Source organism: Perca flavescens, chromosome 2 (genome assembly GCF_004354835.1).
Source record: "Perca flavescens isolate YP-PL-M2 chromosome 2, PFLA_1.0, whole genome shotgun sequence".
Lineage (NCBI taxonomy): Eukaryota > Metazoa > Chordata > Actinopteri > Perciformes > Percidae > Perca > Perca flavescens.
This window is the reverse complement of record NC_041332.1, coordinates 31,637,634-31,689,351: the sequence shown is the minus strand read 5'-3', so window position 1 is coordinate 31,689,351 and position 51,718 is coordinate 31,637,634. Positions and strand designations below refer to the sequence as shown.

The 51,718-nt window shown below is 40.3% G+C and overlaps 3 protein-coding genes across 8 annotated transcripts in view; all 3 read right to left on the bottom strand.

Moving 5' to 3' along the window:
- pdia2 (protein disulfide isomerase family A, member 2) overlaps positions 1-2,100 on the bottom strand; it is a 5,639-nt gene extending 3,539 nt beyond the window's left edge. The window contains exons 1-2 of the mRNA XM_028564077.1: positions 1,797-2,100; positions 872-1,081 (exon numbers count right to left, since the gene is read on the bottom strand). Coding sequence (XP_028419878.1) covers positions 872-1,081; positions 1,797-2,073 — 487 coding nt within the window. The 5' untranslated portion in view covers positions 2,074-2,100. The remainder of the gene's footprint in view (positions 1-871; positions 1,082-1,796) is intronic.
- Positions 2,101-8,380: 6,280 nt separating this feature from the next.
- Positions 8,381-10,774, bottom strand: LOC114562886 (toll-like receptor 2). Its single transcript, XM_028589559.1, has one exon. The coding sequence runs from the start codon at positions 10,772-10,774 to the stop codon at positions 8,381-8,383; it is 2,394 nt and encodes a 797-aa protein (XP_028445360.1).
- Positions 10,775-14,360: 3,586 nt separating this feature from the next.
- On the bottom strand, positions 14,361-51,505 carry tmem131l (transmembrane 131 like). Of its 6 annotated transcripts, none has more exons than XM_028591275.1 (34): positions 51,061-51,505; positions 50,231-50,304; positions 46,689-46,732; positions 37,251-37,322; positions 34,067-34,190; positions 33,798-33,914; positions 32,103-32,207; positions 30,701-30,778; positions 29,051-29,204; positions 28,147-28,205; positions 27,957-28,062; positions 27,752-27,842; positions 27,068-27,209; positions 26,705-26,875; positions 26,567-26,618; positions 26,337-26,460; positions 26,154-26,223; positions 25,948-26,057; positions 25,739-25,808; positions 25,425-25,558; positions 25,169-25,311; positions 24,853-25,039; positions 24,392-24,577; positions 23,816-23,965; positions 23,162-23,717; positions 22,925-23,037; positions 22,590-22,759; positions 22,280-22,486; positions 22,014-22,092; positions 21,434-21,543; positions 18,611-18,743; positions 17,260-17,330; positions 16,942-17,075; positions 14,361-14,777 (listed from the first exon to the last, which is right to left on the bottom strand). In XM_028591275.1, the coding sequence occupies exons 1-34, from the start codon at positions 51,182-51,184 to the stop codon at positions 14,469-14,471; spliced, it is 4,569 nt and encodes a 1,522-aa protein (XP_028447076.1). In that variant the 5' UTR covers positions 51,185-51,505; the 3' UTR covers positions 14,361-14,468. The 6 variants fall into 6 exon arrangements, with proteins under 6 accessions (XP_028447076.1, XP_028447057.1, XP_028447066.1 ...); XM_028591256.1 differs by having other exon boundaries at positions 27,752-27,854; positions 51,061-51,503; XM_028591265.1 differs by having other exon boundaries at positions 26,567-26,615; positions 27,752-27,854; positions 51,061-51,503.
- Between the last annotated feature and the right edge of the window lie 213 nt (positions 51,506-51,718).

Sequence of the window (51,718 nt, the reverse complement as noted above, 5' to 3'; positions counted from 1 at the left end):
CATACAGGCAAACAGGAAAACGTTGACATTTTTACATATATTTCTAAATATGAAGCTACATGTCAGCATGTGGTTAGCTAAGTGTAGCATAAAGACTGGAAACCGGTGAAAACAGCTAACCTCTGTGCACAGTTCAAAAATACCTGTAAAGCACATAAACGTTATATATTGTTTATTTACTTGCAAAAACTGAGGTGTGAAAACGACACATGGTTTTACAGGGGGTTAGAATCCTTCATCCAGTAACTTTAGAGGTGCTTTTTGGAGAGAGCAAGGGTAGCTGTTTCCCTTTGTTTGCAGTATTTATGCTAAGCTAAAATAAACCAATCAAAGCTAAGTTACGCTAAGATAATCGCCTGCGGGGTAAGATTTACCTAGAATACAAAAATGAGGGTGGTTTCAATGTTGTCAGCTAAGAAAACATGTTTCCCAAAAAATGTCTTTAGCCAGATGTTAAAAGAAAACATAAAATGAAATAAGATGAAATAAAATACAGTTGATTTACGCATTCAAACATTAAAGACAAAATACTGTTGATCCAATCAAACAGCTTAAGGCGTGTAAAAGACGGTAGACAGGTTTAGCAGAGAACAGGTAAGGTAACACACACACACACACAGCTGTTCAGGTTACAGTTAGTGATGACTAGGCACATGTGGTTGTGAATCTGAGAAGCTTGACAGTGGCTTTATATTGTGTGTGTGTGTGTGTGTTTACCAGTTTAGTCTACAGTTACATTGTGTGTGGACACTGGAGCATGGGAAGGTATGAAGGGAGTGGTGAAATGAAGGGCTGATATGGGTATGTGTGTGTGTGTGTGTGTGTGTGTTTTTTACCATTTTACCATTCTACAGTTACATTGTGTGTTTACCAGTGTAGTCGACAGGCTGCTTGCGGTCTCCGTTTACAAACAGTTTCAGAGTTGGGAAGCCTCCGATGTCAAACTCTTCGGCCAGCTCCGTCTCTACTGTGGCGTCCACTTTGGCCAAACGCACCGCTGCTGCTTCTTCCTCCTTCAGCTTCCCAGCAGCCTCTGCGTAAAGAGGCTCAAGCTGTTGGCAGTGGCCACACCAGGGAGCATCTACACACACACACACACACACACACAGATAGTTAATCTCTTTATACAGCATGGGACTGCGTTTAAATGTTTCCGTGTAGAAGAAATACTGGAAGTAAATAACCAAAGCAGCAGACATCCAGCTACTCAACGGGCCTCTGTTCTGTCCAGTTCTTGCTATCACATGCAAAGATACACATGGAAATAAGCTGCTGATAGCAGTTTGGCTCAGGCTTTTTCCCCTTTTCTCTTTTCCTTGTCTGGACCCCTCCACTGGCAGTGCTGAGCTCATCTGTGGGAGAGTTGAACCAAGAGAGCATCTGGACAGGAGAGGCCACGTGTTTGCACATTTGTATGATAACGCCTCGGAGCTCATGAGCGCTAGAAAAGACAAAAAGACACGTATCCTGTGATGAATACTCTAAACTCAAGGTCCACCAAGTTAAGTTGTCCCACGGCCTTCTTCAGCTACATTTTAGTATGCGTATCCAAGGTCAAGAATGAACCTCCATATCCATTCTACTCTGCATGTCTTCTTTAGGAACGTACCATTCTTCGACACCTTTTAACACAAAACTGGTCAATAACAATCCATTCTAAAAAAGCAACACAAATATAACATGGTCTCAGAAAAGAAAAATAGATTTGATGAAATTCTTTGCACCTATATGGCACAAGAGTTTATTCATCATTAACAGGGTGCACTCTACATTTGATATAAATCATAACTACTTACAGAATTCCACCAGTAGATACTGATTCTCGCTGAGTGCTCTGGCAAAGTTGTTGATGTGGAGAACCATCACATCTTTCTCCTCCTCTATCTCTGTTGTTTTCTCTTTCTTTGGTGGCTCTTTGGTGTCCTCCTCCTCTCCTGAATTCTCTTCTGTCGTCTCCTCCGATGCGTCTTCTTGTGATTCTGTCTGTTTGGCGTCTGTGTCGTCAGCCCGGATGCAGGAGGCCCACAGCAGCAGGCCCAGCAGAGTTACGGACAAAAGTGTGTGCATCCTCATGTTTGCGTTTCTGCTCTGGTACCTCTGCTCATGTATGGAAACCCACAGTACATGGGTCACTAAAAGTTTGTACCTTTATGTGTCTAAGATGGAGAGTGTGTGTCAAAATTTTACTGGCCTTCCCTGTCATCCAATCAGACGGTGCACCTTCACGGGACTCTAAACCAATCAAATACTGCCCTGTAGATTCAGAATGGAGCAAACTGGATGATTGACTTTCAACGCTACACCAACTCTTTCCCTCCTCCCTCTTTTATTGATTCTTCTCTGACAATTTTTTTTATTGTGTCTTTAGCTTTTAGAACTCGTCACGCATCAGATGGTAGCATGTACATGTGTTTACTTCTATTCACTCCTCTCTCTCTAGGCCTTATCAGAACCTCATTTACCTAAAAACGGCAAGGGAGCACAGTAATTATGTGGATTTTTATCTTCCCTCGACTCTTTTATCTCACTATTTCCCTTTATTTAACCTAAAGCAAACACTTTCACCTCTCCCTCCTCTCTAACGTTAACAGAAAAGACAGGCCTCGAAAAATCCAGACCTGAGGGCTATTTGGAGTCAAGTACTGCCAGTAACATGTCAGCAGTTTCCTGCCACGTGTTAGCCTAATAGCTGGTTTGATTTGCATTGAGAGATGATTTTATGGAAAGTAACCCATGCCAATCTCTAGGTATGGTGAATGGTATGTGATGATGTGGGGCTATTTTTATTCCAAAAGCCAAGGGAACTTTATCAGGATGCATAGTATCCTGGATCCATGAAATAACTGGCCTTTAAAAGTAAAAATCTGCCTGCCTCTATGGGAAATTAACATAGGGGTGTACTGAATTATGCCCCCTGTATTTTAAAGGAGAACATTTATTTATTTCCGATACATTATTTATTCACAAAGAAAATTGGTGTTCTCAAAGGTTGGATTTTTCCTCTTTTTTTCAATTAAGGCATTAAGATCAATTTCCAAAAGATTATTTTTTTATTCCTCTTTTTAGTCAACTTTAGCATGGGTTCCTATACTCATGAGCAGCACTGTAAAACAGCAATTTAGTATTGCACTTCCATAGAGTTGGGAGACCTATGCGAGACAGAGTAACTAAGAGGCCGAAAAGCAGTATTTTACTGCCATCTGGTTGAACGTTTTAGGCCCTTTTCACCTCTGACCACACAGCACCTCTAACCACATCCAAAAGTGATGTCACCGTGTCCTGAAGTACACCTGTACATCATTGCAGCAAGGTGAGGAGGTAAAGCACTGGAGGTCTAGGAATAAGGCAAGAACAACATAAATGGATTTTCAATTTCTGAGACAGTTTGATTTTGCATCAAAACAACGCTCTCTGCATGGCTGGATACCACTAGAGGTTAAAAAGAAAATGTTTGTTTGACCCTTTAGTACAAACACAATATAAATGATAAGCTGCCAAAGGAAAACTGTGCACAACACGTATTGATTTGTTTCTGGGTTTTTTTTTCTTCCTTTTTATTAAACTTTATACAAGTAGGCTATCTATCAAGGTTGAAAAATACATGAAAAAAGCTGTGAGTCCCAGCAGGCTGTGGTGTTTAATGCTGCATGTGTGTGTTCTCTGTCAGTGTGTGTGTGAGCTCCGGGTTTGGATCCCAGTTTGCCAGCAAGTCACTGAAGTCCGGCTGAGTGCTGTCGAGGGCGTGTGTGTTGTGATGTGGGAGCGGGTTGTAGTGCGTGTGTGTGTTAGCATCTGTGTGTGTGCTGTCCTGCGAAGGTGTGTCGCTGTTGGTGTGTGTGACGTCAGGTGTGTTGCTGAAACCGACCAGAGAGCAGCAGGGGACTGGCTCAGTCCAGAAACTGAGCGGGAGATGCCGCTTGATCATTGGTCGGCTGCGGCCCTGACTCGGGACCCCGTGGTTGAACAGTTCAGCCAGGGGCCCCAAACTGTTGTTGCCCTTAGCAACCCCGACTCCTTGATCATCAGCACAAGTCACCAGGCTGTTCTCTTGCTCGTCTGGACTTCCCGCTCTCGCGATCTTCAGCAGGTCGTCATAGTAACGCAGACGCCCGCTGGTTGTGACGGAGACCGAGTCGCTGTAGATGTCGCAAGCTTCTTGATCGCCAGAGCAGCGACCGAAATACCGCTGGATGTCACAGCTGATGAGATCTGCAAACCGGAGCAGCTGCTTGGTCACATCCAAAGCAAAGTGGGCGGGATTTAAAAAACCTTCCTCCAAACATTCCTCCTCTTCCTCCTGAGCTTCAGACTCTTCATCCTCCTCCTCCTCCTCCTCCTCCTCTTCCTCTACCTCTCTTTCTTCCTCATCTCCTCTCACCTCTGGCTTTTCCTCCAGCATCTCCACATCTTGGTCTTCCTTGCATGGCGAGTATTGGAAAATCAGGGGGAAGTAGGCTGGAGTCGGGGCCTGGACGAGGAAGTTTCTCATGATGCCTGCCGCCATGTTGGCTTATTAACGCTGGAGAGACAGTTACAAAAGAGAAAAAAGTAAGAATCAAACAGGAAAGCAGTTTGTTGACAGGATACTTATTTTTTTTTACAATTGGTTGAAAAGGATAAAGTTGTATTACCTTAGCCGCCAGGTTCAGGTGAATCTGTGTTGAAGTCCGAGAAAAGGCCTGTCCTGGGTCATTGATGGATCCACTTTTCTGTATGTGTGTGTGCATATGTAATGACCGCCAGGATGGTCACTGTATATATACCTCAGCACACGGCTGCAGACGTGTGTGTCTGCCGTCGGATGAGGCAGCTTCCAGAGCAAATATTTGCATGCCGGATGGCCAAACACATTTTGTTTACTTTATCACTGGGCAACCGGGTAGGGGGTCCAAGGCTAATGGATCCTCTGCTAGGGGATGATGGAGAGTAGTTACACACACACACACACACACACACACTGCTTTTTCCATCCCTGTTATCAGGCTAGTTAAAGGATAAAAGAGCATGAAATCAAATCATATGCTGTTTTGACTTCTAAAGGGGAACACTCTGAACAGACATCAGCAGACAGAGATACAGTGCAACCTGGTTGGACACGGCTCTCCTCAAAACATGACACACCATAATGTTCTTTAAGTGGAACTCAAAACTCCAACATAATATATATAAGTGACTGGTCTGAACTTAGTCACTTATATATATTATGTTGGATATGTTATAATGTTTTTAATACTATTATGTTTTTAAAATTTTTATTATTGACTGGTGCTGAGGGAGTGCTAAGGCACATTGTATTTCATTGCGGTGGTACTAATATGCATATGACAATAAACTTGAACTTGAACTTGAAGTACACAAAGTAAACTCACAAGAGTCAACCACGTCAACCTCCCAAACGTCAAATCCTCCTCTTCAAAAAGATGATTGTGTGCTTAGACACACCATCAGTTTTACCTATGGCTATTGACTGACTTGCAGAATAAAATCAAATACAGAATCAAAAACTAAAGAGCCTTGTGGGCGACAGACACAAAGTGCCCTCGAACAACAACCTGCTTCCGACGAGCAGATTAGCACTTTGCGCGGCAGAGCTGCAAGAGACATTTTGCTTAAAATGATATGTCCGATTTTTTGAAGTGGGGTTTTATGAGGTACTTATCCACAGTCAGTGTATTAACTACAGTAGATGGTGGTTTGCACTGGTTAAGAACCAGGCAGAATGACTGAGCTTAGCAATGTACTGCTGTGGTAGGGGGCAGCAGCAAAATTATTTATAGCCACCTTAAAGCCAAAAAGGCCCACATAAATTAAAAATCAATATTAGCTGAAGTACAGTATATTTAGAATATTTCACAACTTTACCTTGCCGTCAGACATCTCTTTCCGACGGGGAACTGAAGATGCTATGCTCTCTTTAAAGGCACCGGACTCCTTTGACAAAAACTGTAATTTTACCCCGTAGAACATTGGCGTTGCTGGTATACCGCTGCCTCGATTGGTTAGTTAGTTAGTGTTATTGTGTGACTTTGGTGATTTAAAGGGTTAGTTTGATTCACGAAAATCACACAAGAACACAAATTGTAAACAAATTTCCATAAAATAACCAAAAACAAAAATGTGGCCGTATCTCAATGCAGACAGTATAGTGCCCCTTATCCCAAAAGCTAATGAGTTCAGAGTAAAAAAGTTCATAAAAACAGTTATTTTTATTTAAAAAAAGACTCAGTCATTTCCTAAAACAGCTGGGAACTGTTAGCCTAGAAATCTAGACGCACCCTAGCGGCAGCAAATGTAATTTGCAGCCAGGGTCAGTCTAGCAACTCTCCGTTGGCTTGCGAGCTGGAAAAACAAAATTCTGGTCAGGCCAATCACATCGTGTATAGAGTCGGTGGGCGGGCTTAACATTAGGATGGCAGAGTTGTGACGGTTCCGCATGAATTCCCTGCTACTTGCAAACAAAGAAGATGGCTGCTGCTGCTGGCGAACAGCAGTCTTTCGAATCGGCTTTAGACTCAGGAAGACTTGGAGTTAAGCTTTTCTTTGAGAAAAGAACAAAGAACGGCACTGAAGTCATTCTTAAAAAAGGAAGATGTGTTTGGAGTTTTGCCGACTGGATACGGCAAAAGTTTAATCTATCAACTAGCGTTGCTCTGGTTGGCTATGAGTGCAGAGGGAATTTGAAAGACAACTGTTTATCCCGCCCCTCGGATTGAGCCCTGCCAATGGGGAGTTCCCAGACCCAACATCTTGATGTGGGTCTGGCTCGTCAGGTTAGGGAACTGTAGCTTTTAGCAAATAATACTCAAAACAGGGCTCTATTGTGTTTGTTGGAGACTACTTTCAACTGTGGATTAATACACATTCGGTGCTCCGCTGAGTATTTACAGCAGCAGGACTGTGTAAATGGGATTGATTCAAAATAAACTACAGTGTCAGTTTATCTTAATGAAGGAACATGTCATTTCAAATGACCATCAAATTTCTCTACAAATTTCACTGAAGCTCTATGAAAATCTGCACTAAAAATTTGTCAATTTTAATTTAATTTTTTTTCTTTCTTTGGAATCACTGAGATCTTTATTGCCATTAACATAACGTGCAGTGGATTCGAACAATGTTAGGCAGCACAATATCTGTAATTGCCATGTTGCCTTTGAAAGATAAAGTCATGCTGGTTTACTTTACTGTAGATAACACAGAATAAAGTAAACTTATAGTGTGTTACTGTATGGATAACATTTGAGTGCATGTATGTAACGTGTCAATCATAAAAGCAATGATTTGATGATTTTAAGTCTCACTGACTAAGTCCTGATTTTACCGACCTTCACATCTGTAACTCCGTAAATATGTGCATGTGCTTCTGTTTATATGTGCATGTTAGCATTAATATGTGTGTGTGTGTGTGTTATCAGGACACCCTGACTCCCCTGGCCTGCCTGTCATCAGTATCCAGGCTTCTGTGTTGATTTTAGGACTAAAGATCAATAGCGGCAATATGTCAGCTCTCAAGAGCCTGACAATGAATTACACACGCTTTTAGGCACACAAGCACATGAACACACACACACACACACACACACACACACACACACACACACACACAGATGTTAAAGATTAGGAGGCTGTTCTATGTGTAAGAAATTAACACATTTTCAAAAGATGTAAGAACAGTAGTGTTTAAATTTGTTCTAGATGGGATTAATGATAATCCGTTCCTTTGACATATAGGGTAATGCACACTTGCAGAATAAATTCATTTAACCAGAAAAATGTAATGCTATAATTTGTTCTATTAAACTAATTTGTCATGTTAACTCTTTTGTTAACTCCTTTTGCACGCATTTTATGTCATCAAAACTTAAACTCAACTTGTTGCCTTACAATGCATACTTTCACACTACCTGTATTTTGTTCAAGAAATTACAGACATTATTTCTTAAAAATACACAATAAACTGGCCCTATTTACAGCACATTCAAGACTTGTGCAGGTGTAAAGCATCCCAGTGAATCAGAAGCATGGGGTACATCTTGTAATGTTAAACAAATATGCCCTGTGATAGACTACTGACATGTCCTGCACTTTGTACACCCAACATACACCTCAATACGTCTCTATGATATGGGGGACATAAACGTAACGCTTACTACACTAGAAAAAAAAACTTTGCCAAGGAGCATAATCCAGACAGCATTTACATTTCATCACAAAAGAATGAATGGATACAACAAAAATTGAGGAGGCACAATGTATGACCAAAGATTTTTTATTGAAACAATCCATTTTTATGCTTTTCCACATGTAAATTGACACAGAAAGGCTCTCAAAAGTTGCAGATAAAAAAATAAATAAAAATACTGCAAAGTAAAACCCTAAATTAAAAGTCCACATTGTCAAACTGTAAACGGTTTCCATCATCAGTATCAGGTGTTTTAATAGCCGTTCTCAGGCTTTGCCAGAACCTGGGAATCAGGCCCTCATCATCGGGCCACTCCAGGTACGTCCTGGAGTTCATGACTCTCCGCAGATTGCAGAACTTCTTGGGGATGGTCTCTTTTTCAATGGGCTCCAACAGAATCAGCACAACCGTGTCATCGTTTTGGTCAAACAACCTAAAATGGGTGTAATCCAGCTCGTACTTGCACCATTCACTCATGACAAAATGCTGAGAAAGGACAAACAGAGTTCTGTGACTCTTCTCGATGGCGTCTATGATGTTGTCCAAGATCCAGCCTCCGGGAACAAAGTCTCTCTTGTGGAGGCAGAGCCGAAGAGGAGGCTCGGCCTGCTCGAGCTCCGGGACCAGATGTGCTTCCACCCAACCAGAGTCCATTTCACTGTAGGACACAAAGGCGTCATACTCGAGCTCTCCCTTTTTTAACTTTGGCTTCCTCTTGGCTCTCAGCCAGGCCCAGGTCATCTTCATGTACCACACAACACTGAATTTGTGACACAAACCTGCAATGAGCAAAAACACCAGCAGGATGCCTGAGCAGAGTACAGAAAAAGCTAAAGCTGTGTGGCATTTAAACACTGACAACGTCACGTCTGCCGCACTCTCTCCTCTCACGGCGTCCGGGGAGTCGCAGATGTACGACTTGAACTCATCTCCAAAGGTGATTCGATGATTCGTCCAGTCACTCGTCATCAATGCTACAAAGCCACATGAACAGACATACGTGTCAGAACCAGCCTCCAGACTCGTCAGATTACTATAGCCATTTAGATTATTGCTGCTGAATGTCTGTAAGTTATTGTTTTGAATGGAGAGAAACACGAGACAAGGGTATAAACCCCCATCTGGCAAACTATTGATTTTGTTGCCAGAGATGTATAACTCTGTGAGAAAAGGTAGTTCGATGTTGAACACGGTCAAGTCATTGTCTGACAAATCGAGGATGTGTAAACTCATTGGCAAACAAGTGGTCACTTTTGCTAAACGTGTTGATGAAAGGTTTAAGAATTGGAGACTTGGTGGCCAGTAACACGTCTCAGGCATACTACGAAACACATTTCCACTCATGTCAATGTTTTTAAGCTTATCTAGTATGGTGAAGAGCTGGCTGTTGATCGAGTGCAGGTAATTCCTGCTGATGTTGAAGGTTTGCAGACTCCAAAGAACACCTTTGCCATCGCACATCATTTGGCTAAGAGCCAGATCACTAAACAAGTTGTCGCTGACGTCCATATACTCCAGCTTTGAGAAATCGACAGAGGATTCACAAGGAATGAGGAACACCTTGCAGTTTAGCACGGACACCCTTCGCACTACGTTCAGCAGAGGTTGCAGGAAAAAGAGGGCTGGGAAGTTATAGAACCGAGGGACATCGACGTTTTTTAAGACAATAGCCTCCAAACGGTCCATGTGTGGGGGATATGCAATGCCATCCACAGAATTTAAGATTAATTGAGTATCTTCCATTGCCAACATAGTTAAATTCGAGTCTGACAGCAAATTTAGAAATGCCAAACAAGCTAGAACGGTCATGTTAACATTTTTAAAGATAACCCTTGTAGTTCCGCGATCTCGGGTCACTTTAAATGGGAGCATTTGATACTCTGCGGAGAACCATGTGTCAACGAATGTCAGTGTTGTGTTTGGGTGTGCAACATCAGACAGTATAGCTCCTACTAGCGCTTGATTTATCAGAAACGGACCATTCAGACCAAGTGTTACATATTTAATGGTCTCAATTTGTTGCAAACTTCCTTCTGCGTAGACTTGCAGATTTCTTCCATCCAAAACAACCTTTTCAAGACGACTGAGGCCAGAAAAGTCACTTTTTCTGATAGAGTGAAGGTCAGGTCCTCCAAAATGCAGGGTCTTTAATCTCTTCAGTGGCTTGAAAAGATTGCCTTGACCCAACATTTTATATTTGTTCCCCAAAAGATTCAGGTGCTGAAGAGAAAAAAGGTTCTCAAACCATCCAGCAGACAGCGTATCCAGTCTGTTTAAGGACAAGTCCAATTTCTCCAAATTAGTCAGCGAGACAAATGCTTGCTCCTGGATCTTTTGGATTCTGTTGTTATTCATGATCAACGTCTGTAAACTGGCAAATGCAACAAAGTCATTATTCATTATTGTTTGCAGTCTGTTGAATGAGAGATCAAGTTCAGTGATGAGCTTTGAAGGTGCTGTAGGGACCATATTCAGGTTTTGCCTGGAGCAGTTACAGACCGTTTGTTCACAGAGGTTACACTGTGGTCTGGAGAGTGACAAGCTTTGATGCATTAGCAGATCGACAAATGTGAGAAATGTCAGGATTCTCATCTTGACTCCCTATAAAACAAAAAAAGGAAAGCAACCATCAGGCCTTTTCTTACCAAACAATCAAAGAATAAAAAATACAATCTTTGGCTGTGGCTAATACTGCACAACACACACGTAAACACTGTCGTATTTATCAAACTGCCCCTACATCATCGGAAATAAATATTAAATAAATATGACGTCCTTCCTAAAAACATTTTGGAAATTATAATGGAGAAAATACATTGTTTTAATAAAATATAGGTCTTTTTGACAATATATATTTTATTCTACTTGTTGCTTAAAGGGGTGATAGAATGCAAAACTGATTTTACCCTGTCATAATTGAATAACGACAGTTCGGTGGGTAAATAGGACATAGAAGCTCAAAATCCCATTGACACCCCTTTACTATGAAAATCTCATATTTTGAAACTGCCGCTGAAAACGGGCGAATCTCAACAAAGCTGGAAGTTGACGTCAACCTCCCAAGACCTGTAACTTTGTCACGCCCATGGGTGTATTAAAAGAACAGTCTCACCCCAACATTTACATAGGCTACACAACTGACCTGAGATCAGGTAGTCTTCTGAATCTAGGTCACGCCGATTTCTGCTATTCCATTACAAAATTCACTTCTGAAACCTTTTTATGCGAGAAATCAACTATATAAAGCTCAAATGTGGGCCGCTTTAATATGGGCTAATTGCAAATTTTGTCAGACTGTGTGTCGGAGTTCAGCGCCGGTGCTGCCTGGGTTGTTGCCTCGCCGCCTGGCCTGCCTTCCTTCACAGACCCCGGTCTGCTGTGAGCTTGATTGAGCTACGTTAGGCTGGCAGCCCACAGCACTCCATACCCGTGCAAAGTCACCGTTTTTGGGCTAATGGACTACCAAACGCAGCTGCTCTGACAGAGCTCCAGGGCCTGCAACTCCACTCTTCCTGCTAGCCAATTGCCCGGTGTATGTGAGTGAGAGCGCGGTCAGCGAGCTTGTTACGCCAGCAAATTTGCAATTGGCCATCAATTTTCGTAAAATGGCCCATATTTGAGCTTTATATAGTTGATTTCTCGCTTAAAAAAGTGAATCAGAAGTGAATTTAATAACGAAATAGCCCGACAATGTATAACTTTGCAGTGTCTGAAATATGAGACCTGCTGTCGAGTCTCCCATGTGTTTGCTCAAACCAATCAGCGTGCAGCTCATTCTGAATATTCATGAGCATACCATATTTGGAAGAAAAGCTCTTGTTCCAAATAGAGCCATATTCACAGGGTAGTTAAGGGCCCAATAAAATAGCATTCGGGCAATTTTCAGCCCAACCAATGTTACATACCCCATTAGGAGACCTTAAGGAACAGGAAAGGAAAATACCCTATATAATCATTCTATCACCCCTTTAAATAACACAAGTGCCTATAGCTCTTTAGCTAAGCCTCCCAGTTGCAGTCCTACCGACAGTTTAATACTGCAACGTTAAATAAAATGGCAAACGTCCGGTTACTAGAAAATAATAGACACCTGCCAGCCAATCAAAATTGGGAATTCTTTGTATAAAATCAATTAATAAATTGATAAATAAAAACAAAACAATTATAAATTTAAATTTACATAGCACTTAATGCTATTTAATAGTTCTACTGTATTTCGTTGTTTCTGTATTTAAATGATATATCAGTTTTTGAATTAAATTGCAAAAATGGTTAAAAGGTTTTTCCATTAACAAAATGTTTAATTTTGAAAAAACATTAAATGAATCAATTTGTAATAGCTTTTAAAAAATTTGAGATTTATTATCTATAATCAAATAGCGAAAACATCTATAATTACTGCAACAGCACACTCCATAAAACATGGTAGCAGACAAAGAAGATAAAGTAAAAATACCTTGATGAGTCCCGATGTCTCACTTGAAGTTGAAATCTCTTCTCCCTCTTTGGCACAGTCAAAGCATGACAAAGATACTGTATATTCACTGATTCAAATGTTTCCTATATCACTTCTCTAGTTTGCAAAATATTTCCCCATGGGTTATAAATTCTGCCACATTAGGAAGTAGAGTGACAGAAAATAGGTTTCAAAAGCAGAGCTTGGGTTTTAGATATTCTCACAGTACGTTTTTTTTGGAGTTTCACAGTTGAGAAACCAAAGTGTGGAGAGCTGCCAGAACCAAAAAAAGGTTGCCAAACGACTAAAGGGCACTCCTTTTATTTCAACAAAATATTTAAATAAAAACGCTTGGTGAAAACATTCATGCGAGTGCGTCAGGTATTGTGGCTGAAAGACAAAACGAACTAGCCTCAGTTATCAAGCTAGATGTATCAGTTAAGACTCTTTACTGCCTGCAGGTGTGCATGTGAATTAGTCTTTATGTTTGACCCTGCACGGGGAAAGTGGTTATAGTCAACTGATGGATGGATGTGTACAGTATTGAAATACTATGGCTGAAACTATCATTTTTCCCCGAGCAAAGTCCAGAACAAGATGCAGTATTTTAACAATTACTATCCTTGCCTTGCCCATAGAAAAAGGTAACTGGAGAACAAATAGCCAGTTAGCATAGGATTAGTCTCACTTTGCCAGACCATCCACACGCTGCAGAGCAGAGGAGGGTCTGGCTAGTCCACACAGCATTCCGGGATGGGAGAGAAACGTGCTCTGGTTTATTGGCATTTCTTTAAACCAATCACAATCGTCATGGGCGGCACCAAGCTCCACACGGAGCAGCTGCAAAATAGTCGGGCGAGAGAAAACTCAGATTGGACAGATAGTCTAGCTAGCTGTCTTGATTTACCCTGTAGAGATCTGAGGAGCAGTTAAGTCAGATAATCCTCAGAAATCCACCAGTTTCCGGCAAAATTTCCTACGGCACCGGAGCAATCCCTGAAGTGGAACGTCAAGGATATAGACTAGCATAGGACCAACTCAAATTTGACATTTAAGGGAAATTCCACAATGATCCATTTCACACATCAAGATCAGTTTGATAAAATGTGGGTAATGTAGTTTAAAAGACAGGGCCTCTCACCAAACAAAGAGAGACATTTCTGAGATGCATAATGGTGAAATGTTGGTTCGAATGTTTGCTTTTGTTGTTTTGATTTTCTTCTTTCCCAATTTAGTTTTGTGAATATTTACATACGTAAACACAGAACCAGTGGTGGACTCAGGCTTTCTGATGGCAGGGGGAAAGAATAAAAAGGGCACCAGTAAGCAGAAAGCATGTAGGGCAGCCTATATGGCACTGCATCACGTTTTCTCCACTGAACGGGCACCTGAGAGGGTACAAGCTTTGAGCCTGTGTTCTGTGGAAAATAAAGCAGAGAATGAAACCGAAATGATGACACATGAATGCACTTGTGGGCTCTGACAAGTGATTGAAATAGAGAGAGCAGCCAAGAAATAAAGAGACAGGTAGGTAGATAATTACCACCTTATGTAATTAAAGAATGACTGATTTGTTGTTAAGTACAAAACCTTTTTTTTTTATTTTCTATGATCAAAACTGCAAAACATCTAGAAAAATATACAACAAATGCTTAACCTTTCACAACATTTAACATTTGAAAATGGGAACATAAAAGAGAAGGAATATTCACATTTTCCCCATTAATGATAAAAGAACATTCATTTTTATTTCCTTTCTTTTACATATCAATGTTTTATATGTTTGCAATTATTGTTAAGGTTCTTCTGCTTTGTTTTTTTTAATCTATTTTAAACATCTCCACAGTAGCCAGAGTCGTTGGAGAGTTGTGAGTTGGAGCTGCGGTTAGAGGAAGAGTTCCATATGTCCAGGTTCATGTGTGGGCCGAAGGGGTTGAAGCTGGAGTACTGGATGGGAGCGCACCTCCCTTCTGGCTCTCGGGTAAAGGGAGAATGAGGCGGGGTGACGGGGGACACGGGAGACATCGGGGCTGACCGCTCAGGTTGAAAGTGGCTCTGGTAGTGCTCGCTCTGGGGCGTCCAGATGGATCCAAACAGACTGGACATGGGAGAGAGGCTGCGGGTACCCGAGAAGTATGGCTGTGAAGGGTGGAGAGAGGGAGAGGGGTGATATAAGCCTTTACTCAGATATTGTAGCCGCTTTGTGTGCTGTCCAAAGTTGATTCCGAGTATTATACTTCCATGACATTTTCTAACCTTACCTGTCACTGTGCTCAGCTACCTACAGCCACTTGGCAGTCTGTTCCCTGCAGCGATGACCTGGCTGTCGTTTCTCTGCATTTTTAATCTCGTCTCTCCTTTTTCAGCCAAAATAAAATTACCTCTCTGCTCTAGTTTCTCTCCAGCCTCAGCAACACAAAGTTATCTTTTCGGGAGTCGTAGCGACTATGGGTTATGAGGCATGCCATGTAACGGCAACGTCCCCCTGTCTATTTCTACACTTTTTCAAGTTTGCAAAAGGCAAAAATATCACACATATTCTATTTTTTGAGAAACAAATATCCATTAAAGCCTTGTTACTTGCCTACAGTACTCAAACATGCAAGAGCCCAACCATTTTTCCTACGCCTGTTGTCAAGACACTATAAGTAGATGTAACATGCTGCTAGTAACATTCAGAATTTAAAAGTGTATTCGGTTGTGCAGTGATGTTATGTAGCTTTGGATAAAATTACTCACTAATCATAGGTTTGAGGTTTTTAAATGTCAAATTATTACCCTATGGTATTAGCGTTCAGCCCGACAGAGACTGGAATTTTGAGGCAGATTTTTGAGACCAGTATTTGAAAGTAAAACATTCAAACAAATAAAATAAATAATAGTACATCTTAAAAACCACACATGAAAATGAATTACTATGAAAACTATCAATTAAAATGCTACTTCAACAAAACTGAATTAAATAAAAATTACACTTGCAGCTTGTAGGACAATTGTGTGTTGAAATGTTTTGTTTTGGTATTGTATATTTTTGCTAAAATACACACCGATACACTGTTTGATAGATAGAATATCATCAGCAGTTCAAAAAGGAGAAGCAGCAAATAAAGGAGAACTGATAAAAACCCACTTTCAGTAAGACTGAACCTATTAAACCAAACATTCTTGTTCCTCATTTCTAAATCAGACACGGAGATCAGAGTGATGCAAGCAGAAGAGCTGAAAACTTCCTCTAAATGTTATACGAGTCACAACAGAGAAGCCACTGGTGTCTTTAGGGTCTGTGCACTGCTGTTCAAAATGACACGACCACAGAAGAAAACATCCAGTTCTACATTAAATCGGGGTGTTAAAGTGTGCATCACAGGTGCTCATGGGCTTTCTGTGGACACAGGCGAGGCAGCAGGTTGATAAAGATCTAGAACATCTTGGTGCCAATCGCAGTTTTCAAGCAGCAGCCTGCTCTCTCATTGGCCTGGTTCCCGTTACACACTTAAAAATGTGCCTGTCGTGTGTGCGGTTTCACAAACTGTCTTTTCTGTAACAACAATGCAACAACAAAAATGCTACTGTGCACACTGCTGTTACATTGTAATCACAACACAATCTGAGTGGAGTATCTGTTTAATGTTCGTAGCGAAGCGTTAAAGTATCGCCAGTGTGACTTTTAAAGATTTTGTGTCGTTATTTTTACACAGCGTTTCTCCATGAGTTTCATGATTTTAGCCATTCTGACTACAACTAATGCATTTGTTTTTTGGTCGAGGCACTGTTCGTCATGCAGCCTGTAAGCCTAGGAGAATAGTAGTCATTTTACCTGCATCACAATATATTAGAGCTGCAACGATTCATTAAATTAGTCTGAGCGACAGAAATTTGATCTGCAATTATTTGAAGAAAAAATAATAGTATCATGTATTCCGTGTCATACATGATAGTAGACTAAACGTGAAACAGAGAAACGCTTATATTTTGTGTGTGCGATGTCAATAAAACAAATACTTAAGGTTATTTTTTCTGAGTAAACTAAATATCTATAGGTTTTGAATTGTTGATCGGATAAAACAAGACATTTGAAGATATCACTTTGGGCTCAATAAAATTACAAACGGGCATTTAAAAAAAAATTTCAGACATTTTAAAGACAAAGTAATTAATTGACAATACGCAGATTAATGGAGAATGAAAATAATTGTTAGTACAACCGAGCTCCGCCCGACTATGATAAATAATATTCAGCTGAGAGCAGCCAGATCACTTGGTTCTGTTTAAACCATGACCGCTCAGTATAGTGACTCGTTACCTTGCTGCCCACACAGGCTGCTGTATCCCAGGTTGATGGGGTTTCCTGGGGCTGTTCCTCACTCCAGCAGGTCTGATTGCTGTGTGCATTCTGGGCCTCCTGACCGGGAAAACCACTCGTGAATGTTCCGTTACCTACGAGAGGATTAAAACAAATGAATGCTGAACTTGAATCCAGATAAACCCCTAAGGAAACAGAGTCAACGCTTGTTCCAACAACAGTTTTAAGTCTATAGCATCACATTTAAACGTAGTACAGAGTGTGATAGGGATATATAACTGGATTAAGGAATAAGACAAATGCATTTCATGTTTGTACCTATGTAGTTGCTTTCCTCACAGTAGGGGTAGGGACTGTTGCATTGGCTGTTGGCACTACTCCAAGTGAACCTGTGGGAAACAAGGAAACACCTGATCTGACGGTTTGAACACTGACAGATAAAACTGCAACACAAGGACACATAACTGCAGCACTGGGAAGGTAATTATTCAAACTGTAAACCAGTATCACTTACCATGCCTGGACAGATATAGAGCAGCTTACTAATACAGTTATTTTTTGCAGATAGAGAGGCTGTTTAAAGGCTGAAGTGGCATACAAGTAATAGTTGATATGAATAGATGAATAGACACAATTAACCACAGCAGCAGCCATTTGGATTTAGGAGACACTTATATAATAATCTAATTTTCTGTCCAGTTTTTTGACACCAACTCATTCTCCTTCCATGGATAAATTAGAAACAACTTTGTTATTGCACAGATGACTGAGACAACAAAATGCAGTCTAGCATCTAACCAGAAGTGCAAGGTTAGTTATATCAGGGTAGATATAAAGACACAAGGATACATACAGTTTGAACATATGAATGATGATAAAATACAAAAAAGATCAACTTAGGCTTCTTTAAAGCTGCAACTGAACCTCACAAATGCTGACATTTACAGTCTAACAAAATTGTTGTGGCTACTGTTAACAATTTACTTACTTCACATGCAGCAGACACAGCATTAGCATTCATTTTGAGTCCGTTTTCTTTTGACAAATGTAAGTTCAATAATCACTCCAAGTCTCTACTAGTGCTGCAGGATATGAGGAAAGTATGCGATAACTTTGAATATCGTGATAATGATATTACTTGCGATAAATAAACGGATACCAAAGTGCACTTAGTTCTGCATTTCTGCCACTTTCAGTATTCTGTTTAAATACAAAAATTGCTTATTGAATTTAAAACAAATTAAATGAAATAATTTCCCACATTCTTGTATTGAACAAATTGAACATTGAACATGAAAGCACCACAAAAAAGTGCAGTTTTCTACTGAAATTTTCTTTCATCAAAAAAGAAATCTGAGTGTCATTCGCAATATGTCGCAGCCTTTCGCAAAATGTATATTGCGCCAGTTGATAATGGGAGGACGATAAAAAAACAATATATTGTGCCGCCCTAGTCTCTACCAACTCCTGAGGAAAATATCTGGCCCTTCAGATCATTTCATTTTCAACTTTCTTCATCAGCTTTTCACTAACTGTCTGTCTGCTGTTCGGTGATAAATTTGTCATTAAAGGAGACACCTTTCACATTACCGATCATCATGTGATTCATTGTTAACATAAAAATAGTTATTTGTAAAAGCTTTTAACAAATCTGCATCCAAATGCTTACCCGTTGTATGATGCTGTGGTTGCTGGCTGAGGTATGTAGGGCAGAGCTTCGGTGGTGTTGTATCTGAACTCATTGGTGAGAGGGATGGATGGAGCGGACCACGTCTCTTCAGGCAAATACTGACCAGTTAGGTCTGTGGGAGCACATGACAACTTTCCATTAGAAATCAGACGCAATGCACAAGCCGTCTTTGTTGAAGACATCGGTAGGCGTTCATTTTAGACTTCGCTTTTCCTTACAAAAAATAAAGGGTAACACTTTACTTGAAGTTATCTACATAAGAGTGACATGACACTGTCGTGAACACATGACACTGTCATGATACAGTCATGACACATGAACCCTAATCCTAACTCTAACCCTAACTTGTAATGACAAAAACCAAAAGACACTCACTAAAAGAAGCGTTATGTCATAAACGTTTAGGACTGTTTATAATGTGTCATGTCACTCTTATGTAGATACCTTCAAGTAAAGTGTAACCAAATAAAGTATGTATTTACTTAGGGCTGGGCGATAGGGAGAAAATCAGATATCGCGATATTCCTGACCAAATACCTCAATGTCGATATTGCGGTGATATTCTAGGGTTGACAATTGGTGCTCTAACAAAATATCTTCACACTTAGATTTTAGATAAATAATCATCAGTAATGTCGACATAATGATATAATAATAAAACAGCTAGAACAGTCTGGTAAAAGAAAGGTACATCACTTTACTGTAATGCAGCCTTTAAAACCAGGAAAAGACAACACTTACAGTCTCCTCCAAAAGTATTGGAAATGCAAGGCAAATTCCTTTGTTTTTGTTGTTCACTGAAGACATTTGGGTTTAAGATCAAAAGAGGAGTATGAGACAATTTGACATTACATAATTTCAGTTTTATTTCCTGGCATTTACATCTAGAAGCGTTCAAAAACTCAGGACATACTACCCTTTGTTTGAACCCACCCATTTTTCAAGTGAGCAAAACTATTGGAACATGTGCATGACTAGTTTAAGTTTTTATCCTCTGTTTAAACCTTGAAAGACTGCACTTCTTGTTAAAGAGGATAAACCAACATGAAGACCAGAGAGCGGTCTATGGGAGAAAAGCAAGCCATTTTAAAGCTGAGACAAGAAGGGAAATCGACCAGAGCCATTGGACAAACATTGGGCATAGCAAGCACAACAATTAGGAATGTCCCGAAAAAGAACGAAACTACTGGTGTACAGAGCACCAGACGTCAAACAGTTCGGCCAAGAAAACAACAGTAGTTGATGACAGAAATATTGTGAGTGAAAACATCAGTAAGTGACATCACCAACGACCTCCACAGTGCAGGGGTGAAGACATCACAATCCACTGTTCGAAGAAGACTCCGAGAGCAGAAACATAGAAGCCATACCACAAGATGCAAACCACTCATCAGCTGTAAGAATCTGAAGGCCAGATTGGAATTTGCAAAGAAGTACAGAGATGAGCCGCAAAAGTTCTGGAACACAGTCTTATGGACTGATGAGACCAAGATTAATCTCTACCAAAGAGATGGAAAGGCCAACGTGTGGAGAAAGAAAGGAACTGCTTATGAGCCGAAGCATACAAGCTCATCTGTGAAGCATGGTGGAGGTAATGTCATGGCTTGGGCGTGCATAGCTGCTTCTGGAACAGGCTCATTAATATTTATTGTTGATGTAACTGATGATGGTAGCAGCAGAATGAATTCAGAAGTGTACAGTAAACATTGTGTCTGCCAATCTACGGAGAAATGCATTCAAACTAATCGGGAGGAAGTTTATCATGCAGCAGGACAATGACCCAAAGCACACTGCCGACAAAATGAAGGACTTCATCAGGGGGAAAAAGTGGACGTTTTTTTTGGGTCCCGAACGTCGACACTTTTATGGTATCGAAAAAATTCTTTCTTTCGGTGCCAAATTTCGGTTCCAAAAGCATCTGAACGCGTAAGCGCAAGCTTATCGGTCCTCTCTGCATATTGACACAGAGCGGAGCTCCGACCGACACACACACGCACGCACGCACACACACACGGAGAGGTGCGGACGAAGTAAACTGTCTGCAGTTTTGTTGAAGTCTCAGAGAGTCACGGTTGGTTTCAAGTGTGGTTACAGTTTTTTAAAACTTCACGCAGACAGCGTTTGCTGGGATATATTAATTGCGAGCCGAAAGCGGTGCTGTTGCCGTTACACTTCCTCTTACAAGCAGCCACAACGGTGGTTTCTCTGCCCTGATGACTGACTGACAGGCTGAGCTTGTACAATTAAGGTGGAAAATAAAAGCTTTGTGTTTAATGTATTTTTGTTGATGTTGAAATGAATTTTAAAACATATGGTATCGAAAAAAGTATAGTTAGGAATCGGCATCGAAATTGGCACCGGATCGAAAAATTCTGAACAATACCCAGCCCTAGTCGCAGGCTCGAGGCAGTTATTGCAAGCAAGGGTTATGCCACCATATATTAAATGTTATTTACTTTTAAGATTATTTGTTCCTTAACTTTTGCTCACCTAAAAATGCTGTGGTCTAATACAAACGGTGATATGTCCTAAGTTGTTTAACACATCTAAATGTAAATACCAGGAAATAAAAGCTGAAATTCTGAACTCTTGTCTAATATTCATCTTTTGATCTTAAACCCAAATGTCTTCAATGAACAACAAAAACAAAAAGGAATTTGCCTTGCAGTTCCAATACTTTTGGAGGGTACTGTATGTCATATCACGATATCCAAAATCTAAGACAGTATCTAGTCTCGTATCACGATATCGATATAATATCAATATATTGCCCAGCCCTATATTTACTATGAATGTCTTTACCCATGTTCCGGTCTACTCCTGCAGCAACAGCAGCAAAACTCGGGGCAAAGCTGGACGCTGGGGGATCTGGGCTTTGGCACGTCATGTCTTTACGGTACAAACTGTTCATGCTAAACAGAGAAAAAGCAGAAGTTACAAGTTAAACAGGGAACAGATAAACACAATTCCAAAAAATGATCTTCTAACAATACTAATTATAATTCAACGGTTGTCGTCAGTGGCCTGGCCATGGCGCATAGTGGATAAATACAATCATCAGATTTTACTTTTTGATTCATACGTTTAAGTAAAAACTAACACTAACACTATTTTTTAGAAAAAGAAACCCTACTAGAATAGATCAAATAAAGATCACTGTGCAACATGACTGTATATTTAGCATATTTGAAAAGTTTTTAGTTCATTATGTACATTTTGTTTAACTAATTTCTTTTAATAAAAGTGCTCCCTACCATCCACATATGGAATACATTTCACATTGACTTTTTTAAACCAAATCTTGTCCACATTACCACTACGTAAATAAGTCAGTTGAAGTTCTTGTGTCCAGTTGAGTGTGTGTGTGTGTGTGCTGAGGTACCTGAGAGCCTTGTAGTTTGTATTCATGGTCTGGTAGCAGTCTCTTTCTACTGGGTAGACACTGTACTGCATGGAGTCCCCTGTAAAAACCAAAAAGACAAAAATCAGTTTGCACAAATGTCAAAAGGAATGTAACTGACTCTTCTCGTCTGTGATAACCATCCATGTTTTTCCATGATGATTATGCACTTTGTTAGTTATTGAACTTAATAGTACATTAATAGTTCTGGTTTCTCCTAGATAAGGTGGTGCACAAGTGTTTCTTACTTTTTCTAGATGAGGTAGTGTAGGCGTGTGTTCGGGCGTTGGGGTCTTTGTCTCCCTCCATGCTGCTGGCGCTGCTCCAGCTGCCCCAGCTCCCTCTGCTGGCCCTCACGCTGCCTGACGAGCTGCCGGAGTCCGAGCCCGACTCACACACTCCACCACCACGCCGCTCTGTAGCGCACTTCCGTCGAGTACGAGCAGGACACACACCTGCCGGACATCAATAAGGCCAGTGAGTTTCAAATCAAGTGTTTGGTTATTGTTGAGTTAGTAAAGCTGCAAAGAACTGGGACAAGATCAGGAGGACGCCCACCGTTCTGTTTGACGGGGCTTTCAACACTCAGTCCAGGCTTTGGTGCTTCTAACTTGGAGCCGTTGTAGCAGCGGTTCCTGTTGCGGGGTCCAGTGATGTGACGGTCCCCTGCTTTCCAATCGGGTTCCTTCTCCCTCTCTGGTATCACTACCACATTGTGCTCAGGAGCACTAGGGCCAAACAGAAACAATGATTACACATCTCATCTTAATGTCATTTTATAACACTGTCTGTCAATTTTCTTTCACTGCTGGTTGATGCTCTGTCCCTTTTTAAATATGACACAACAAAGACCAGTATCATATCAGAATAAATGTATTCATGGTGAGGTCTACCTGGAGACATTTTCTGTCTTCCTGCGACTCCTCTTTCCCTTATTATTTCCGGATGCAGTTCCAGTCTCCGAGCTCTGTGCTTTCTTTTTCTGGCCTTTGCCATCTTCTCTTAGCTGGAGACAGAAACAAATAAAATACTGATGTTTGTTTGTTTGTTAATGAGAAGCCATTGGTATTATAAGCTTCGCAAAAGACATCAAATTGAACAGGCATAGTAAATTCCGGCACCTTCCTTACCTCCATTTCAGAACTGTCCCTTTTCTCAGAGTCGATCTTCTCTGCATAGTGCTCAGTGCAGCTCATCTCTACAGGACTGCACACTAACAGGCCGGGCCTAGGTCCTGGAGCCACTGTGACGTTATCTGGGAAACCAGCAGGCATTTCCATGGGAAACATAACTGCTGCTGGCACTCTATCTTCTACAGTGCTGTGGGGGTCTTCTTTAAAGTCTGCGGTTGTCTTTTTATCCATCTCACTGATGAAAGCTGGTTCGTTGTTGTTGCAGATATCGGGGTCTGGGGTCAGGGGAGGGTCCGGTGTCAGGTCTTCATGTTCTTCGTCCATTGTCACAGCATCAGACGCTGCTGTGGACGAGCTTGACTTGTATTTGGTGTAATAGAGTGAAACCTTGTGTTTCTTTTGTGGTTGGGACGTGGTGGTTAAGGAGCCCCTCTTTGAGGATGATTGAGGACGCAGCGCGGGGCTGTTAGCCAATGCTGGAGAGCCACGCCCCTTACCTTTGTCTGAGGTGTGACAGGTGTCCACATAGCTCTTACAACTGCCCTTTGTTTTACTGCACAAAGAAGACACAAAAAGTATTTAAATCGACTTGCAGTATTTGTGTTTTGCAAATAGTTAACAGTCCTACACACTGAAAAACATTGGACATACTTTACGCCATTGGGTGCTATATTATTGACGAGACCGCTATCCCGGGAGAGGACAGAGTTGTGGTTGCTCCTGATGCTGGGTGTGGAGAACTCAGTGAGGATATACTGAGCCTGATGGATGGCCATAAGACACACACCAAACAGGGAGAAGCTGAAACACAAACAGATACAACAGACAATGTGTTAGACATCCAATACACACACAAAACTAGAAACAATAATGACTTACTACTGTGAATAGTTCAACTAATATTAGAATATTCTTTATTTAATATAAATGTCCAACTCTGATCAGTAAAGGAGCATTAGCGGCAAGTTTTCTTTTGTTGACCCCTCCATTAAACACGCTACTTTCAACTGATTGGTTGCTTGTGTGGCTTTGTTTTTTTTTTTTATCATGTTCATAACAAAGAGTAATTTGACAAATTGAGAGAGGAGTAACTTGAAGCCTTTGGGATCTGCATACTTGCATCACATTTTTGGTGTGGAAAAAAACTAACAGATTCAACAGATTATTTCTACATATCTTGTGGAAGGGATCGTCAATGATCTAACAAACACTAGAAAAGGTACTAACCATGTGAAGACCAGGGTGACCATCCAGAAAGTTTCCTCCCAGCTGGGGCCAGGGACCACCTGAGCGCACAGAGGCAACATGTGGTGGGGCAGCGTCACATTGAGGGTGAAAGGGAAAGCGGTGCCGCGTGATGTCACCAGAGTGAGGTCCCGGATCACCCAGGATGAGGTGAAATCTGGGGTGAAGCTGAGGACACAGACGGTAGAGACAGTAAGAGACAAAGAAATGGACATAGAAAGAGACAGAACAAGAAGATAAAAAGGAAGAGAAATGTATATTAGGACACGCGTGTGTGGGCACAGCCAAAAGTTGAATAATGGATTACCAACATACAGCGACAGATAAAAATCCCTTATCCATTTTAAATCTAACTAATATGCAGCAATGAAGATGTTAATGACAACATTATTTAAATATTAAGTGACAACAGTAAAAAGGAAACCAATAAAGCAGGAACTTACGCAATGGTGATCTCAGAGGTGGTGTTGTGGTCCAGGCTGAAGGAGCGACACTGCAAGACCTCAAAGCCAAATCCCTGGCAATTATATCCATTAATATTCATTGACATGACTGTCAGAGGAAGCTCTCCTGCATTCTCCACCTTGAAACTTTTTCTGATGGCAAAAAGTGGCTTGTTGGTGCGCAGGCCTAGGAGTGACAAGCAGTAACGTTTTAGTTTTGTGTGTTCGATTGCCTTATCTTTCTGTTTAAAGTGAATATGTACCAATACCTTATTACTTAACATGTAATGATATGGAGTTTAACCATTAATCTCACCATCACGACACTCCATTAGAGTTGACTGAGGAACATTGAAGCGCAGAGAGGCTCCTGGGCCGGGCAGTTTGCCTCCCACTCTTAGCATTTCTTTGGCCCCGTGGCCCTGCACCGTCATCATGTCGAACACCGTCAGGTTGTTCCTGAATCACGGATAAAAACAGTATTAGTAACAGTATTAGGGGACCACTGAGGCCTATAGAAAAGCATCCAAAAAGCAGCATGTCATGGGACCTTTAATAATATGAATCAGTACCTGATGATGAGAATGGTAGTGGTGGGTTTGTGTTCAGAGGGAGTAAAGCCCACAGCAACTTCTCTGGCCTCCCAGGGCTTCAGCAGCAGACGCAGGACACCCTCCCCTGTTATGTCCTCCACATTCTCACCCGCCTGCACACAAACAGAGGGACAGAGGTAGGGGAAAAAGGTTTGGAGGGAAAGCAACATCTGTAAGACTGAAGCACAACGACGACTAAAGATCAATAAGTAAATAAAATACAAAATAAAAAGATTAAACAGTGCAACAACTTTATTTCCCAGATGTCTACTGATACACATGATGTGATTTACCTTGGGGGGGGAAGCCAACAGAGAAAACTCTGTAGTGCTGATGTTGACAGACAGGGGGCTGATATTAAACCTGCCAATCAAAACAGAGAAAAAACAGTTTTGACAAATCAACTTGAGGGATGTGCTGGAGCAACATGGTATACAACTCCAAACAGACTGTGAATGAATAACTCTTTGCAATAACAAACATGTACTTTTTATCAGCGCACCATTTGGTTAGAAGATCCAAAGCCTCTAGGGGGGCTGGGTACAGGGAGAGGATTCGTATCTCTACAGAAACCACTGAAGAGGAAGGATTCTTCAGCATGAACGTCTTCACCTGGAACAAATAACAAGTGTTTTCTTTTTGCTGCAGACAAATGTCACTTATTGTGAGTACACCATTTGTAGTGACAAGTCATTAGGTGTTGCCCACCTTGCTCTCATTGATGGGTGTAGCACCAAAGTCCAGAAGAGAGGACGTCTCTACCTGAAGTCTAGGCCACCTGAGAAGACAAAAAGGATTTACGTGATTAATGACGTCAATGGTGTGTAATGATGGATTACAAGACACACAATAGCATGAAAAAGAAAGCTGTGTGTTGCATTTAAGACTGACCTGCAAGACAGTTTGTCTTTGTGGCTCTGCCATCGAGAACAGAGCTCGGCAGCTAGTTTGCTGTCTATGGCCCAAGACGAGGGGGAAAAGTCGGGGAGGAGGGAACGCTGCCACTCAGAATGGCCTGACGGGATATTAGAGAGAATTATAAATTAATAAATGAACACTAAAAAAAAACAGATTATGACTTTTTTTTTCTCTCACAGGAGGTTTGAAGTGTCATGTCTCACCTGTTTCAGACAACCTGAGAGGGCAAGGTTGTCCACACTCTTGTTCCCCCTGCTGACAGACACATCATATATTACCACATCTGATCCAGGGATCCACAACCCAACACACTACTGTAGCCACAACGGCTGGTAGTTTACCTTTAAAGGAGAAGAGTGAAAGTAAAGGGGGATGTGCAGGGCTGTGCCCAGGCTGGTATGCAGACACAGGGTGAACCCCTGGTTGGCAGGCAAGGCCCTGCTGAGCAGCTTGAGGGACAGGACATGCCAGCAGCCCTGGGGAACTGTCAATGGAGCACTGAAGTTCATCACCTGACAGACAAGGGGCAGCAGAGACATTAGTGTCAAATCCTCTCCTGAACTTGGGATCCTTATGATAGGAGGGTGAAGTGCAGTGTGTCAGAAGGCACATGGCATTAGATAAGAGGAAGTCTAATGATCATCATTATATCATCATGTAATCAGATCTGCTTCCTTTCACAGCAACAAGGCAGTGGTGCATACCTTCATTACTCCCTGCAGCTTCTGTGAGAGGCTGGCATTGGTCACAGTGATGGGCAGGAGGGAGTTTGTCAGCCACAGATCCAACTGGTCTGCATCTCTTTGTTTCACCTGAAACAGGCTGAACAAATCCCCCATGGTCCTTCTGCAGAAAGAAACAACAGAATTCCAAAACACTAAGTTATTATATGGGGGCAGCAGTAGTTCATCTGTGGAAACCAGAGGGTCGCAGGTCCGTGCAGAAGAAGTATGGAGTGTGGATTGGGTAGCCGGAGAGGTGCCAGTTCGCACTGTTGAGGTGCACTTGAGCAAGACAGCAAACTCCCAACTGCTCGGGTCACCTGTCTATTGGCAGCCCCCGTTGCTCTGCCTATGTGTATGTGCATGTGTTTCAGGCCTGTGTGTGTAATGTGTAAAATAACAGAGTGAAAAAATTAAATTCCTATATGCTTTGTGTATGCTTTTTTTTCTAATTATCCAGTATCACATGTCAATGACACTTCATGAGCCTTTTATCAACGTCTGTAATGGACTGATCTTCATTACAATAGAGACAATAAAAATGTGTACTTCCAGATGCTTGTCGCTAACTACAGCCAGTGTTTTCAAACAAAAGGAAGCTTTGCTTAATTCTAATAGTTTCTTCAGGCAACTTGAGGGTAAAAAGGCAAAGGTCACAACATTTACCCGTGTGTGATATGCAGTCCAGGGAAGGTGTAGGCTGTCCGGTTTCCCAGAATTTTCAAACTGATATGATTCATGCATTTCCCTCCGTTGCCTGGCAATGAACCTGATATAAGAAACAAAATATTGCAGGACGTTTGGGTCAAATGCATTTGCCCTTATAAGATATTATGTGAATTGAGAAGAAATGATTTGAATAAGTATTCACCTCTGCAGGCAAGTGTAGCCACTTCAGTGAAGTTTTTTGCCTCTGGTCTCAGAAGAACCGGATTAAATTCCAGACTGGCCTCCACTTTTGATAGCACCTGCATGTCCTGGAGAGATAAATGTCTTGTCATAGCCTATACATTTCGACCTGTAATATTTAGAATATAGCAAAAGAAAGAAAAACACCTCACCTTTACATAGAGCTTCTTGTCTCCAGAATTCAACATATAAACTCCTATTTTTGGTTCCCCTGTAAAAAAACAAAAACAAATGTTCAGATAAATAAAAGCAGTGTACATATGTAGAGTACAGGAGAAGCTATTATGATCCTGATGTATGTACAAATCAACCATTTTCTGCTATTTAAAAGGACTTCCCTTACATTCTTTATATGGCATTAAGAGAATCTGCTGAAACCTGCTTGCAGAGACAGATCTCTTGAGCAACGCTATGATACAAAGTGAAAATGAAAGATGACCACGTTCACACAGCTATGAGACTATACACCAAGGCACCGTCTGCTGCTGACAGAAATAGTCTAATACTCTATGCAAAAACTGTGAAAGTTCTTAGAAAAACAAACTTTGTTTGCTAATGTGGTTCATCAACAAATGCAGCCTGTGTGAGCAATCATGATACAAACTATTTGCAGTAAGTGTACAGCAATGCAACTGATTTCTTTTGATCTTTAGCTTCTGAGTTACTCTGGACAGTAAGCCCAGAAAAGCAGAACTGATGTCTTTTTATATTTATCCTCATCTGACAGCAGCAGATTCATCTAATCTTTTCCCCAGAGTCAAAGTAAACAAGATTCAGGAGAAAGGAAAGCAGGCACATACAATTTCAGAGAGCCTCATTAAGTCTACCTCTAGCATAAAAATACAGTATGAACACTATTTTAACTTTGGCTTCAATCCACCACAGAAAACTGACATTTTCTGAGGTCATTTGAGTGGAGTTTAAAGAAGAAGCAATACACTAGTGTCAGTCAGTATCGAGCTGTGCGGTATATTTAAGTGACACTGTGCAGCGCTGTCACATTACTACAGCTCATTTGCCTGCAGACATCGGGTCAGACAGGTCAAACAAACCCACCTACGGCAGCCTGTCCAGCAGCGGGGGCCATCAGCAACACCAAAATGTGCTCAATGACGTAAGGCTTGAGCTTGTCCAGGTCAGTGGGCCGGTCATCACGCGCTGACAGATTAATCTGCAGACTGAGGCACTCTTCACTCTCCAGGCAGGACCCCTGGGACGAGACAGGAAAGACATACCAGTCACGCATCAAACAGAAGGACAAGCATGATAACAATGAAGAGTAATTTGAGAACTTTAGTAAATAGGAACAGAAACTAAAAAAGATAAAAAGACAAATAAACTAAAAAGGGAAATTTGGATGTTAAAGAGACCGAATGTATGATTTTAAAAATGAACAAGTTGCTGAGGTGACGGCTGAAAGAAAACAAATGGTAATGGAAAAGTGAATTATTTTCTTTGCTCTGATAGACAGAGTAACCACTTATTTGCTATAGCGTGACAGACAGAAACAAGCAGGTAGTAACTTACTACTACTCCTAACCCTCCACCCCACCCTGTGACTAACACCCTCTTGTAGCTGATAAGTCAGTACTGGTGCAAATCTCACTGCAAACCAGGGCTGATCTCAAGGGGCGAATCAGGACTTCACGACCTGTAGACAGATGCCCAGCCTTGGTGCCAGGGGGCTCAAGGAAGCAAAAGCAAACCTAATCCCTGGAAACCAAGCCTACTGCTAACTTCCCCTAAGGCTCATTTAATCTGTGAGCAGTATTGACACTGACCAAAAGCCAGTTCCTGATTATGTTAGCAAAGTCTTAAAAAAGACTTCTTGGAAAGGAGCCACAGGTTACAGCTGGGAAACTCATGCAACAGAACGCCAGGGTGATTACAGTTTGCATAATTATGACATCATAGTAAGGTTGTCTGCAACTGCCTCTTGCATCATGTGTATTGTGCCACATGAGCACTGGGAGTCCTGCGTCAATTACAGTCTCTTGAGAAAGCAATTAAAAGTCTGTCAAGAGATCTCGCCCTCCTCAGGGGGTTCTGGAGGAAACAGAAGGCGCTCCGATGATAAGCCCGGCTGTCGGTTTAAGTTTTAGACTAGCTGGCCTTCTGCTCAGAGGAGTGGGCGTGACGAGAGGAGAGAGAAAGACTCACTACTCACTGCGAAGCAGAAACAAGCTAAAAATGATGAAAGATCATACATCACAAAAAGTAATTGGTTACTTGCTCTCCTTTGTACTTCTGTGTTTTTCCTTAAAGTCTAACCTATGCCCTCCCTTCTCATGCTCTGACTGCTTGCAAATTCAAGAATGTTTTTATTTGGCAAGTGTAATTCAGAGAAGCGTTGTTACAAGACTGTAGAGTATCTGGGTAAAACAGTTCCTCTCGGTCTCCACAACAGCACAACTAGTTTGAAAAGCAATTGTGATCCTGCATGCATTTTACACACAGGTGTGATGTGGAAACCTCGAGTTTACATACACTGAGAATTGACTTTACAGTGAAGGAGGAGACATACTGTGTCCAGCAGCTGAACCACTTGAAATGATAAGTACTTGATTATTTTTAGGAGCAGATGTCATTTTAAGGATTAGGAAATTTGAACCTTTGGTAGAAAAACTATAAAAAAGATACAAATACTAATTCCAAGCAGAGTATTTCACACGTCTTAGAACATGTGCAGAGGGGATTTTCAAGTACCTGAGGACTGTTAAGCAAACTCTTCGGTAAGCTGCACTCCAGGAGTAGACCCAGTATGGTGATGTTGGAGGCATCTTCCTGCAGGAGAAACCGCATGACAGAACACGCAATAATGGTGTTAAAAGATTAATGTATAGCATTAAATGATATATAGAAATATCAGCAAGTTGAGTGGTCATCTTTTCTACAAGGCCCCACATGACTAAACTCTAGTGGAGCTAGCCACGTACTGCACATTGTTAAGATTCAATGGACACATTGTCAACTCCTGCAATCTTCAAACATGGTTTTAAACATTGTCCAGGGAATCGCTAATTCAAATGTTGATCGTGGACTTTGCAAGGGGGTATTATTGGATCCACATTGATTGCATCTACATTTAAACCTGTGTAAAAGGCGGTCAGATATGACACTGAACGCTCTACACCATCGACACATATTTTTAATTTCAGTAGCAGTGTCTAGTAGAAGAAGTCATAAAAGGTTACTGTGCTTTTAGAGTTGTTGCACCGTCATCTTGGTGTGAGCTACAGAGTCACTTTAAACTTGATTATTTTATTAATATGGAATATTTAATAAACAAGATTAAGGGATATTTGACCACTAAATGTTAATGTCCTGTTACTGAACACTGCTAATTTATTGTTAGATGTCATTTTCGGTTTTGTTTAAAGTCTGTCATTTGTTCTTTTATGTGAAACGCTTTGCTGCGGTCTTAGTCAGGACACTGTTGTAGAAAATATTCTTAAAAAATGTATATGTGTGATTTGAAGCAGGAATGCAAAAAAAAAAAAAAAAAAAAAAAAGACAGAAAAAACTGACACAATAGGAATTTGAAACAAGTGCACCAACTTGATGTCGATAAGTATACTGTATAGGTGGATAGTGTTTTAGTTACCGTTATGTTAAAACGTGGGGAGCTTGCTGAGAGGACAAACGTCTGCATTCAGCATAAGCAGCAGTCTGAGGGATTACGAGAGCTAAAGTCTCTGCACTTGGCAAGCTGACATTTTGCAACCGCCACCCCACTTCCTGTTGTGGAGGCGAGGACTTCTTTCAGATCGCTTCTCACACACTTTCAATGCAGCGCCTTGCACCAATTTGTCATTGGTTTTCATGGCTATGAAGCGTGTACAAATGAATAATTGTACAAAGCATGTGTCATTTTAAATGGATAGTTTGTGGTTATACTCTGCAGGCAAACGTTTACATTTTTGGGCAGGAAAAAAAAGTGACAGCAAGAGCTTGTCAGTTTGTATCACAAAGCCTCTATTTGTTAGCATACAGGCGTCCGTTATCAGGGCTGACAGGAAAGGGGAAATCAGCTGTTTCCAATGATGACACGTTAGTCACTACTATGTATGGCCTGCACAAACAAACACAAAGACATTTAAATACATACCTGAGTTTGGGTCAGCTTAATGCTCTGGATGTGAGGGAATACTAGCAGACTATCCTTACTTTGGACAGACTTTAATGAACCCCAGTGAACACCCACACCAAATACCTGCAAAAGGAACAGTTAACATTTATAAAAAGGATTCTCAACACCATATGCATTATCTTAACGACAGGCAGCAAAGAGGCAAACAAAAAGGAGTAGTGTTGGTTAGTGGGCCTAAACTGAACTTTTGGAGCAGTTCGTAAGATGGTAGCTGATGTTTGTGATTACGAATAAAGAAAAAATAATGTAAGTTCTCAATAATGTAGCACAACAAAGCGTATCATTTTCCAAACAAATACATTTGTATTCAAGTATTTTTCACCTGCTTCCTGAGGACCAACCATCAGGCGTAGTACTGAGCACAAAACATACTTTTAGCTATATAAAACCATAGGTTTATGGCACCTTTATTTCAATTGTTCAGAAAAGGGAATGAAAGGAAAGATAATGACTGTACGATTAGTCGACAGAGATATATGTATGTATGTATGTATGTATATGCAAATCAAAGATTTGTGTTGTTGATCTCATTGGCAACATAAAAAAAAAAAAAAAGGAGAATGACTGAAAACATGTACATGTCTTTGAGGCACGTAAAGGGTGTGGCACTGTTGGAGGCAGTGCATGGGAGTCCAAGTGTCTGCGTGTCTGGGCGTGTTTGCTTGCCATTTATAAGCTACATGTGAGAAGCACTGTGGTGCATGGTTTAATGGGAAATGGGCAAAACTCACAACCACAACAACATAATACACACTCCTAATATAATTGGAGCGAATCTATATAGGTAATTCGTATTTGCTTTGGTTCCAGTGCAGTTGACTAACAACTGAATTCTGTCACCGAGGTTCAGTTTTCACAGGCCAAACATTGTAACTGCTCCTTATGAACATGCAAAAAGGATGTTACACACTTAAAGTGAAAGTGGAAAGACAACTATCACCAAGCAGTGACCAAAACCTGTGAAATTGAAGAGGTCCGATAAGCCCTAAAGTGGTAGCACAACCAGCTGGGGTGGAATAACAAGGCAGACTCTGGGACTGGAATCCAAGTAAGAGGATACAGCAGTTTGAAGCATGTGAATGCACATTTCCAAACTTATTTTTATTATTCTCCAAAGGTGAAGTAAAGACAAAAACATTAACTATGTCATAATAGCAGCTGTAAGAACAAAAGCACTGGTTGTGTGAAACCGTTTCTGAACGTTTCTACTAGTTTCACGGTGATCTACTTTTACTTCTACTTTTCACGCAATGTGGGGTCACACGCACCAGTTAATATGAAACAAAAGTCCAACATGATTTTCTTTTAGCATAAACAATTGTGTTTTTGACTTCCTTTGTTTAGGAGTATGTGATTGTGGGATGAAAAGTGAAAACAAATGTGCAGCATTAAACTAGCAGTCTGGTCTGGTGCTGTTTTGGATCACAAATTCTTAACGAAAAAGAAAGTATAATAGTATGATTTGTAAACTCTGTCACAGCAAGGACACACACTGTGGTAACACATCCAACACGTGAGCAGCTTTCACTTCACTATCCGGAGATAAAAGCTGAGGGAAAAGGACCACTTGCATTATGATGTGTGACTTCACCATTGTCTCAACAGAACATGATCTGAGTCTTTAGAGCAGGAGGTGTATTGATGAACACTGACCTGGTATGAGAGCAGCCCATGGGCCGATGTGTTTATAAATAATGTGTTTTCTACATTGCCCTCCTCAGACGGGAGGAAAATAAGTTTAAAAGAGGCCTTCCCTCTGGGAGGGATCACCTAAGACAGAGAGTAAAACATGAGAAGTTGTTTCAGACATTTCTAAAAAGAACAAGACACACAAGTCAGGGCCAAATTAATACTTTAACATTATTACTTGTGAATATATAGTGCAGCTAAAGGCCTACAAACACTGACACACATACACTTACTCTTCTGTGAAAGAAAGGTATGTAAAAATGCCTGCTGGATGTAAACATTGACAGCAGTGTCACAGGAACATCCTGGCTGGGGTTGTGTATATGTATGGTTTCAGCTCTTGGCAGCCCCAGCAGCCTGTAAAGACATACAGAACAGCATCATAAATAAGGGTCTCTCAACGCAGCCTTAAATATTTCATCATCATCTAAAATGTATGTCTTGAGTCAAAACATTTATATAAAGAAAGAAGTGCAAATTTCAGCAACAATTTGAATACTTTTGAACACAAAATAAAAAGTCCTTTGTTGTGATATAGGCAGCAAATTTAAGGTGAGTAGCATGTCATTTTTAAAAATAACTACACCCTTTAAATTTTACATTCTGGACATTTTTTATTTGAGGTGTTCTGTCAAGCCTCAACTGGCGCATCTTTCACTTCCTGTTTGCATGTGTGAGTTTGACTTTACTTTTATTTTAAGCAACTGAAGTACATTCTCAACATTATAGAGGATATGGTCTAAGATCTTAGGTTGGAGTGGTCTAATCAAATATAATCTACTTTTTCTTTCCAGCTATTAACCTGGTCAAGTGTGCAGTGTTTTAGATTATTTGTCACACTGCATTGTGAGTTTCTGCCTAATAAGCACAAACATATTTTTGGACATGGGCAGGCATGATCTCTTCCTAACCACATCATAGTGCTGGGCGGTATACCGGTTTATAACGTATACAGGTACTAATTTGCCGTATGATATGAATATTTCATATACTGTAATACTGGTGCATTGCCGCAGAGCGCGCTACGGCCAAAGTAATCCGCGAGTGAATTGAGAACGGGAGCCCTGTTAACTGCATACCCTTCTCACTCATGGTAGTAATTTTATAACACAACAATTAATAACCCACAACTAACTCTCTTTAACAGGATAAAACACCATAGCACAGAACAATTAGGGACATAAACAATTTCTAACACTAATAATTTTACATTTACAAATTTACACCGCCGGACGGTATGTTGGGTAACATTATAGCTATTTGTAACAAGAGCTTTTCTTCCAAATGTGGTATGCTCATGAATATTTAGATGAGCTGCGCGCTGATTGGTTTGAGCGAACCACATAGAAACACATTGGAGACGAGACAGCAGTCTCATATTTCAGACACTGCAAAGTTATACATTGTTTGTCTACTATTGTTATTAAATTCACTTCTGAGACTTTTTTATGCGAGAAATCAACTATATAAAGCTCAAATATGGGCCGTTTTACGAAAATGTATGGCTTGTAAGACGTGTCGGACTTTAGGAGCTCCACACAGTCTGACGAGAAAGCAGCAACCTCCGTACCCAGAGAAAGTCACCGTTTCTCGGTTACTTACTACCGGGGCTCGGGGCTGGCCGGCTGCCAGCTGCCGGCATAACTAGAGTATATTTATATAGGGTTTCCTTAGCTGCTAGTATCCCTTCAATCCTATGTGTACAGATAGCAGCTAGTTAGCTACACTTTCGGCATAACTAGAGTATATTTACAGTTTTAATTTCGTCACGGCACTTATATAATAGCTCACTAAGGTCTTAACAAAGCTAACTCACTTTTGTCCGATTTCAATTTAATGCAGTTTTGTGAATTTTAGAGGTCTTGTTAGGAGGAGGCAAGCTAGCTAGCTCTCATTGATAGAGCTCCATCCAACTCACTCGCGGACAAGATGCGTTTATTTCCCCAATAGTTTGTTTAAATAACTCAATACACATATCCATTACAAGATTAACTGGAATCTGTGGTAAGAGATTGCGGGCGTAACAAGCTCGCTGACCGCGCCCTCACTTACACAGAACGACCATTCAGCAGGAAGAGGGGAGCTGCAGGCCCTGGAGCTCTGTCAGGGCAGCAGTGTTTGGTAGTCCACTAACCCAGAAATGGTGACTTTGCGCGGGTATCGAGCACCGTGGGCTGCCAGCCGTGACGGAGCTCCATCTACCTCACAGCAGGCCGGTTTAGTCATGCATTTTCGTAAAATGGCCCATATTTGACCTATACATAGTTGATTTCTTGCATTAAAAAAGTCTCAGAAGTGAATTTAGTGGTAAAACAGCAGATGAACAATTTCTGAGATCTGTCCGACCTATTCAGAAGACTAACTGACTTCAGATCAGTTAATGGCCTATGTAAATTTTGGGGTGTTACAAAGATAGAAAGTAGAGCCAAATAAGGAGGAGTCGAGAAGTTGACGTCAACTTTTAGCTTTGTTCAGATTCGCCTGTTTTCAGAGGCAGTTTCAAATTGTGAGATTTGCAGAGGAAAGAGGTGTCAATGAGATTCTGAGGTTCTATGTATGTCCTATTTACCCACCAAACTGTCGTTATTCAACTATGACAGGGTATAATCGGTTTTGCATTCTATCACCCCTTTAATAAACATCAGCAAGCCAGACAGCCAAGCATGCACACACTCTGGAACACAAATAAAAGTGGTGTGTCTAGTCATTTGCAGTTCACCTGGTCAATTTAACTTTCCCTTTCATACAGCTTTATTTTTGTCCTGTTTGGGTACATACATCAGCTGTATCATTGCACATATTTTAACATCTAGTAGTCTATTTTATTTGAATTTTGCTTTCCAATAGGGTTTTCCCAATACTCCAATAATAGCAATAGTAGTAGTAATTTGCCTGCTTTCTAGATTCCAAATGTATGATTAAAAATACTACAAAATAGAAGCTGCTTGTGACCGTTTGCTTTTAACAGAAGCAATAGGGACTGTTGTCCAACCACAGCATTATGTTTGATTTTCTTTCTGTTTTGGGAGTATGGAAGGAAACCATGAAGTTCCCAACCCTTTTGACTGGGGTCAACCCTCTCCAGTATGTGTCTGGATGCTGGGAAAGGGAGCTTAGTGCCATACTTGGATATCCTGTCTGCTCTTTAAGGTTGAAGGGCCCCTTGCTTTATGAAATATCCCATTTCTGTGGCATTCATCACAGGGACAGGTCACTTGCTATAGTGCCAGTCTTATTTTAACTTGAATTAAGTCAGTGTAGTTTTCCACATCACTCAAGACTGAGAGATGGTGAAATTAAGTATATTTTGTTATTGCGCTTATAATAAAGTGTTTCATCATTTCCAGAAAGAAATGAATAACATTTATGCTTGTTAGAGCACGTTATATTAAACTAAGAAGTGAGAACAGTACTTACTGCGTCCCAAACTCCAATGTTGGGGGCTGAAAATGCAAGGGCCTCCCATTCTCCCGTGTATATAGAGAGGAGCTGGTGAAGAGAAGAAAAGTACAAGAGAGACAAACATTAGGCTGAAGGACAGTACTTCTCTTTATCTCATTGGTTTCACTAAAAATTGAAGAAAAAGAAAATGAGAAGAAAAACTATGTTTTTGTATATTTTACGAACACCGTAAACACCCATTTCACATTTCAGGGGGATGAATTAACAGTCAAAACTATTAATGCTCCAGGCTGCTTCTTAAACCACTAACTTCCCTGCCTAACAAAAGGGACTATGAGCATGCCAGCACACAAATTAGCTATCACACAAAGAGGGGAGGCAAGTACTGGAGGTCATGGATCATAACTTAAATGAAGCCTTTGCATATGAAAATAATTACACACTCAAATGAAGTTTGCAAATAAAAAACACATGACTCAATTGTGTTCTATAACACATTGACTTGTGTTGAACAAAACATTACAAAAAAAAACATTACACAGTACTCCAAAAAAAAAAAAAAAAAAAAAGTTCCACACTTCCTAAACAATCGTTAAATACTTTTAAACAGCTAAATCAATAGTCTAGTCAAGTTAACTTTATTGTCAATTCTGCAGTATGTGCCAGACATACAGAACAATTAAAAATAGGTTTCTCTCCGACCCACAGTGTATTGTGTTTTAAGGAATTTCCTTAAGCTGGGCACAACAAAATAATATCCTCACTACCAAATAACACAGTTTCAATCAAACAGGATACATTTAGTACAATGATTTGTCCCACATCAGGCACTGTGTGCACTACAAACAGCACTGTGAACAATCAACAGAAAACCATGCAGCTTGAGAAAGGATTTATTTTTAAAATCAGTTATGAGTTGAATGTACTTAACCCACAACAGGCAGATATCAATGTCATATAAAGACTTCCTACTGTACACCAACAAAGCAGCTACATATCAATCTATGTTGCTTTGCACAGCATGTATGGAACGCTACAAGCAACCAACCACAAGCCCAAGTTAAAACAGGAAACTCTCCTCTCCAGTCTCTCCAGCAGCTACTTTTGGAGCTCCACTGCGTTTTTGGTGGGTGTGTGTGTGCGTGTGATCCTGTGATAATGAGCTTTGGTAATGGGTGCCTTGAAGCAGGGAAGCAGCAGCTGATTTGAGATGTGCATGTATGTGTGCATGAGTAAAAGCAAGATTGGACTCCGTTGACAAAAGACTCACACAGCTGATGATCAACAGAAGCGAGGAAGTGAAAGGACTACGGTTCAAGTGTTAAAAAGTCACCTTAAAAAAGGACTGAAGAGGAGAGAATGAAGAGGAGAGAATTGGCTTGGAAAACAATACAAATGGCTGTCTTCATACCTTTATTAAAAAACTGGGTCTAAATAATTGTTCTTTTTAAAGCCATTTCAAAGAAAATGCATTAATATCAAGACAGCCAGATGGACAGACTGCCCAACCTTCACCATCGTTATCCCTGCTGCTCAGAAGACACCAAAACTGGGTTTACAAGTGAACAGGTAGGGAGCTGAACCAAGAACCACATATACTTCATCGCCAACCCAGCGCTGCAGCAAAGACCATGTTAGGACTTTGAGGGAGGGGACTCAACTCTTTACACACCATCACTAGACATTTAAGTGATTAGGATTCCTGTCAGCAACTTCTTGGGCTGGATGACATGACCAACTAACAGGGGCGTTTCTAGGACTTGAGGAGGTTCGGGGCTTAGCCCGGACCCATTTAACTAAACTGAATGCAATGCAAAACGGGGATTGGCTTGCCCAGCTTGTTAATAGGCAGTGCATGTTTATTTTAGCTGCCCAGGTTGTAGATGTTAGTTAAATAGCACCAACATTTGGCCTAATCATAACTGGCCTGGCAACCCAAAGGCCAAGGTTTTGTTTTTCAGATTTGTGCGGTGACTTATGATGTTGGGGGTCTGAGGGCCCCCTACCCATACAATTTTGAGCATAAAAACACTTAATTTCGTGCATTCTGGTGAATTTCTATGCCCCCATTTCTACCTTTTTCTGAATCAAATCAATCAAAATATGGAGTTTAATTACAGGAGTGCTTGGAGTGAAGGTAGATACTAGTTTAATAAACACATGATTGTTCTGTAAAGTACTCATAGAGATAATCAAATCTGAGTCAGGCAGCAAAACGCTTCGCTTCTGAGACGCTCCCGGTGTGGTATGGCGAATGGCGAAATAAAACTGGAACACAGCCGGAACACAGCAGTGGAAAATGCCCGTTAGCGATGCACAGGTCTGCTTCAGAGCTTCGTGTGTTTGAGTCTGAACCAGACTGGAAACGTCACATCACAGGAACTTCAAACTAAATCATTAGTATTGCGCTCCTAAACTTTGTGTTAATGGCATCAATGTATTAGACTGATTTGGCAAGGATTCCTCCGAAAATTACATTTTTCGCAGCTTTCCTCACGTATAAATGGTTGCTATGTGTTAGCAACAAAAAATAACATGTTGGTCGAACCCCACACGTAGATGCCCACTCTATTTGCCTCGGAAAAATAAACTGGTTACAGTTACAGTTCTACCATCAGTAAAAAAAAAAAAAAAAAAAAAAATAATAACTGCGAGTGCCTTGGAAAAAAAAATTGTTTTCTTTATTGGCATGTGGCATTCTGGGGCTTTTTTCTTCTATTATACTTATTTTTGTAAAAAAAATAAATAAAAATCCAGAGATCCGGGGCTATTCATTAAACATTTGGGGCTGTAGCCGGGGACGCCCAGGCCTAACGACGTATCTGCCAACTAACATCTGATCGCAGTAGTATATTGCTTTTAAACAGTATTTCCTAAGCAAGTTTAGTTTATTTACATAAACACAAACTCCATAACAAATTACACTTAAAGTGCAAAATGTTTCTCATCAGATTTTCTGAACGAAAAATATGACAAAACGCCTGTTGTGCCTTTAGTAACAGAAAACGCACAATGTGCAGGCTTCCTCTTGCAAGCTTGCATGTTTTCAAAGCACTTGTGGACATTAGTAATCAAGAATTTTGGAAGAAATGAAAAGCTCGCTCTGAGGCAACTCACATTTTTACACAACTACTACTCTCGATTAAGTCTGCGTTCTCCCTGATGTTAACCCTGTCTTTACATATCTACACTAACATTTTAGTTTTTTTTACCTTAGCCACATAAAAACTAAATTTGATTATTCTTATGGAGCGTTTTACAGTTTCTAGCATGAATATAAACGATTGCTAACACATTCTCCCGATGCTGGGACATATCTCATGAAGCAACTCCAAATAACTGGAAGGAAGCAGCTGTGGGATTTGCAAGACTCTAAATGTTAAACAATTAATCAGTTATTGGACCAAGCAAAAACACCAGGACTCCCTGCCAAGCTGCTTTAACATCCCATTCTTAAAAAAAGAAAAGAAGAGCAAAAGATTAATAAATTAAGCATCATGTCCAAAACAATCCCAATGATGAACATGAATACGTATCATGGGAAAATACAGGACAAGGTTATACTGTATATTTAATGCAAATTTAAATTTTCCTGTTAAGGAAGTAATCCAATTTGCCAATCTCATTTACAACATTTGTGGTGGTTTCCAGCCCAGTGTAAATATTCCAAAAGTCTTAATGTTAAAAGTTAACGTGCAGAATATCAGACTGATCTCAGTTCAATCTGTTGACAGTGGGGACAGCTAAAGCTTACAAGGTCTGACAGTGGTGTACAGACATGTATCTTCTGTTTTGGTAATGTGGTTAGTGTTTAACAGGACGCCGTTTCTAGTCCGCTGCTGGGAGACAAAATTACAAACTTGACATAGCCTACTGTGCTGTTAAAAAAAAAAAATGGTTGCAGCAAGCTCAATTAATTACGTAAGATTATGTACACTACCACAAGTTAAGGGACATTTTAACTAGTGGTGATGTAGATTTCAGATACGTTATTTCTGCTAAAAATGGCAACAGTTTGCTGGTTGTATTTTACATAGATAACTTGCCTGTGCCAAAGCTCTACTGAACTGGATCCCTTTTCTAAAGAGCAGCTCTGTCTATGTAGTCAACTGACAAGGATGCGAAAGAAAAAGAGGTAAATGCTGAGACAACAGAAATGAAAAGTACGGTGGCCGTCAGGGTCAAACGCACTGCAACTTGACAAAACACACGCAAATAGACAAAACACAAGCTAATTAAGAAAACATCATTCATTTAACAACACGTGCAGCCCCCTCATCTCCAAAAGAAATCTAATTTTTTTATGTTGGCACTGGTCACCCACCCACACCAATACATGAAAAAATACATTATGTATATAATATGTAAAAAAATAATTTAATTATGATCAGATCAACGTAATTCAGATTATTGCAGAAATAACAAACAGCACCTTCTCCATGGCATCTCAGTTAATTAAGGTCCAATTCAGAGTAAGTATGAACTGATTAACACACACATAGATCACACAAGCATGTCTGAGAGGGATACATTGACAACATCTAGCTCTTGTTCCCTTAAGGACTGAATGGAGAGAAAAAAATCCCTTCATTGTCCTTTTTATTTTATAATGCTGATAACATGATTCACCGTGGGCTAGAGAGACCTGATCAGAGATTAGCTTTCCTTTAACTTTTCTATTTACTTAAAACCACACTGCTATCAAATGGGTGACATTATTTGTAGACAGATATTGCAACCTAACAATAATACCCCTTTCCCACTGGCAAAAAAAAGCCTGCTTACACCGACTAACATCTGGCTTTTGTCTGCAATGGGAAAGGTTACATACATCAGTCCTGGGACAAATGACTACGTACTGGCTCTGCTATTCTCCAAAAGACATATGCTACTCCTACAACATAGGGTTAGTGCAGTACTAAGAGTACTAACAGTAGAAAGCAGCATGGAGGATAGTTAAAATGTTACAGTGGTTACTTCTTTCATACATTGGTTACTTATTCAGTCTTTCTATCTCAGTGCCAACTAATTTAATATTTGAGCACTGCTTAGGCAGAGACGGACGGAATTTGTGGCCAGGATGACAGAAGTTATCTATGGAGGCGACGCACATCACAGTGAACGAAAAGCTCCTTTTATTTAACAGTTTTATTATATACTTGAATTAAATGTATTTGAAAAATGTATTTGAAAGCTAGCCAAAGCATGGCACTTAGCAGTTTTTAGTTGCAAAAGTTTTTTTATTTTTTCTATGAAGACTATAAAGTAATATCAAACTACATTTCATTTGTTGTGTTCTTTTTCTTTTAAATTTTATGTCCACTGCAATCACATGGGAAAAGGAACTACATTTACATACTGTGAATCTTTTTTTTTTTTTTTTTCTTTCAAATCGAGAATAGTTTTTGAATCGAAAAATCAATTTTGAATCGAATCTTGAGCCTAAAAATCTATATTGAATCATGACATTTTCTGAATCGTGCACCCCTAATATCTACTGCAGAGTCATTTGTCCTGGGAGTGAATGCAGATTGTAACTTTCCCACTGCAGACAAAAGCCAGATGTTAGTGGTAGTAAGTGGTTTTTTTGGCCAGTGAGAAAAGGGTATGAGTGAAATAATGACAGTGAATGCAGCGCGAGTAAACTGAGCGGAGGAGTTTATTAGTGAAAATATCAAGAAATGTACAGCAGAGTTTGAAGTTTTGTCCACTGTATCACAGCTGTAGCAGAAAAAAACCCTGCACACACTAATTTGGGTGGAAAAAGGGTATTATATCTGCCTTTCACTTTTAACACATACACTCTCACACACACACACCCACACACACTTACTTAACGAGTTATAGCCATTCATTCAGCTGCTTTTAAGGACTGAACTGCCCCGTGGTTCACCACCTGTGAAATTATTTTTTACTTTCTTCCTTCCCCCTGCTGTGGATTTAGCCCATGATAAGAAGTGAAATTCTACAACACAAAGAACAAATAAGCTGGCAGTGGTGTTTGACTTGCTAAGAGGGACACTCTATACTCTATTACAAAACTGCTTCCTTCTCATGCTCTCTGCAGTCGTAATTGTAAATTCATAACTTGTCAAACAGGATAACTTTAAACTGGGTTAGTCAGAGCTGAAATGTCGTGTGTGTGTGTGTGTGTGTGTGTGTGTGTGTGTGTGTGTGTGTGTGTGTGTGTGTGTGTGTGTGTGAGCATGTGAGGGGTCAAATGTGAAGGGGAAATTAAATGTTGGGTGATGGCAGAAAGTTGATATAGATCGGGCCTTGTTGCATGAAATCTAATGTCAGCAGTTTCAATATCAAATAACCATTTATCTAATTAAAAAGCAGATTGAAATAATGATCACGGTGTAAAACTACTTAGTTTCAATATGCAAAAGCCAGATTTAATGTTAAAAAGTAAACTGCTAAACTTTAATGGTTAGGTGTGCCAGGTTCCTGTGAGCTTCTTTAAAAGGCAGAGGAGGGATTTACCTTGTAATATCTATTAGTAACTTAGAATTGTCTGTGAATTCAACAGCAGCTGGCCATACAGAAACATTCAGCCTCTCAACAAGCATGCCACTGAGCTGTAGTAAAAAATAACAAGTTATGTTTGGCGTTATTTGATCCCCTGGATCTAACTCAAATAAAGTCAATGTTAGTGACCTCAGCCATGGGGAGAGGGGAGAGGTTAGGACCAATGGAGAGTTTAGGTCAACTGGTGTTCACAAGCATTTGTACAAGACACAGAAACAATAAATATAACGGTGAAATTAAAACCCTGTGTGCCACAGTATTAACACTATACTGTAGTAAAAAGAATGTTTGTGCCAGGAAGATTTTTTTTTTTAACTCAACAGAATGAAGTAGCACGGGTATTATGAGAAATGATTGTGGTGGAGATTAAAAGTAAAAATAAAAAAGATCAAAAAGACAAGGAGAAGAGCAAGGACATTTTGACACAAGACCGGATACAGACAACGACATATCATTAACCTCTGTATCTGCTGCCTGCTTTGCTCTTTAGGCTGGGCAGGAGTGATGGCAGGCCTGCCAAGTGCCTGATAACCCTGGCACGAGAGGCCTCACAGCCCACAGTTCTGGAGGTCCCGAGGTCATCCGGCACTACGAATCCTCCTTTGCCTCTCACCTCCCTAGACTTAAAAATAGCCATACTCCCACACTGTTCAGCAACAGTTGGCTGCATGTGAACCAGATTAACATTATATATCAACACTTAATGTAACACTAAATGCCATCGTTAAGGTGATCAATTTGAGCTGTGCTTTTCCTACTATGACAAGTCAAAATGTCTGCTGTGAAAAAGGTCCATTGTTGGATCTTTATAAATTATAGTGTGGTCTAGACCTAATCTGTAAAATGTCCTGAGAAAACTTCTGTTATGATGACACTATGAATATATTTGAATTGAACGCTTGTCACTTTAAAGCGATTTAGTGCACTTTCATAATGTTGGGGGACTGCCAAAAAAAAAGAAAATAAAAAAGGTAAAAATTGAAGCAGCAGAGGCTTCGATATCCTGACTTTTCAAACAAAGATTTCGTAATAGCGCCACAATGTACGTCTGCATTGCTTATTCACACAAAACCAAGCAACGGCAGCACAATGCCGACCCAGTGTGTGATTTCACATAACATGCTGGCATTCCAGGAGCAAAAGGGGCATGACGTGTAACACAACAGCGTCGGCGTCTAGTGTGTGTGAGGCGGCCCGCACCGTTGAGCAACCACGCAAACCTGACAGGACCCAGACATTGCCAACTTTATGCATTATAGTAGCATAATCTGGGACTACCTCCGCTGCCGCCTTAAAAGCGCAACAACTTTGTTCCCCGATTCCGTCTTTGTAACTTTCACACAGATAGCGAGGCGGCTTCCAGTAAGGCACATCGGTCCTTCCTTGAACAGGCTGTGTGAAAGGGGCTTTAGTTGGGTCAAGCTCCAAAAACACTGAATCGTTCCATTTCCCATAACGCAACGTAATAGCATCTTTTCATTTGATCGACCCTGGCTGGTAAACAAACACATTTTTAAACTCCATATCCCAAGTTTGAAACGCAGGCTTTCTGATATAGATTTTCAGTCTCCATGCCCAAGTTTAGATAATCTATTATTCAGACTTGTTAGGTCTTGGAGCTCCTACATACAGTTGCAGGAGATGACATTTTTTGCTAGGCTGCATTAGCACTCGTCTTTGAATTTAGGCATCAAACTCATTTCCTACTATTGCCACAACTGCATGATTCTCTCATGTTGAGTTATATAATATCATAAGGTACCACCATTAAAATCATGCAAAGTAATACAAACAACTTGCACAGACAAGTCAGCCAAACGGTTTGTAATTCGTTACTACAAACGTCTAGGCCCGGAACCCTTGAGTAAGGGAAACATACAGTATGTAGCCCAGTTTAGGTATATAATGGGCTGGGCTCCTTACATTACTTACATTGCTTCTCTAAAAAAGATAAAACAAGGAGCAGAAGCAAGCACAAATGCTGTAATGTGGGACTTAAAAAATATATATTTAACATCAATAACAAGGACAAACAAAGACTCTTTCTGAGCAAGCCATTACTAAATAATCGTTGATATTTTGCTATAACAATTTTCTGCAAGAACAAAAACAGCTGGGAAAGACAGACGGACTCTCCTTTTTCTTTCAAGGAGTTCTAAAATTAGTCAGGAATTTGGTTCTGTGCCTCTCTAACACACGCCCCCAGAACTCTCTTCGTCACACACCCCCTCACTCACCAACAGAAACATAGCCTGCATACAGGGAAAGACTTTTAAAGGCCTTTCTAGAAACCTTCAGTCCTATTAAACTGAAACCACGCCTCATCATTTGTCTGTGTGAATGCAAAAACATGTCACCCCATAGCTACAGTTTAATTCTGCTTATCAAATAAACCCTTTAACCGTGCTATACTATAGTTTGTGGAATATGTTCACATTACATTAACACTTCTTGTATGTACTATAGCACATAGTCTCTGGTGATAAAGAGGTAGGCTTGTTTTTCCATTTTGCTGTTCACAAACCAAACCCACAACCCTGCTTTGTATTCTGTGTTTTACAGTCTAATTATAGTCTACGCTAAACATGAGAAAACACTTCAGTATGATGCAACCTGTATGCGGGTTTGGGGTTTGTTGGTAATAATGTGGCTTGGTGCAAAGTCTTGACATATTCACAAGTGCCACTCGTGAACAGGTTTCAGGATTCTTTTAAACTGCTGAATGTATGTGTGACTTTCTCTGACCAATGTTTGAACTAGCAAGGCGGGATGGTTTAAATCGTTCTATTACATCTTTTCATTTAGGGTTGCTGAATGTGTAATGCGTTACAAATGTGTTTTAAAAAAAAAAAAAAAAAAAAAACACAGAAGAGCCATTTAATGCTGTTCTCACAGAAAATAAACTAAAATAATCAAACATACCTGTCTTCCAGTGGAAGACCATCTTTTCTTCGTTCCTTCTCCACCTGAAAAGGAAATAAAAATACACTTTAGTCAAAACAGCAAACAGTAACCCATTTACTCTACAGTCACACTGTGGCCTAGAAAGAACCACATCAGGAGGCTCTGTGGGATGAAAGTCTACTGGTATGGCAAACTGCCTTCTGGCTACTATGATGATATTCTTCTTATCAAGGAGGTTTGATGCACATTGGTACACCACCAACTGCTAATAAGCTTCATGGTGCATGCGCATCTTAGCTTTTATTTTTTGCATGAAATATGATTTCACTGTGAATAAACCAGAAAATCCAAGCAGTAAACTGGAATAGCCGTGGGAAACTAAAACTGGCATTACATCTTTTCCACCCTGACTCCAAGGGTTAGACAGCAGGCAGCAAATTCTGCCAGTGTTGGCACAGTATACTGTAGTTCTCAGAATAAAACCACCAGTTTGTTGTACGTGTTCTCACACTGCGCATGCAGGATTACTGAATGAACACAGCATCTCTGAAGATCAATGGCTACACAAAAAAAAAATAGTTGTAACTGGTAATCCGGGTAGATAATGTTGTTATGACAAGCCTCATTTTTCTTGATCTCAGAGAGGCACGTTTTACACAATATACAGTATCTTCTACATACTTAAGTGTTATTTATAGATTAACTAATGATAAAGTTGTGTGTTGGTTATTATGCTGTGAAGACAAGAACAATTCCCTCAGGATTAACAGAGTATCTGTACATCCCACAGATCATTTCAATGCTCGAAAAAAAACACATCAACAAAAGTCCTTACATTTTTCTTTCTCTTATTTTTTAGCACTAATAATGGCGTTTCCTCCAAAGTACAGAGCATCCTTTGCGACATTCACAAATCATGCAACTTGAATTCTTGGGGAAATCAAGTTGCGCTGAACCATGTGCAAACTTCAAACTATTGCCTCACCAGATTACACTGTCAACATACTGCATGTACTGAGTTAGGTTTATTCTTCTGGAGGGTAAATATGACCAACAGTGCACAAGTTTGATTGTAGCTGATTTGTGGGAGAATGGTGTTTCATCTTTTTTCACGCAGTTTAATAAATACGTCTGCAAAATGAGGCTCAGTTTCACAATAACCTGTCAAAATCCTTTCAAATACAGCAGAACATTTCAAAATACACACGCCACCAGTACTGCATTAAAACTGCATGAAAACATAGTTTCCATAGGAACAATTGAGGTCTTACGGCTACATCATGGCTTCATGGATACAGATTTGTCAGAGTATTGTTTCTATGGAGGTAGCAACTAGGCTACCCCTTAAATATAATTAGTTATATTAAGCCATTACAGGAATTTAAAAAAACAGGACTGGATTTATGGCAATATTGGATTCACAGGATTTTTAATAGGATTTTTTCATCAATGTGATATGGTATTATAATTTATCAGTCTTGTCATTTGCTGGATAAGCAAAAAGCAGACATTCCTATTTATAGTTGTGATCTATTAACGGTTTATCAAGTAAATAAATCATATATACGGCAATTTAAAAAAAAAATGATATACCGACAAATTCCATCCACAATCGCAAATCCGTTGTCTAAACATGGCAAAGGTTACAGGCTGCAGCTTGAACAGTTTTAACTGATGTATCCTTGTGTTATTCTGTGTCATATCCTACAGTGACCCCAGCACCTTTGAAGCTTGGCAATTTAATGGCTTAAGTCAACGAGACAAAACAGATTTTTCACAACAAATTTAAAAAGGGACTTTAAGATGAATGCAGGGATTTGAAACAAGTGACAAGAGCCTGTATACAAAACTCAAAACTCAAATAGGCAGATGAAAAAGTTAAAACCTTGAACTAATCTAATAATCACTAGGCAGCCAATCCGAACATATGATCCTTAGTCAAATCCAAAACACAGGTCAATGTTTACAAAACAGTAAGAAGTATGAGATGAAGTAGGCAAAGATTACAAGTTCTAGTTATGCACATATGCATTTATGATATCTGCTGCCCAAATTTTAGGGGTAAAAAAATAATCGAAAATTGCAAGTACCATGATTTTTTTGCCGACGATTTTTAAAATTGATTCTTTCCCCTGGAAATCGATATTTTTTCTTCTTTTTTCTTAACCAATGATTCACCTAAATGGTTTCCATTCTAGAATCGCAATAAATAAAAAAATCGGCACCAATGTATCGTGAAAGAATCAAATCGGGACAAAAGCATATCGTCCTAGCCCTACCAAATTTTATATCTCTTTTTTTTTTCTACTAAGTATAATGGCACAGGACACTGTATCTCCTGCATCACAACTTCAATGTGCCTGGAGCAACAAACACCACGCTACTTAACCAGCTGACCACCAGCAGCACTGGCATATAGATGAAAGACATCCATGTCGTGCTCTATTTCACATGCATGTAACAGAGACGGTCACTTCATTCACTTCTGCCTATCTAAACATGACACCTAACAATGTCAACAATTCTGCCATCTGGTCTGCAAGGTAGAAATGAGTGGAAAAGAACATGTCCAAACACTAACATACCCACCTTTCCCCTTTATTTAAACCTCCTTTTATTTTTTTAATCCATCTAACAAATAAGAATTATCTTCAATGTTGTATGTTGCACGTCTATGGTAGTTAGTCCAGTTTTGAGATTGCAAAATAAGTATTTCAAAAACGTTGAGAAATATTTTGTGGGAGGCAAATCAGCTTTTATTCATTTTATATATTTATCAAATTTCCCAAAACCTACCATTCATTGTGAAAAAGAGACTTTTCTGTATCAAAACTACTTTGGTGTAATGTGCATCGTTTTTACTTATTTTGGAGGGAACCAAATTGTCAACGCTATTCACATCCGTTTATATAAGACTGCAGCCAATGCCACACCCCCCCCCTTCAGGTAACATGACAGTCAGCTGGTGACCTCATGACAGGCAGTAAGCACTGAACTCCTATTTGTTTTTAGGTCTTGCTTCATGATTACATAACCATCACACCTGCCTATTTGAACATGTTTAAGAAACTGTAACTCAGATCCTGCATAACAAAAGGCATTTATGCAGACTACAGAAGCAGGAAAATGATTTTAAAGAAGTATGCATGAGGAACAGCATAGTACTCGGACAGTCTCAGTCCTAAAATGTTCTCAGTGTGTGTTACTGACTGAACTCCACAATGGACACTATGTACAAAAGAAAATAAGGAGGAGCCACATGGCAGGTGGCCTCCCGCTCTGGTTTTACTGCAGAGTCGTGTATTGAACTGTGCAAGCTCAATAACTACAACATTTGCACTATATCATAAGCAAATGGTCGTGTGTGGTCGTATTTCCTCACATAAAATATAATATGCACAACTCAACTCACTGCAAAGTGGAGCCAAACAATGGGGATGCACTAACCACACGTGCTCATGCATCTGGCTGCATTTGTTAAGATGATCTGTGTTTTGCAAAATAAATACTCTCGATTCCTCCTCCATACAAACACAAAGCAAGAAAGAAATGATGATTACCTGAAGTTGGACTAATGGGTCCGCATCTTCTGGTTGCCAGACCTCGACCACGCTGGTGGACATATGACTCAGAGCTTTGTGGGAGCAAGAAATAAAATGATCAGCGAGGTGTTGGGTTGGAGACTGGGCAACATTGAAGAAAAAAAAAAAAAAAACGATTTCGAATGCACCTTGTTTATTTAAAGAACTGATCCGGAAACTCACAGTCTCCGTTACTATTACTGGTTATAACAAATTAATACACTGAATGATAATCACACAGATAAGTGAGGAAATGACTTTGCCTCGGCAGGCTGACAAATGCTGTTTGCTAGCTGCTTCATTAGCTGGTAGGTTAGCTTGGTGGCTAACGAACTTGGAAAACATCTCTCCTGCTACTTCAGTACACACGGCTGTTTAACCGTGTAGTTATCTTACAACAATATGTAGCTTTACTACAGAGACACTTGTAACCGTTAAGTGCCCCTTTAAAGCCCCGGTAATACGTTACTTGCCTTCCTGAACAAGTTATTATGTCGCTTAAACCAAACAGCAACTGGAAGCTAGCATGGACTAGCAGGTTGACAAAACATTAACGTTAGCTCTTCCATGTTGGTAAAACAAATCTAAATATAATGCTCAAGTCGGCTTGAAAATGTATTCAGAACATTTTTCACTTATTTCAAATTGTACAAGCTGTTTGGACAATTTAGCCTGCCACCTATTATCCAATGTTGCTGTCAATTCAGTGAGCTAAATTAAGGTTTTTACATTTTTTTTTTTTTTTTTTTTGCAACGGTCGCGTTAACTAACCTTACACCCCGAAGCGGAAGATAAAGGCGAGTACAAACCTTGAAGCTGAGCCCCTCCGTGCTGTACGCAAGGTAAAAGTATCTGTAGTATTCCTAGTAGTATATTGATCCACGTTTTCCTGTGACAGTGGCTACCTTGTTGGAAGTCCTGAAGCCCCGCCATGCTGCCCTCTCAGCTAGCAGCCTACCTTGTGTTTCGCTGCGTTGGTTTCTTTCGCTCACCCAGCAGCAGCAGCAGCAGGAACAGGAGCAGCAGCACTCCCTCTGTCTCTGTCCCTCCCCGCCCGCTCAAACGCATTGTACAGTGAAGGCTGACACTTGCAACGAGGCTGTTTTTACGTGCCTGTTGCTGAAGGTAAAACAAAACTAAGGTGACTAAAACAAAATGCCATCATGCAAAGATATAGCTACATGTAATGTACCCTACAGTGGTGGAAAGTAAATGAATACATTTGATCAAGTGCTGGATTGAAGTGCAGATTTGAGGTTCTTATACTTTACGTATTTCCATCTCCTGCTACTTTAGATCTATTCCACTACATTTAGTTACTTTTTACATAAGAAACATATGATATGCTTATATATGATATGATGCAGTACTATAACAGTAATCTACTTGAGTATGTCTATCTCATGCTACTTTTACTTAGTGGTTGAATGAAACATAAGTAATGTACTTAACGTACAATTTTGACAT

What these genes read in the sequence shown, in the direction of transcription:
- LOC114562886 (XM_028589559.1), bottom strand. Translation starts at nt 10,774, where the DNA reads ATGAGAATCCTGACATTTCTCACATTTGTCGATCTGCTAATGCATCAA.
- tmem131l (XM_028591256.1), bottom strand. Translation starts at nt 51,184, where the DNA reads ATGGCGGGGCTTCAGGACTTCCAACAAGGTAGCCACTGTCACAGGAAA. An exon ending in TTAAGCTGACCCAAACTCAG is followed by an intron (nt 30,779 to 32,102) that starts GTATGTATTTAA and finishes TTTCTCCTGCAG; the next exon opens with GAAGATGCCTCCAACATCAC. An exon ending in CAGCCTGTGTGGGCAGCAAG is followed by an intron (nt 14,778 to 16,941) that starts GTAACGAGTCAC and finishes CACCCTTCACAG; the next exon opens with CCATACTTCTCGGGTACCCG.